Genomic DNA, 69,569 nt, shown 5'->3' with positions numbered 1-69,569 from the left:
ATCTCCTGCCAGCTTCACGTCAGCTCCACTGCTGACAGCCCTCAGCTCCTTCCTCTGGTTTTGGTGAGAGGGACTGTCCTTTGTTAAGACCTCCAGCTTCTTGAATCCTTACTGCAAGAGGCTTTTATTTAAAAACAAAACAAAACAAAACAAAACAAACCCACAAAACACCAAAACAAAGCTCTTTTTTCCTCTTGGAAGTGAAATCAGCCTGGCTGACTGATTCACCACCTGTGCCGGTCCAGAAAGCAGTGGCACCCCAGGGCGAGCAGCCAGGAGAGCAGCCCTGAACAACGGCCTTCAGCCCCCCACCTCCCCGCAGAGACACTTGCCGTGTTTACTTCAAGGTCCCGGGGCCAAAACTCAAGTGGGAGGAATTCAGGTGGAAATTTCCTCTTGTATCAGGGTGTTTTGGCTGAAATCCCATCATATAAGCAGGCTGCTGGTGGGGGTACTGGGGGGTAGTGACAGCGAGGAAGAGCAGATCTTGGTGCCCTCCTGCCCTACCCGATGGGCAGGAGATGCTCCTGCCCCTGCTGCCCACCACCCCCATGGGTGCAGCCCCAAACACACCTGTTGCCTCCAGGCCGAGTTTTGGCCCGCTTTGCTTCCTCCATCGTTATGCCCTTGGCTGTTATCTCAGCCACATTTATTTATTAGTTGTGGTTTATTTTTCCTGCCAGGGCCAAGGTTTCCAGCCTAAGCCTGGGAGGGGATGATCAGGTCCAGCCCTTGGTGAGGTTTCTGCTGTGGCTAAGGGAATTCAAGGTCAACCAGGGAATGAAGTCAGTGATGACCAAAATTGCCAAAGTTGCATCTCATGATCTTCAAGCAAAGGAGGTGAGAAGATAAGTGGTAGGAAAGCTCCTCTGAGCACCCATGCTCAGGAGGTAACTGTATGTTTTTGCAAGTGAAACCTCACTCAGATGGCCGTTTCCACCAGATTTTGGAATCCAAAGCCAAAAGGGAAAATATCAAACCAAAATCAAGCGGTTCTGGCTTTGACAGCCCATGTAGAGCCTGGCTGCAAGGGGAGATGAGAATGGCAGGGGGAACAGCAAATGCCTCCACTTCGGGCTGAAATATTCCTAGGGAGCACAGGGAACTTGAGTGGGCATAAGAAAAGAGGAATGGGAACCAGGCAGAGGCAAGATCTTGATAGCTTAATAGCATCTTCTTAGGGAGTGACTATGCGGATGGCAGCCCTGGGGGGCACCACCTGGCTGGAGCCCCGCCAGAGCACACCTTGCTGCCCTGCCAGGAGGGACGGCCAAAAGGATGAGTCTCACCTGTGGAAATGGGACTGTGTTCCTGGAAAAATTCTTTACCAGGGATGTCCCTCCTGGCACAGCCTGTCCCTCAGGTTCTGCCACCTCCTCTTTGTTTCACCCCACAGCAGTGATGGGGTTTTCCCTCCCAAACAAGATCTTCTAAACTGAACTAAGCAATGTGGGATCTGCACCCCCGGCAGATGTGTGTCCACGCATCTGCAGCTACAAAAGAGACGAAGGGAAGTGCCGATGCCAATATAAGCCCTTGCACGTGTTGTAACTCCATTTCCATACTCAACGGCTGGGTTGAAGACACAGATCTGCTTTTTGATACATCTTCCCTGAGTGCTTGGAAAGCATCTGCTGGCCCCTGTCTTTTCCCCTCTCTGAGGAAGCTGTGGCAGGCTATGAATCCTCATTAAAGGTTTTTTTTTTTTTCTCTTTCCAGGCAACAGTAAAACTTTCAATCCTGCTGATGGTGGAGACCTCAAACTGTTAAATCCTCATCAAGTTGGTAAACAAATACAGGAAGAGCGGTCAGGGCTAGGGCATCAGAAGGAGAAAGGGGGAGGGAATTTTCCAGGACTTCGGCAGCATCAGATGAGTTCTAATTACTCCTTATTATTTCCAGCGTTAGACATGTCCTTCCACAAATTTCCTAAAAATAATGCCCTAGCCATAGGAAGTTTCCCTATTAAGTCTTTGGGAAGGGAAGGGGAAGGCAATTTTCAGAGGAAAATATTTGCTCCCTCACCTCAGCAATGATCAAAATTACAGATTAACAGGAAAACCTGCAAGCTCGGGGAGCGACCCAGCACAACGCTTGCCCAGGCACGAGAGCAAGAAGAAAGAAAGGAGGAAAAAAAAAAAAAGAAAAAAAAGCCTTAAGAAAAGAGATTACTCATCTCGGTGCACAGTCCCGCTGGAGGTGAATCAGAGCTGCTTTATCTCCATGTAAGCAGGAGAAATAAACCTCGGATGGCAGTTTCAGCCTTTGGCAGAACAGGCAGAAAGTCTCTGTGTCCTGGCTTCGGTAAGACCTCCCAACCCACCGGACCCCCACCTGTCCCCATCACCCGCTGATGTTAAACCAAAGCTGAAGCTTGGGCAGGACCTGGGATGTTTTTTCTCTTCCTAAGAGGACCTTTTACAGTCATCCCTTGTCCCCAAAGCCACCCCACCAAGCAGCTCCTGCCTGCCTGGGGCTCAGCGCACCTTCCTGCCTCTCCCTTGCCTCAGTTTCCCCAGGAGGTCAGGCAGCTGCCTGCACTTACCTTGCTGGCAGCAGGCAGGCTCCAGCTCCAGGAGCAGCCCCAGGAGGAGGAGGAGGAGGCAGCGGGCAGTCATGGCGGCAGGCAAGGCCACGGGCTCTCGGGGCGCGGAGGAACAGCCGAGCGCGGCCCCTCCTCACAGGGCACTGCGCTTGGGCACAACGCCCTCCCACAGGAATGAGCACTTGGTCAATTATCAAACACATTAACGAGGGAGGCTGATGCTCACACCTGGTTATTCAAATCCTGCTGCGGGAAGGGGTGGAAGGAGGTGCCTCTTTCCTTCTCCCGCGGGGAGGCTGGCGGGGCATTTGGGGCATGGTGACTTGAACCTGACAGTCCCTTAGGGCGTGGAAGGGGACTCAGGCACAAAACATTTGCATCGGCCCAGGAGGAAGAAATGACACCCAGGTGAGTAAATCTCTCCTACGGCGTGGCTGCGGGCTTGGAGAATGTGGCTGAACAGCAGGACCCGGGTGTCCCCCAAGTCCCCCTCCCTACAGCAGGAGAGCCGGGGAGGTCCATCGATACCCCAGCTCTGACATCCCTTCCCACACCGCAGGACCCCAGGTCCTGGGGATGTGTGGAGCTGCCTGCCATGCAGCTGCTCCTTGCTCTTTTCTTTTCAGCAAGTGCCATTAAGAACCCAGCAAAACACATTTGCAGCTTAAAAACATCCTTTTAATAAACCAGACTCGATGCCAAGTACTGCCTCCCACACCTCCTTTAATGGAGAGATTGTTAAACAGAGCAAACACAGTGTTCATTTTATTGAGCCTTCAGGGCTGTTTCCAAAATTTGTTTGACACCAGAAGAAGTAGAAACACCCGAAGACCTGCAGCAGGTAGCAAGGTTGGCCCTTCACATCAGCTGCGCGGATGCTGCAGGATGGGGAAGGTTGCAGCCCCTGAGTTAAGCAGCTTCCCAGCCCATTCTGGGTGTGGATGGCTTACAAACCCACCCCACAGGAAAAACAAAAGCTATTTGGCTTCACAGCTGTGCTACTTCAGTTACTCCCAGAGGAAATTTTAAAATTGTGAGCCAGTGGTTTTGTCGTCACTCTTCTCGTGGTGTGTCATAGCATCCCCATAAGCTCAGCCCCACAGGGCCACTGAGCATCCCCCTCGGCAGCACCTGAGCTCCCAGCCTCGGGGTCCGGTGGTCCCCCCACCCAGGGACACCCCCTTGGTAGCGGGTTCCCATGCAGGCACCCACAAGGGACCCACACTCGGGAACGTGCAACACCCTCAGGAATACACACCCACTGGTGCAGGATTGCCCTCCTTCATCCCTCCTCTTTCCCCTGGGTCTAGAATAATGTCATTTATCCTGAAAACAAGCAAGAGCTGGCTTGAGCTGTACAAGACTGAAGACCAGTTCCTGTCTCTCTCCCAAATTCCTTTCCATGGTCAAATCCCTACCTGCAACGTGGGATAATCCCATTCCCAACCCTGCTATTTTTTGCTTACAAACTCCTTGGGGCAGGGACTCTCCCGCTGCACCCAGCAAGGAAGTGATATGACAGGGACCTGCCCATAATAAGGCCCTATAAAAGTAATCTAATCCTGTTACAGAGGAAAAGGAATGGCTTGTGAAGAAATAAAAATGAGAGTGAACTTTGGGTTTCCCATGACTTGCTTCCACCTTATCTATCTGGGAAAGGACACAGAGCTTGCGATCTTTGCTGCCTGCTTGTTGCTTGTCTCTTAGCAAAAGCCCAGCAAAAGAAATAGCTGTTTAGAGCAAAAGGCTTTATCAGCAGATCAGAAGTCCTAGAGAAGCCAGTCCTGCTGCTGCCCTTAGAAGATTCAAGGTCTGAGACATCTCTCTGTTATCGCTATCCATTCCCCAGTCACGCCTGGGGCTGCAGCACGTTGCTCATGGGGTTCCTCCTGGTCCTCCTCCACACGTACTCCAGGTTGTCCTCTCACCCCGCGGCTCTGCCTAGCCCAGCTCCAGGGACCCCGGGCTGATTTTCCAAAGATAGGGATGTCTCAGGGATCTACCCATACCCTACGGTGCGTTGGGGGGACAGGACGTGACAGACCAGACCCTGAGATGAAGGCAGGGCTGCTGTGCTTTCCAGACAGGGGTCTTGCTGTCGGCTCCCTCCTGAGGAGCAAATAACAGTTTGCCATTGCACATTCCCACATTTATAAGAAATCTAAGGAAATTTAATTATTTAATTGTTCTGGGCTTGCTAATGAGGCCAGGGAATAGCTCATTTGCTTATCTCAGAGCTCCCCTGTGCTCCAATGCATCTCCTTTAGCCCACAGCAGCTATTAGGAAGGTATGTGCTATTGCAGCTGAAAGTGCCTGTGGCACCTGCTTGGTTGCATATCGCTGGGTCCGGCCTGGGGGGGATGAGAAATAGCAAGTCACTGTAATGGCAGCAGGGGCAAAGTCAGAAATTTTGGCAAATCATTTGCCATCTGGCTTGCCCTTTTGTCATTCTGGCTGTGGTTTGGGACCTGGAGAAGTGCTAAGCTATGCATTTCTGCTGCAGTGTGCTGGAAATATTGCTGTCTCTCGCATTGATGTCTTCAGCATTGCCCAGTCGTGGTGAGGCAAAGCCCTACAGGTCCATTTTACAGGTGAGGGAAACTGAGGCACAGAAGGGCAAATCACCTTGGCAGCAGTTAGTTAAACCCAACTGGAGCCAGCGCCAGCTCAATTCTCTCCCAGGGACTCATGTGAGCAGTTGCCCGTACAACAGGTCTTTCACAAAGCAGGTCTTCAAGTTTCAGGATTTACGCTGATATCCTCCAAAAATTGGCATTTTTTTCCCCTAAGAAATATGTCAGTTTTAGCCAAAATTAACATTTGCTCAAAGCAACATTCCTGAGCCTAAAATGTGTTCCTGGGTGATATGGCTCAGAGCACAGATGCCAGTTCCTCTTCAAAAAACGTTGTGGGGCTCTGTGTTTTACGGGAGGTTATTTTTCTTTCTACTTCACTTCCTTCCTTCCTTCCTCCCTCCCTCCCTCCTTCCTTCCGTCCTTCATCCCCTCCATCTCCTCCCCCTCTCTCAGAGCCATAAAAATAAAGAAAATAGATGAGAGCAAGCCTGAACAGCCCCTAAAGAAGAGATTGTATTTTTCCTAGGAAAAAAAAGTAATGATGAATTTGTTAAGTTACAATAACTGCTCCAAAAAGAAAAGAAAAAAAAGCACAAACCCAATTTTTAATTGCTTGTTTCTTTTAATATTTTCCATTAAAATAAAATATTCCTCACTTGCACTAGAATTCTTTCATTTCCCATCAACACTGGCTTTCAAATCCAGCCTGGGATGGATGCTGCCAGGGAAGAGCCAGGAGCTACAGCTGCCTTAAGAAGGGCATTTTCTTGACTCAGCATGCCAGTGTGGATAAACAACAGCAGAAAAAGGCTTTTCATCCATCACAGCTCTGTGTCTTCACTTCCCCTCTTTAAAAATGCCTTTAAACAGCAATATATTTTCTTGTTTATGTGCTGATGAAAACGCCAGTGTCAATGGTGTGGCAATGGGGCATGGCCCCATGCTGTCCCTGTCCTCCCCCTGCCAGCCCAGTGTTCAGCTGGGCCGTTTGCTCCCCTCCTGTACACACACACGCACGGCCGAGAAAAAAAACACCTCTCAGCATTTTATTAGACATTTTATTAGACCATTCATGACTCCCCCAGGGCTGATGCTAATTGCAAGCCTTGAATAAGCAGCAGGGAGAGGGGTGTGGCATGATGGTGGCCGTGATCCCTCCTGGACCCGCATTTGGGGAGGATGGGGATTTTCCCCTTCTCCTCCCAGGCAGCCTGGGTGCTCCAGCAGGGTCAGCCAGCACTGCTCCTGGCAGGACACTCGCTGGGAGCTAGCACTCAGAAGCTGTCTGAGATGGGGCCCAGACATGGCCAGCATCGGGCACCAGGTAGGGCCATGCTACGCCCCTTCATTTTCCCTCACGATCTGCTCAGAAGCATCTCCGTGGCCTGTGCATATTTCATGGGACCCTCTGGATGATTTCTTTACACTAGCTGGTTTTTGGCACAGGTGTCTGGACAATGTTGACACTGGCCACATTCTGTGCTGGGTCCTGATGGGCAATGCTGCTGCTCCATACATCTAAGGGCAGCAATGGGCTCTCTCCTCTATCCAGCTGTCCATTTGCACACAGTTACCAGGATTTGTCCTCTCTGAGCTCCCTGCTCCTCTGTCCGTGGGGTCAATAGCTGCGAGAGGTCTGACAGCACATTCACATCAGCCTCAGGTCTCGCAACCATGAGAAATTAGGCTGAGGAAACACCTACCTGATCCATCCCACCTTGCCCTGGGCTGGGAGGAATCAAACTAAAAATCCCTGAAATGAGAAGAAAATCCACCTGCCTTATTGTTGGGGGACGAGCCTGCATCTGTGATTCCCCCTCGGCTTTCCCATATGTTCAGAGGGCATATTGCACCCCTAATCATCTCTGAGCACAAGGGAAAGTGCTGCTGCATTGCTGGAGTGGCAGACAGCTGGGATCCCAATACGTGATGCTCAGAAAGGGAGAAGGGAGCTGTCTTTGCTCTGGATATTCCCTCCTGCCCAGCGATATCGAATGGAATGAATAATTTACTATCCGATCATCTCTAATCTTCATCCCTTAAAATCAGCGGCAAGCTGGGAGGGTTTTTGAAGCCTCCAGCTGCATTTGCTGATAAGACATGAGGCAGGAAAGATTGGAAGCCCATAAAAATGATAATCTCAGGCTTCAGTGTAACTTGGTGGAAGGGTTTTCTCCTGTCCTTTCATTAAGGATGGATTTCATGATCTTCCTTAAATAACAGCAAGCCTTCTCACGAGGAATCTCCCATCCGAAAACTGATTGCATCGTCATTAGGAAATAGGAGGCCAAGCAGCCAGAAAAAAATAGCTGGAGCACAGGTTAGCACGACGGCCAAGTCCCGCAGAGCGAATGGCATCTGCTTTTATGGGGTGGGAGGAAAGGGGGTGATCAGAGGCAATTTCCAAATGCAGAGCGAAGCTTTAGGCATTGGGGCTCTGCCTGGGAGAGCTGGGCACTGGCACTGTGCTGAGCTGCTGGCCACAAGCCTGCCCATGAGCCTGGCTCTGGAGCAAAGCCCCATCGTCCTCATCCTGGACCTCCTCGGTGCAAAGAGAAACATCACATCTCATTTCAGTCTGTTTTGGTACAGCATCCTCCTCTCCATGTGCAAATTCGGTGAGACTGGCTATTGCCTGGGAGAAGAAAGGAAAGGAAAAAATCCCATTCATCAACAATTTCCATATGAATCTCAACCAAGATGGCCAGGAGGAGGAGAAGGAAAGAGTTGGCTGGCTTGGAGGGTGTGGATAGTTTCAGGAAATAATTATCCCAGATGCCAGGATAGGAGAAAATTAAAAGTGTAAACTATAATCAGATGTTAAGTTGCTTTTCTTCTGCTAATTGAAATAATGTTTTCTCTGCTACCCACCACTCTACCCCTTTCAGATGCTAATCCCTATCAAACACGGACTTACAATTACAAATTCATAGGCATCTTTCCCAGGAGCAGAAATTGCTTTGCCCTGTAACCTCTAAGATGAGGTCTTAATAGGAATTCACGAGCAGTCACTGGTAAAGCTTCATTAGCCGGAGAGAATAGACAAGGGCAAGTTGCAGTGCTCCCTAACCACTCTAGGGAAAAATTAATTTAAATTACTTTGTAAAGTAACAAGGCCAGATAATGTGTTTCTTTCTTGGATTATTGTTTTCCGACACCCTCATGTGCTCATAGATTAGGTTGCTTTGCCTGTCTTGATGGTGGCCCATGCTAAGTTGTGGTTTATGGAGAGCAGAAGCCTTTGGAAGGAGAAACACCTACGCCTTGGGCCAGCGTTGGATGGCGACGGGGTGAGGTTCTGGCTGTTTCTCATCAGGTTGGATTGCTCAGAGTCTGTTGGAGAGGCAGGTAGCAGCCACCTCCAGCACAACTTCAACACAGTCTAGAAGAGAAACCTGGCTATTGAAGGTGACAATTCAGTGTTTCCCTGGTTGAAAACTGGTTCAAGGCAGTGGAAGGTGTCCTGCTGATTTGGGGCAGCTCTAGATTTGTTTCCTGGAGGCCAGATCCTGAGCGATGCTGAGCCCCCTGCTCCCAAGGGCTGGACCAGCATGGGAAATCCCTTCAAGAAGCCACCATCCCTCAGCAAAGGTACTGGCGTGGGGCTGATTCCCAACCAGCTAAAACCTAAAATGCACTAAAATATGCTAAAAACCAAGCCAGCACCCCCGGGATGGGGGCTGTGATTTTACAACCCCCCCTTCAGCCCTTGCCGAGCCTCCCCAAAAAGAGCTATAATTCTCTTCCCCTGGCACCAGGCTGGATGCTTTTCGTGCTGGGCTTGCAATTTGGTGTGCTTTTATGGAGGTTTGCAGTGAGCCAAGCAAGGGGCCGCAGGAAGATGAAGCGATAAGGGCTTGGCAGAGGGGCTGCGACTCTTCCCAGCACCCTGGGCTTGCAGCCGGACTTTGGTGGGTGCTGCCAGCACCCGGCATTATTAACCTGAGACTTGTCATGCAGAATGGGCCAGTCTGGCTAAATCCTCAGGGGACGCGAGCATCATTCAACAAAGAGACAAAGAGTTCAAAGGGCCTTTCGGCAACAAACAGCACTGATCATCTCAGCTGATTAAATAGGTTCCCAACTGATCCAGGAGTCCTAGGAGACCAAACTGAAGCTGGGAAGATTTATGGGGAGCTACCTGAATTGGAGAGGGAATATATTGATTTTATTCCTGGCTTCTGAAGGGAATCACTGGGGTTTTTTTAGAGCAAAGTAGGGCTGGTGAGAGATGCATCGAGACAGAGGTCTCGATGGTAGAGGCATGGATGGACAGACTCCCAACCTATCTAATCATTTTCACGTCCCCACTTACTTGGGGGAAGACAAAAACCCCATGGCACCCAGACCTACCTTCTGTCATTCCCCCATCCAAAACCGCAACACTTCAAAATGGGATTATAACCCCCAAGGATGAGGTTTTATGTCACCCCAGCTCCTGCAGTCACTTGAATTTCTTTCATCCCCATTAGCAACCCATTGCCCTCCAAGCCCTGACAAATTCTGGGCCACCTTTGCTGGTGACGAGCCCTGTGTTTCGACAGCTCTGAGTGCAATTAAGTGCACTGTTGAGTCCTGCTTGGCTTTGCTGCCTCACAACAGGCAAGACCTGGCCTTGTGCATTCATCAGCCTCCTGGAAAGCAGAGGAGCATCAGGGAAGGCTGTGTCCCATGAAGAGGACACCCCTGCATGTCCCTTGGGGCAAGTAGAGAAGAGCCTGATTTCAGTAGCACCCCCCTGCTCAGCACTTTCCTTCCTCCAGACCCTGCAGCCTTCCTGGGGCATAGGAAGGGTCCTGGGCAGAGCTGAGGAGCACCTCTAATGCAGCAGATCAGCCTGAGCATCCTTGAACAGTGGGGTCCAACCTTGCCAGAGCCCTGCCATCAGGCACCAGCCCTGTTTATTTCCACACTGATCAGCAAAAGCAGTACATTTTCAGGTGGCATCTTTCTGCTCTTCCTTCTCAGCACTGGAGTTTTTGCCTGGCATCCAAAGGGAAAAAAACAATAATGGGGCCAACAGCAGCAAGCGAAACGCATCTAATAACCTCCACTTCTTTTCAACGAGCTCCAGTTGTTGCTTTACAAGTGTTCTCCAACCCCAGCAAGTGCCAAACAAAAGCTCCCCTCTCCTCCTCCGTGCCTGTTAAACAGCCTTATTATTTCAGCAGTCTGCATCTGCTGGGTGGCAGCCGCGATTACCATAACACAGGGGCAGGATTTGGCCTGGCTGCTTTGCCCTCGATTCTGCAACAGGCGAGAGTGTTGGGCTGGTTGAAAAATAAAATGAAAAATAAAGGAGGAAAAAAAAATCTAATGTATGAAGTCACTTTTCTGGCTGCCACCCAAGCAAACAGATGCAGGTAATGGAAGAGATGGGAAAAAATCACGTCATCTTCTGCTCTGAGCTGCTGTTCAGTGGCTTCTGTTGCTGGGGAAGGGGGCAGGAGGGACATGTAAAGGCCAGAGGGATTTCATGTGAGTCCAAAGAATGAAAGAGACATTTCTCAGGGTACCCTGAAGTTGGGGGAGCTTTTCAGGAACCTTAACCTATTCCTGAAGTCTTAGAGGCTACCAGCTCCAGCGGGATGCTCCTGCAGCTGAGCTGAGTGCCGTGAGATGGGGACAGGGGGCCGGGGCTCCCGTGGGAGGGATGGGATGGATAGGAAAGGGCTGAACAACGCCGAGCCATGTCATTGTGCTGTAGCGGCTGAGAACAGGCTGCCCTCAAATCCAGCCCTGAATAGGTTTTGAGGACAAAAGGTGAAGACCCCTGAGAGGTGCTTTTGCCTGGGATCGAGGAGAAGAGGCAGTTTCCAGGACTGGGCAGGCTATTAATTAAAACTCAATAAATAGCAGGGCATTGGCACAGCCACCGGCACTCCCATCAGGAAGCACAAGCCTTTGCAGGGTCGCCTCATCCCTGCCGAAATCTCAGGGGACTCAGCAGCCTGTGCTCCCCCGGCAGAGCCAAGGGGGAGCCAGTGACCACAGGCATGGAGCCCATCACCCCCACGTCCCGGGGACCAGGGACCCGCGGGGCAGCACTGAGACCTCCAGGGCCTGGCTGAGCTGGGGGGAACACCAGTGGCCCCAAACTTTCTCTATGTCTTCCTACCCCAAAATACCAAACTCTGCAGGAAAATAGCTGCGCTGTTCAAATACAGTGGTTATAACATAACAATTGTCAGTCTATGGTAACCCCATGAAGATCTGGAGAGCTGACCAGTGTGGGTGGAAGAGGGGGGAAAGGAGGGGGAGAAAGGGGGGAAGGGAGGGGAAGGGAAGGGAAGGGAGGGGAAGGGAAGGGAAGGGAAGGGAAGGGAAGGGAAGGGAAGGGAAGGGAAGGGAAGGGAAGGGAAGGGAAGGGAAGGGAAGGGAAGGGAAGAGAAGAGAAGAGAAGAGAAGAGAAGAGAAGAGAAGAGAAGAGAAGAGAAGAGAAGAGAAGAGAAGAGAAGAGAAGAGAAGAGAAGAGAAGAGAAGAGAAGAGAAGAGAATCGTTTACGTTGGAAAAGACTTTTAAGATCATCAAGTCCAAGGAAAAAGGAAAAGGCAAATGGAAAGGAAGAGGGGAAAGGAGAGCCTTTAACCCGCTTTATTTGGAAACAGCAAACCCTCTTAACAGACCCCGTCCCCTCGCTCCCCGAGCCCGGCGCCGCGCTCCGGCGGGGGCGCCCTCTGGCGGCCGTGGGCGGCGCGGCGGGCGGCGGGCGGCGGGCGGGCCCGCGGTGCCGGCGGTGGCGGGCGGCCGGGCGGGCGAGAGCGGCCCCGCCGGCTCCGGCTCCGGCTCCGGCTCTGGCTGCTCTGCGCTGGCAGGAAGCGCTGGTGCTGCGGTCGGCTTTGATCTGCCGTTTATCTGCGACTGGGGTTCCCCGAGACCTGTTCAAAGGAGGCGCTCACCCGGAGGCGGCTGCCAGGGGAGCGCCAGCAGCCTCATGGGCTGGGTGATGGGGCGAGGACGGGACCCCCGTGTCACCCGTGTGGGACAAGCCGGCCAGGACCCTCACCAGGCTATGGCACTGCAAAGGCATCAACCGTGAGCTCCTGCTGGAGAGCAAACCCAAGCACGCAGGGTGGTGGCGATGGCATTGCCATCGTTGGGGCAATGTCACCATCCTTGGGGCAGTGTCACTGTTGGAAGGAATAAAACATGCTCCTGCTCACACACCCTTGGTGCTGCCTGTCCAGGGGGCTGTTGGTGTGTGTGGCTGTAGGACTTTATCCCCAGCCCCGCCGTGACTGCACACAGCAAGATAGAGAGGGGCAGCTCGGAGCGGGGATGGAGCCAGCTGGAGGGTGGCCCCTGGGGACCGGGCAGACAGCCCTCCCGCCCAGCGCCTGCCGAGATAGCAGCAACGACCGTTGCCTCTGGCACGCTGCGCAAGCTCAGCCATTCCTGCCACCCTAGAAAACACCCTGGGAAAAGCATCTGGTACCTTCTTGGGACAGTTTGGTGCCGCCTGACCTGGAAGAAGGGAAAAAGCAGCCTGGAGTTTGCTAGGATGAGGCAGGGAGCAGCTTGGGAGTGATTTCTGCTGATGCAACAAAAAGCAAAACCACTCTGGTGTTTTATATGGTGGGAACAACCAGCGGGGCAGCATGCAAGGGACAGGGACACGTGTGAGCATGTCATGGACTTGGGTGGCTTGAACATATGTGCAGTATTGCATGTTCACATCCATCCAAATATGTGCATGTAGGACTATGTCCTCAGAGGTGCATCCACAAATGTGCCCACAGACATGGGACGTGCAAAAATGAGTGCGTGCATTTATGAATGTGTTTGTGCACCATCATGCATGTAGGAGCACATGGGTTGTGCATTTGTGAGCAAGTCAGTGTGCACACTTACCTGTCGCATGCATGAACTCATGCATGGACAGGTATTTGTGGGGTGTGAGTATGTTTGTGATTGCTCGTGCACACAAGTGTCTGTGCTGATGCGTGACTGTTGACACACCTCCTGTGGTGCCTCACATTGGAGCTGCAGCCAGGCTTGTTCCTCGCCTGCTCCCTGGCCCAGCATCCGCAGGGCATCAGTTCACCAACTGCATGTCCGCCAAGCCCAAACAGAGCCCTCCTGATGCCAAGCAGCAGCCTCCCACCCACAGCATTCACAGCAGCATGCTGCTGACCGGCCCCAGGCCACCCTCTCCAGCCTCCAGCTCCCATTTCAACACCATTCCCAGAATGGGTGCTGAGAGGAGTGATGCTGCGTTGCTGGATGGTTGCAAGACACATGACTGGGAGGGTGTTGATGTTTTATTTCAGCTCCAGCAGCACGTGAAGGGATGTATCACTGGTGGGGTGCAAGTGAAGTGCTCTGGAAATGGGACAGCTGCTGTAAAGCATCCCCTTGCTCACATGCCCTCCCAGGCAGCCTTGGATGGGCGGTGGGTGAGACCATGGCTGGACCCTTTGGATGTGCAGGAGGACCTTGCCTCTGGTTTTGGTGGGCTCCGGGCAAGCCCTGGGGTAGCAGGGTGCTATTCCTGCCCCCAGGACTGTGCTGCGTGTGGTGATGGTGGCGGCAGCAGGACAGCCATCTCCCCAGCTAAACCTCCAGGGTCGGACAGTCGGGCGTTCCCTGCTGTGGATGCAGGGTGAACAGAGCATGTGAGCAGCCACGCTTTCCTGACCACTCTCCAGGCTGTGAAGCTTGGCAGCCCAGGGTGTTTTGGAGCCTCTCACCCCCTCCGCCAAACCTGGCTCAGGGACTAACATCAGGAAGGACCATGGCTCAACAGCACCTCACACAAAGATCCACCACCGCAGCCTGCTGTCAACCTGCTCATTGCACATGATGCAAACCAGGATGCTCTGCCACAACTTTCCCAAACACCCTTGGGCAAGTCCCCAGTGCTCTCCCAGATCGGTCAGCAAGTCACCTCCTCCCCTTGTTTTCAGCATCCCTTAAGCAATGTGACGCCAGCAGAAAGCTGCCTTTCATTTTGCACCATGCACACACCGAGGAGCATGGTACGGCCACGGCTTTGATGGCCTCTCCACTACAAGCCCTTTGCTGCAGGACCCATTCCCACCTTGGCATGGCCGGGTTAAGCTGGTGCCATGCGGGATTTACCAGAGGGATGGGCAGGGAGCGAAGCCCCTGGCCCCCACGTGTGCTGCCGGCCAGGTTCGGTCCCGGCACATCAAAGTGCCGGGGCAGTTTTAACCGCGCTCCAGACGCTCCCTCCCATTTCCTGCTGGATTCCCGTCTCGCTCCCTGCGCCCGCATCAGCAAAACAGAGTGTAAAAATAGAGGCTGGGCTTCACCAAAACACAATAGTAAATTGTTCCCTGGAAAGGTCACCGGGGCTGCTGAGAATAGTTCCAAGAGCAGGGGAACAGGAATGTCTACCAGGGAGGACAAGTCTGAAGGTCCCTGCCGGACCCCCCCCATGGGAGGTTTCCTGCATCCCCATCAGTGGTGCAGGTCCCCCCTCCTGAGCTCCCGGAGCCTCAGAGCATCCCTGTCTTCACCCTTCCACACCCAGCCCCCCCAAGCCACAGCACCCTCCCGGCTCCCCCAGCACGTCATTTCCAATTTTGGGGTGGAAACTGAAAAAAAAAAAACAGGGAGCAAGAAACAATGTGAAAGGAGAGGCAGGAGGACCGGAGAGGAAGAAAAGGGGGTAGGAGGAGAAAGGGGATCCCGCTCGCTGCTCGTCTCCTCGCCGCGTGTGACAGCGCGGTGTCCCCTGGGCACCGCTGGCTGGCTGCAGCCTTTGTGCGGCGGTGGGAACGTCGGGGACGAGCACCAGGATGAGGAGTGTATTGAGCAGTCCCAGAGAGCCATAAATTACTCCCTCCTGTTGTCACTGGCCTGTAATAGCGAAGAGGCGAAGCTTTCTCATCGTCTGCCAGGGTGGGAATGTTTGGGTCCTGTCGTTTCTGTGAGCATATTTAATTCAATAATGTGGGAATACCCTTAATGAAGCAGGTCCTTGCTCTTGGCTTCAGTGGTGTTCCCAGGCAGGGGTGCCAGTGCAGGCTGCCCTCGACATGGCTTTGCCAGAAAGGCAGTAATTAAAACCAGATAATGAGGGTTGAAAATAAAATCTGCCCAAATTTTGGGTGACTTTGTTTTTTTGTGTTTCTTATTTCATTGTCTTGGATATACACATCCCTCCCACCTTCTCTCTTTTTTTTAATTCAATTTTATCTCAATGCCACTTCCCTTCCGTTCTTGCTCCCCAGTGTCATCCATGCAATGTTAAGGGAGATTTTCTGCCACCAGGAGCCTGAATGTCACCAGGTTCCTGCGACACGATAGAAATGTGGGTGAACAAAGTCCCTCTAAATGCACCTGCTTCAAGTTTGTGAAGAAACCGCTATTTGCCAGAAAATTTCCCACAGTAGGAGACAGACCAGAACCCTCATCACCTTGTGATGCCTCCAGTGATGCCAAAAGGGGTGAGAAATGAACCCAGCTGAGGGCATCGCCACCTGTCACACACAGGCTATCGCTCTCCCCCTGCGCCGATCACATCCGTGCAGTGAAACCAGGACCCTAAGGTGCTTTTCCCAACTTTCTCCTCTGTTTTGTATAAACGGAGAAGGAAATGGGTTGTTGGGGTTTTTTTGTCCCCACGTATTTGAATCCACAGAGCAGTGCTCATCACCACTTGCAAAGCAGTGCAGTTGTAAAAAAAAATTATCATTTGTTGGGAAATTAATGAAATTTTCCATCGGAAGACAAGAGTGGGAAGGGTTTTCAAAGCTTACTTCAAAAAAGAACGAAAAAAAAGGCAGAAGATGACCGCTGCCTTCTGTGACATTTGCATCCTAGTGGCAGAGCCGTGGCGAGGCCTGGAGGGCACTAGGAGATGCTCCCTGACATGGGGCCACCAGCCACCCAGCTGGGGACATGTCTCCAGAACCTGTCCCAGTGCGGCAGCTCCCAGGGTCTCCCCATCAGTGGGATCCATCAGGAATGATGCTCGCTGGCCATCTCGCTGCAGAGCGGGTGGCATTGGCACCCTCCCAGCCCTTTCTATAGACTATAGAGCTATATATTAAATATATATGTGCAGGGAGTGGTTTGAAACCTTTACCTTGAGGTTGTTCTTCCCTTTGCTGGTGGCAAAGGCTGCATGACCATGAAGGACATTTTAATTTAAGAAAGAAAAAAAGCAGAAGGGGAGGTGGAAGGAGAACTGACCTGGCAATGGAAGGAGGGAGGGAGAAGGCAGGGAGGTGGGAGGGAGAGATAAACGGTGGGTGAGCTATCAGCTCTCGCTGAGCTGGCAGCAGGACTGGGGACGGGGGTTAAACCAGCTGTGCAGCCGTGATCGCCCGGCCCCAGATAAACACCCAGCAGCCACACGCTGCCCCACGCCCGCCCCACGCCTTGTCCCAGTGCCCAGGATGGAAACCAGCCCGGTCCTGGCTGCAGAGGCTTTGCTCAGCCTGGCTCAGGGGGGCTGCCATGTCCCTAGCATGGGGCTGTGCATTAACAGGGCTCCCTGCACCCCCCAGGTTGGAACCTGGGAGGGGCCCCCCTCTTTCACCCGGGGGGGAAATGTCACCCAGAAACTTTAAAAGCAAGCATGGGCTGCAGGGCTGGGGGGTATCAGGGTTTTTTAGCAGCTAAGTTTTTTGGAGGATGCTTTGAAAAAACAAGGGATGCTCTAAAAGACGCCGTTTCAGTAGGTAATGACTCTGAAAATCATAGAAATTAAAGACAAGAAAATACCTGCGGTGCCATTCCTGTTCACCTGCTCCATGCTATGGGTTGGCCACCGTCGGCAGCATGGTGCTGTACTTTTATATTTTTATATATATGCGTGTGTGTGTATATATAAAAATATATATACATATATTGTATATGTATATATATATTAAAAAATACACACACACACACATGTTCAAGGGAACACCTAACTAATGTTACCAGCTCAATCGTTTTTTAAAGTATTTGTGCACATGGCTGTCATAACAACTTCTTTTTTAAAAAAAAAAAAAAAAAAAGAGGAATTACTGTCATTGCCTATTAAATCGTGGCCGAGCACTGCCGGTGTGTGAAGGGAAGCAATATCGCCCCTGGTAGCCCCCTCCCCACACCGTCCCCCTCCCCAAAAGAGGGGAAAAGACCATCGGAGCCTTTGGGGGACCTGCAAATAATGTGCTGGGGGCAACGCGGCAGTGGCTGGTAACGCTCGCCTGCGGCGGGGGGATTGCCTCACCGCCTGTCTTCCTTCCTGCTGGCCCCGCGCGCTCTTCCTCCCGCTTGCTCTCTCTGCAAAAGCCCAGCCCAGGCTGGACGGCATGAGGCAAGCAAGAAAGAAATTAGCAGATCCTTTTGCAAGGTTTTTGCTGCCTGCTTTATGACTTTTGACGGCTGGAGATGGGCCATCCTGGCATCCTCGCCCTGCAATGCCCGGGAATGAAATCCCAAAGTAGTGATCGATCTGAGCGACGAGGTGGGAGAGAGGCAGACAGCAAGTGGAGGCTGCTTTGTAAAACTTTATTTAGAAATATTCTTGATATATTCATTATATATATATATTTATATATACACACACATTACAACAAATGTGTTTTCTAAATAGCACATCCACAGTGGGTTGAGACTCAGGGTACCAGGTCTGGTTACTTTGTTTCTGCAGAAAAAATGCAGAAATCCAAGGGGAGGGTGTCAGAGAAAGGGACGGGGCTGAAAAACCCAAAAATCGTAAGGCGGGAATTCACTCACACAATACGACATTGCCCCGAAGTGCTGTTTCCAACAGAAATGGGGGGCGATGGTCCACACAGCGAGAGATGAAGCAGGCAGGAGGAGAGGTGGGCAGAGGAAATGTACCATTCAAATCACAATTAAAGTACAACTGTACATACCCCGGGGATACCTATGGCGCGCTCTGCTAAGGGCTACAAGCAGGCACGCGTGTGCGTTGGGGTGTTGGAGGGGTGCCGCGAGGGTTGTACCATTTTCCCAACTGTTCAGCTACCGAAAAGACAAAAAAAAAACCCAAAACTTGTGGGGAATGAGGAATTTCTGAGTGTTGGTGATTTTTTCTTGCAATAGTTTAATAAAAAGGGTGTAAAACCCCCATCCGTCCTGGGGTTATTTCGAACACTGAAAACCAAGAACAGCTTTGCCCGTGTGACAGCATCCCCCTCCCTTCCCGGAGGGCCCCTGCCTGCCAGCCCCCGCCACCCGCCTCTACTACCCCTGGCCCTGGAAGCAGCCCAAACCTCTTCCTCAGCATCGCTCCATCACCTGCCAGCACCTCTCCCCTGGCCCAGCCCTTTAGGGTTTAGGTAACACCCTTTAGTAAAAAAACCCATGCATGGGCGATCCGGACCTGGGAAGGAGTTTTCCTCCTTTTCGCCAGTTTAAGATGGGGGAGGTTGGTGGTTTCAGAGGATTTGGGGTCTATGCTGGAAACCCTTGCTTGGGCTGGGACCCCTTTCCAGGCAACTAATTCCACCTAACATGCCAACCCACGCACCAGCCTCCCACCTATTATTTACAAAGAGATGTTAAAACCAAGTGGGGATGGAAATGATGGGGCTCTGAATTAAGCCTGGACAGGCTTGCAGACACCCACCCAAATCCTGTGTTTCCTTGTACCTCAGCACCCTTGGAAAGGAACGAGTACGGTGGAAGATGTCCCCACTCAAGGGACTTTTTCCTTTCCAAAGGATGTTTGTGGTTGGGTTTTTTTTACCGTAGCACAGTAGAGATTTCTGTGCCTTGACACCTCTGCAGAGGGCAAGGATGGGCTTGGGGCAATCACTCCATCAGGCATCAGGCAGCGAGTGAGAGATGGGCCTGATGCAGCGGTGATGGCATGATGCAGTCCTCAGCTCCCAGCCACCACAGCAGCAGCCTCCCGCTCCCCAGTCCCTCTGTTTCCCAAATGCCCTCCCGGGGGGGGCAGCGGGGATCAGAGGATCAGTTCAGTCACAGACATCAATTTTGCAGCAATCCAAGCACGTGGGAATGGAGGCTAATCCCACCGGTGCCTTTAGTGCTTCCCCCCGAGATTTGGAGAGGCTGTGGCCTCCTACCAGCCTCAGGCAAGTGAGGACTCTCCTAACGCCAGAATAAATCCAGCGCTGTAGTCCAGCCTGCGGGCATTGGCACAGCTGAACCACCACCATTTTCACACAATAAAACCAAAAATTTCAAAGCATACTATTAAAACCCCTTTATAACCCTATGTACACGCACACTGTTGATGCATCATTGACTCCTTTTGCCTTTTTGTTGCCTTTTGAATTTAAAAATCCCCCAGTCCGAGGGGATGCTTCACTAGCATTTTTTTTTTCACTTACCAATTCTGAAATTCATCTTCCTTGAGAGAAACTCTGGCCCTACAGAAATCACTGGGGAAAATCTAGGAGAACACAACAGGCTTGGAGCTCACCCGCTGAGCGTTACCAGCACAAAAATCAGGAACTGGGAGGGCAGCAGAAAACACCTATGTACCTTTTCATTCAGTGGACACTGCATGACAGCATTAAACAGAAGTAATCCCACATCATAAATACAACCACCCCAAACGATCCAAAGTTAGGTAGAAGGGAAAGGAAGAAAGGGGAAAAAAAAAAAAAAAAAAGGAGAGAAAAAGAAAAAGTCTTAATCCTTTTAATAGTTCTTTTGCTGAGGGTATTTTTTCACCTCTTTAAAAAGATACAGTCAAAAGCTCTCGGACAATAGGAACACGTGGCCCCAGCTCCTGCTCAGACCAGTTGTATATGCCCCAGGCTGGAGAAATGCTGCACCGTTGGCAGGTTTCAGCAGTCTCCAGTGCCACGTGGAGCTGGAAAGCCTCGGTGGCCTCCACCAGCAGCGAAAGAGGAGTTTCATGTCTCAGCCAGGTGACTGTTTAAAAAGAGGCGGTCATTAAACGGTCTGAAAACCCTCCAAATGCTGGAGAGGTGCTAGACACGTCTCCTGCCCCTCTGCAGAGTCACATCATAAGCAGTATGTACAATGAAGATGACTTCAATGCTTTTCTTCTTTGTACGATCACGTACCTAAATGCCGAACGTCCATCTGGTTTGGTCTTGTCCTCGGCCAACGTGCTGGCCGCTCCATCCCGGGCTGAGGAGGACGCGGAGCCCAAGCCCCCAGGGAAAGGCAGAGTCACAAATCCCATGAGCACAAGTTCCAGCATCCGCACTCTTGGGCCTTGCCTCCCCACTTGGCGCTTCGGGAGTGATGCGGAAGGTCATCACCGTTGCGCGTTGCCTTCTACGGGGAGAATGGCATGGTGCAGGCTCCGCGTGTGCTTCGAATCTAGTGTTTCGTGCTCTTCCGTGAAGCTGTCCGGGCTTGCTGCTCCATCTAAAGAACTTCCACAGCTAGAGTTAGGAGACAACATGTCCTGCAGGAGGTCTTCCTGGACTATCCCAGAGTCTTTGTTCACTTTGCCCCTTTGGTTTCCTTCTTCCTCCTGGTCGTTGAGCAGCTTGGCCAGGAAGTTGATGTATTTCATGGCCAGGCGCAAAATCTCATTCTTGCTCAGTTTTTTGTCGGGCGGGTGGGTGGGAATGAGCTTGCGAAGCTCTGCAAAGGCTCCATTGACGTTCTGCTGTCTCCACCTCTCCCGGCTATTGGTAAAAATGCGACGAACCACTTTCGTATGAGGACCTGCAATTGCAACCATGCAGAATTAGGGGCAGGGCACAACAGGTCATTTATTACTTTGCTGAATAGGTCACTGTTTCCCAAATTAAGTGATTTATTTTAGTGACATCAGCAAGGCAGTGAAACAGGAGTTTCCAGCTAACTGGAAGCTAACCTGATGAGCTGAGGTAGCTGCAATTTCTGTCCAATCCAGTGGAAGGGAAAAATGGAGTTGTGTCTTTTTAGATGTCTCCTGAGATGCTCAAATTTACCTCTCCAAGGAGGAAGGCTTAGGCCATGACACATGTGCAGAAGGCTGCTATATTTTTAGGGTATCTCAGCAACAAAGGTCCTATTAAAAGGTTAGGTTCCAAGATGGTTTTATTTTCTATCCCAAAAGTGTCTTAAGGACATACCATTGCGACAGGAGGAAATAAGCTCAAGCAGAGGCTTTGACAACTCTAAGATCCAGAGATCTCCCCTGACATAGGCAGGATCCAGAGCTGATAGAGACCACAGGATTGCCACCAGCCCTCTGGGTGGCAGGATTCACCCCATAGCAATGAGGACAGGTAGCAATGTGACCCACAGAGTGAAAGCAGTGTCCTTGCTGGTAGGGTGATCACAGGTGGAGGATGAAGCAGTTTCACAGCTGCCCTGAGGACTGCCTGCTCTCCCTGCACATCATGGCAAAAACTCACCGACAGTAATTGGAGAAGGGACTCCAAATTGCTAGAGGTGTCCATTTGGCTCAGTTACATGGGAAATCCAGTTAAATCCCTGTAATTTTACAGCCATATTCCTGATAGGGCATGTTACACAGGATGGACACACAAAACACACCCATTCTCCTTTCAGATCATCAGGGTAACTCCTGTTGGCACGAGTGAGACATTATGTCGGCACTAGGAGAGACCCAAAAGCATGTCTACCCAAAAGTAATGTGCTAGAGGAGTAGCAACACTGTAAATCAGGACTGCAGGTCCTTGGGTCTATGGAAACAAGTTCATGTAAGGAGACACCACCATAAGATGCTTTTATTATTACATCCTTTCCATCCTCACCTCCAGGAGACACCAACAGTGGAAGGACGCAGCAATCTCATGAAACCATGGGAGAATGACCACAGCAGAAACCCCGATAGGATGGGAAGCACCACATACAATGAAAATCATCACAAAGTATGAAGCAAAGACTTGCAGATAATGGTGAGTCGTACCCCAAAAGACAGGCTGTGGGGATTCCCATCCGCACCATCTCTCCCCTGTAGCCCCACACTGAGACACTTGCCTAACTACTACCTCCTGGGCATGGTGAGCAGTTTAAGCTGGCAGCTTTGCCATCACCCAGTGAAAACAGCATCCCAAGGGGCATTTAAACATCGTTATTTGTATATAGCAAAACTCTTGGCTGCTTTGACTGAGGCAGAGCAGCCGAACAGATATGATTTTTGAGGCATCCTAGTCAGGCTGCACCTTGACAGGTCCCACCTGCCATGATGTGAGAAGAGGAATCCCACACTCTAGCTGATTAAGCACCATCATGCTCTACCCCCTTCAGAGGAAACTGAGCCCCTTCAGGCCAGCACATCACACAAAATACCCCCCACCGCAGGGTTTGCATGGGGACACACTCCCAAGCAGCCAGATTAAGGCTACCGGCTTCTCCAGCGTGCGAGCAGCCGTAGAACTCACTTCTCGCAGTGTGCTCAGGAGCAGGGAGTCCCCCAAAATCGGAAAGAGCCCCTGGGATAAGCCGGAGGATGTCGGACTGAGAAACTCGTCTCCGATCTCTAAGATCAGTCTGATGCTTTAATAAAGACAATTTTCCACTCCCAAACAGCACGTAAATGCCCTTTGTATGAACTAACGTGCAAGAGCTCACAGAAAGGGAAGGTTTCTTGTCCCTGCTGGGCACAGCCCGCTGTGCCATGGGGTTGTAGGGAAGGTGGGGGGGGCTCGGGGGACCTCAACAACACCGAGCTGCCCTGCACTGTTAGTAAGGCAATGGAGAATGTGCTGCGACCTCCTACAATAATACAACAGCTTTGACACTTAAATGTTCTTTCCAGACAAGACAAAGCAACCAGCCTTGTGCAGCTTAAAACCTTTTTACTCCCATAAGGGTATGAGAAAGAAAACCTTGGATACTGATTATTTTCAAAAAAAGAAAAAAATCTCAACAGACTTCCAGTCTTCACAGGCTTCAAACATGCATCTCTATTCACTGAAAGTTGCCAACTAAAAGGCACTTTATTCATAACATTTTGAAATCCGAAAAAAGACCTGTTTGTTTTCATCCAGGGGCACCCAAACCAAGCTCCAGCATATAACACAAATTCAACTGAATTAAACGTATCTTTTAGAAAGAGATCAGGTTTTGGCCAAAATGTGTCAAGCAATGGAGAAATTTTAAAAGCCCCATAGCTGTGTTATAATAGAAGATATTTATTTCTCATAAAGAAACTTGCCTTATCATTAATTCAAGCAGTCAGCTGAGAATTTTTGCCTGGATTTTGTTCCAACTGATTGACTGTGCTTTTTTAAATCGTAATTAGAGGTTTGAGGAAAACTAGCAAAAAGATGAGATTCCAAAGTTGCAGATCATAAAGTTATCCTTGCAGATACCTTTTTACATTGTTATCTCCATTTATATCTATTTTTAAGAAGATATTCAATGCACCAAACTTTCCCAAAAATGGATAAAGAAATAGCTGCAAAAAAAACACCACTCATTTCTTTAGAGAGGAAACCAAACACCAAGTGCTCAGCAAGACTCTCCTGCCTTTCTGCACCTCCCGAGGGCTGAGGACCCGCAGGAGCGATGGTCTGGTGTGCCACGGACATCACCCAGCAGGTGACCATCGGAGCGACAAGCAAAGCCCAGCAGACAGCACAGATGCCTCAGCATGGGATGCACATCCCTACAAATTGCTCCTGTTTAGAGAGCATCATCTGGTACCTATTTTTCCCCCAAAAATTCTGAGCCTAGACTTGGAAATTCACATGAGTCAGAACCTGCAGGATTGGGCCCAATCTATACATCCACATTACCTGGCAAGCACATATCCAAAAACTTAGTTACACCCAAATATCTCTGTAATCCCTAATATCTAATTTAATAGCAAGTCAAAAGCTTTGGTCAGGCACCATGATTTGAGGGACTTTCACTGTAGCCACTAAGCCTCTGAATCAAAACCCAGACAAAAAGACCTTCTTGTGCCGGGGGCTGAGACAACCCCACGGGGCCACGGTCTGAAAGGACCAGGCAGACGGAGGAGGGCAGAGAGCGGGGAGAGAGGGACTGATGAACGCAGATAATGCCCTGAGCCCATCATTTTGTACCGTGTTATTTTAGAGTGATGTGGATTACGATTTGATCTGATTTTAGACGAGACGGGAAGAAGGAAAGGGACAACTAGCTAGAAAGACGGAAAATTAATTGTCTGTCAATTGAAATACAGCATTTACAATTGCTAAAGAGAAAACACATTTTGATGGATCTCATTTGTATGGGCTGCTAACTCTGCAGATAAACGTGTCAGCCTTCCACGTCCAAATTGTTCTTGCAAATACCCCTTTGCGTGGGCAGCGCTGCTGCCTGCACGCAGCCTCCCGCAACCCACGCCGGCTGCCTGGGAGCAGGCAGCGGGATCCTGCCCTGCCTTCTCGCTGCCTTCCTTTCTTTGGAATTATCCTGCCGGTCCGACGGGGATCCCCGCACCTGGGACCTCTGCTCAGACACCAGACTGCCAATCTCCACATCTGCTCCCAGGCTCTGCCACAAGACCAGACACGGGATATTGCTCCACAGCAGACTGCAGCACGGTGTGGATATATACCGAATATCCACGTATGTACTGAATCAAGCTGTAGGCAAGCTGGCAAAGGGACCAGCCACAATCCTGCTGTGACCCTGCAGACCTTAGCACAGGTTTAGCCCTTTGCTCCTAGGCAGTTTAAAGGCAGGTGGGATCTTTCTGCCCAAGGCTGTGGTCCGTGTTAGGAACGTCTCCTGGCTGAAAGGGTTTGCAAACACAGCATGTCACTGCAATGGCCCTGATCCAGCCTCTGCACTTCAACAAGGACTTAAATTTAGTGGCTTCCTTCGGATTTAATCTCTAAGCAATTTGCAGAACAGGGATGTAATTAACCATACGCTGAACTGCTAAAGCAAATCCACCGAGCACGCTGCTGGTCATTAGTCGGGATGGATCTGGGCTCTGCTGTGCAGAGCCTTACCGCGGGGAGCTACCCTGCCACCACAGGCATCCTATTCGCCTTTTATAATTTGGGGGTTTTAATCCCAGCATGTGGCACCGTGCAGCACAAACTTGCCCCCTTCAACAGATGGGGAAACCCCCCAAAAGCCAGCGGCAGGGGCGAAACGCTCTCACCGTCGGTGATCTCCATCTCGTAGGGAGAGGGTCTCCTCTTCACCCGGCTGCCGCCGTACATGGAGAAGGAGTCCGGTTCGCCGAAAAACCCGCTGCAAACGAAAGGCAGAGAGGCCGTGAGGACACACGGACACCCCCCGGCACGGCACGGCCCCCGGGGCCGGCGGGAAGCCGAGCAGCTCCGTGACTTCGGAGGGAGCTCACGGCTCACGAAGCCGAGCCGGGGTCGTGCGGCGACACGGCACGCGGCCGCCCGGGGACACGCACCGAGGGACGGCAGCCCTGCGTGGGCAGGGGGATGCCAGCGGCCTGGGGCGCCCAGGCTAGCGGCTCCCGGGCAAAACCCACCCCGACCCCGCGGCTTTCTGCCCCGCAGCCGGCGGGCACGGCCGCCCACCCGGGCCGGCCCCGCACCGCAGCCTCCCCCCGGAGAGGAAGCGGCAGCGGGGCGCGGGGCCGGCCCCCGCAGGCGGGCTGCGCTCTGCCCCTGCGAGAGCGCTTTCTGTCCCCGGCGCTTATTTGCGGGACCCATCGGAGGACAGAGAGAGTCCCGGGGAGCTCCGAGGCTCCACACCAGCTCTCGACAAGTACCGCCTTTACTGACGGACCCCTTCGCTCTGCCCGGGGCATTTCTACCGTGAATTATTTGTTTTTTCCCTAGGAACGGCAGGTTTTCGTTTCGTTTTTTTTCCCCTTTCTTCCTTTGCAAAGTTGCATGCAAACCCGCGATGACTAAGCCCCAAGCCCCACGCGAAGGAAGGGATGCTGCTGCTGCTGCTGCTGCTGCCGCCGCCCCCCTCCCTCCCTCCCCGGCACCGAGCCCCGCAGCCGAGCGGGGTCTCCCCTCGGGGATCCGAGGGTGGGGGAGACACGGACCTGTTGATGGTGGCCAGCGGCTGGCCCAGGTTGTAGAGCATGGCCCTGCCGGGGGGCTGCAGCGGGAGCGCGGGGGGGCTCAGCTGCACCATGCGGGCCTCGCAGGCGGCCTCGGCGGCGCGGCACGGCTCGGCGCCCGGCGCTCTCTGCATCGCCTCCCCCGCCGCCTCCCGGCTTTTTATGTCCAGGGAGCCCCCCCGGCGCACCAGCTCGATGACGGGGACGGGGGCGGCGGGGGGCCCGGGGGAGGGCCGGCCCGCCTCCTTGGAGGCCCCGTTGAGCAGCAGCTGGGGGTCGGCCGGCGCCTCCATGCCCCCGCGGCTGCTCTCCGGCTCGCTCGTGGTCTCCGCTTCCGAGTCGTGCCGCCGGGGGGGGCGGGCATCGCGGGGGTCACTGGGGGGCGGCGGGGCGGGTGGCCTGTCCATCGTCCTGCGGAGAGAGGCAGCGGTGAGGGGCGGCCCCGGCGGGGGCGGGGGGGGGGGGGGTACCCCGCCCCGGGCACCGCCCCGACGGGGAGGCCTTGGGCTTCGCCGCGAGAAACGGGGGGAAACGGGGGGGAGGGCAGGGGAGGCATTAATCACCCAAAAATCAATTACGAGTGAGCCGGCGGGACGGGACGGGGGTCCGCGGGGCCACAGCGCTCAGCCGTGCGGCTCCGTGACATCATGGAGCAGCCCTGCCGTGACGTCACGGAGCCCCGCGGTGACGTCGCGCAGCGCCCCGGCCCCGCACGACGCAGGAGGCTCCCGGGCCGGCCCCCCCCGTCCCCCCACTCCGCAGCCGCGCAGCGGGGCCCCAGCACCGCGGGGTTTACGCGGCCGGGCGCGGAGGGCCGCCACCGTCCAGGCGGCTGGTGCAGCGAGGGGGCTCGGCCAGCACCCGGCGCGCCGCCGTGGCCGGGTGTGAAATTATGCAGCCAAATTACGGCCGGGCGGGAGGAGGCTCAGTGTCCCCCCCACCCCGTTTGGGGGAATTTCTCCCCGTTTTGGGGCGCCGGCGGTGTTTGCCGCCCCGCGGCCCCAGCCCTATCGCGGCCCGGCCCTGCCGACAGCGGCCTCAGGGGCCACCGCCTCTCCTCCCATTTTGATTTGTTTATTATTATTATTTTTAAAAGAGCGAAATATACCTGAAGCCACTTTTTGGGGGAGAGGGGGTTAAAGCAGCCCCCAGGGGAGCCAGTCCCCCCGCGCCTTCGCTACGGCAGGAAGGAGGAAGGGGCCCGGCGCGGCCCTCCATCCCCGGCCGCGCATTGTCCCCCTTCTCCCATGGAACGAATACTGTCGCGACAGGGCGCCGAGGGCAGAGAGCTATATCGCGACTATCGCCATGCTCTTTCTCCCACCAGCCCCCTCGTTCGTGCTTTGTTTTTTTTGGGGGGGGGGGGGGTTTGTTTTGTTTTTTTTTTTTATTTTCTATAAATAAGGGGCTTCGCGGAGCAGAGAGCTGCCACACAGCGGGTCTCATCCCCATCCTTCTCACTCCTTCGCCTTGGGTAATTTTTTTTTTTCCGTTTCTGCTGTGCTGAATTGCGAGAGAAAACCCTTTTTTTTTGGCCATATCTCACCATCTCTCTTGAAAAATAATAATAAAAAAAACCCCACCCAACCTAAAGCACAAGCTCTCTGCCTTCCCTCCAGCCCCCTTCCCGCCAGCCCTCTAGAAAGAAAAGTCTAATTGCCTATTCCGATATTGTATAGGAAGAGATTACTCACATGTGTCATATTTAAGTAGGGACACCGCAAGTCTCTCCTGTTTCAACAAAAGCGCTCTCGGTGTCAGGCTGAATTTACTCCTCCCACCTCAAGGTACTTACGACTTTACAGAGAGGAAGGACACCCGCATCGGGATAAAACTGCTAAATCCTGGGAGGAAGAGAAGGGGGGGAGAAAAAGAGGAGAGGGTGGATCTCGTGGGCCCGGATTGCCGGAGATCGGTGGAGAGAGGGGTGCAAGGGAGAGGGAAGGAGGGGACGGCACCCTGGGGCGGTCCCTGTTATAGGGGACAGCCGGCCACCCCCGGGTGTCCCCCCCCCCGCCAGCCGCCGGGCGGCTCGTCCCCGCCGCCTCGCACACGGGGCCATAACGCGCGGCGGCCACGGCCTGGCGTGGAAAAAATAAATAGATAAATAAGGAGTGACAAAAAAAAAAAGACAAAAATAAGCCCTATGTTCGGGGCGAATTGGACAAGCCCGGTCTCCCCGGGAGGAAATCCCAGACGGGGCCGGAGACGGAGTTGTTTTTCTCCCGATGGGGTCGCAAAGAGCGGCTGCGTTTCTCCCACGCCCGGCTGGAAAATTTAATTCCTAAAGGGGCAAATTTAATTCCTAAAGGGGCCGGTTACCGGCAGCGCTCCCGCCCGAGGTGCCGCGACGGCCGGGGCCGGGCCGCCGGCGGGGTGAGCCCGCTCCCCGCTCCGTCCGCGGATCAACAGGAAGGCGAGGACGGTTCCCCCTCCGCCAGCAAAATCACGAAAAATAAGGTTTTCCCCTTCGTAAAAAACGAAATAATCCCGATGGCGGCGTCTCCCGCTTTCGTTAAAAACGAAATACGCAAAACCGCAAGGATTTTGCCTTCATTTCGGGGTGATTTCGTTTAGAAAAATGGGGGGGGACTTAATTCCCCGCCCGCTGGTTTCTGCTCCGCAAAATCCTTTTGTTTTCCAGCCGCGGATCGGGAGGAAATTTCCAGCCCAGAAACGCACCTCTCCCTCGGTCCTTTGTAGGGAAATTGCCCCAAAGCGGAGGGGCGGGAGGGAGCGGTATATGGGGGGAGACCCCCCCCGGGAACAAGCGAACAGGCCCCGGCCCTCGGCCAGGCCGGGTCCCCCCCCTCGCCCCGGTTGAGGCTGGGGGAAGCCGGGCCCAGCGGGCGCTTGGCCCCCGGCCGGTCCCCCCACCTCCTCGCTGCCACAGCCCGGAGGCGGGGGGAACGCACCCCACATTTTCAAAAGGGAAAGCGTCTTCTTCTCCTCACCACCCCGCATCAAAGAAGAAAAAAAGAGATTAAAACCCAACGGCGGAAAAGACTTGTTTTTTTTCCCCCCCCTCGCCTGTCTCTTACATGGGGCAGAAGCCCCCCAAGCCCCCCTCGCTGCCCCCCAAAGCCCCCCCAAAACCCCAGCCCGCCACCCCCACCGCCCCGGCCCGCTGCAGGGCCGGATTCCTCTCTACTCACCATTTGCTTTTCATTGGGAAAAGTGAGTGGAGCCATTTTGTGGCCTACGCATCGCGGCTATATTTGTAGTAAGTGTTGGGTGGCTTCAGCTGGGGAGGCTCTAATTCCACATCACGTCCAGTTTCCTATTTAGTATGGAGAGCGGAACACTACTGCAATGTGGCCGAGAGAGATAAAACCCCAGCAGTGGCCCGCCTGCCCTGATAAGCTTCTAAACCCATTATTTATGAAATGATTCATTATTATTTGGCAATTTTATCGAAGGAAAGCGGAAAATTATTGCAGGGATATGCATAGGAATAACTCCGGAATGCATGCCTTCTAGCTTTTTATGTGTGTGTGCTTAGATGCTCTTAAAAAGACACTGAAAAAAAAAAAGAGTAATAAAAAATTGCACTGTGGCTGCCCGCATCTGAATAGCAATTCTTTATTTTAGTCCTCTTGGAGGTTATTATGCCCCTACCTTTTTTTTTCTTCTTTTTTTTTTTTTTTTTTTGATTAAATATGGAACACCTACTCCGTTCTTAATTAAATTTAATGAGACAAAATAAATTGTTGGAGATGCTGAGAGAGAGGGAAGGGGTGTGGGCTGCTTTGGGACAAGAAGAGGTAAATAAAGCACATGGAGAGGAGATGGTTTGGAGAGAAGCGGCCCCATCCCCAGCCTGCCTTCCCCCCACCGTGTGTTTTTGTTGAAGGGCTTAACTGGGGCAAGCTCCCTGCCTCATCTCCCGTGCTGGGGCGGGGGGAGGCCGAGCATCCCTGTCGGGTCGGGGGATGCTCGGGGACGGGGAGCGGAGCGGGTACCGAGCCGGCACCCTCCGCCCTTGGGAAATTTGGGATGGGAGCGGAGGGGAGAGCTCGGCGCCGGCGCCAGGGCCGAGCCTGGAGGAGACAGGCCTGGGGAAGGGGAGAAAGCGCCCTTGGCCGCCCCGGAGCGGTGCGGAGCAGCCAGCGGGGCTCGGGGGCCGGGACCGGCTGCGCGCCCCGTCGGGGCTGGGGCTCAGCCCGGCCGCGGCGGGCTCCGGGCCCGGGGGGACGGGGACACCCCTGGCCTCCGCCAAAGCCAAAGCCGCCCAAACGGAGGGGCTGCTGGGGGACGGGGAGACGGGCGGGCGCGGGGGTCGGGTGCCCTACGCGGCGCTTGCAAGGCGACGGGACGCCTCTGCAACCCTCCCCAAATCGCCAGAGGGTCCCGGCAGAGGAAGGGGGGAGAGGCGGGGGTCGCTGGAGGGCCTTGCGTCCGTTCCCCCGGGCACCCCCAGCTAAAGCGGTCCTGAAGGCAGCAGCGGGGAGCGGTTTTCGATAGCTCGGGGGAACGGCCTGCCCGGGCAGCCGAAATTCGACGAAATCGCTACCGGAGCGGGGCGGGGAGGAGGGCGCCGGGGCTGAACCCCTCCCGGGACGCCCCCCGGTCCCTGCTGCGGGGCTGGGGCGAGGCTGCGGTCCCCGGCCGTGCGCGGAGCCCGGGGCGGGAGGGAGGAGCCGCGGTCCCCCCCGCCTCCGGGGCGATGCGGGGCGGCCGCACCTGCCGTGCGGGCCGGGGCGGCGGGGCCGGGGGTGCGGGGCCGCTATTGTCTCCCCACCACCTGCACGCCCTCCCGCAGGGGGAAATGCCGGAGCTGTTATTCTTCCTTTCACTCCTTCCCCTCAACCTCCCGCTCTGGACGCGGCCGTGGGAGAGGTTTCCACAAACCCTCCCGGCTCCCCCCGCCGGGGGCTGGGGTCGGGTCCCGGCAGGCAGGAGCCCGCACGATGCCGGCAGCGTGCGTGGGGCGGCGGGGCAGGGCCGGTCACGACACGCTGGAGAGCCCGCCGTGCCTCCCGCCAGGAAACACGACCATTTTCAAGCCGGCTCCTCTAACCAACAGGAAGCGTTAAAGATAGAACAGCCGGGGCTGGGCGGGGGAGATTAGGAAGCCGAGCATCTTCTGTGCACCGAGAGCCGCTGCGGGACCATTCCCACCCGTGCCTGCCACCGGTGGGGCGGCAGCCGTGGCCGCCGTCAACCCACCCCCGCCCGCACGGCTGCCCCTCGCGGGGCAACCCCCCCCCCGAGCCTAACGGGGCGAGTAACCGGCCCCTTTCCTCGCCGCCGCCCTGCCGCGGGTGGGCTTCCCGGTCCCGCCGAGCAACCCGCAGCTCGCCCCCGCTCCCCCCTTCCACAAGAGGCAGCGAGCCCGGGGGTCGGGGCAGGGAGGACCAAAATTATACAGAATAAAGAGGTCAGTGATGCTCTGAGCAGGCCCAAAACCTTTCGAGCAAGCGCTGTAAATATCCTCCTTTAATTATAACAAAGGATAGCTAGAAACAACAGAAGCAAAAAAGAAAACCCAACAATAAAGCCTTAAACGGCGCTGCCCCTCCACACGTCACTGCCAGAACGTGCGATCGAGCCAGCGCTTGAGTTTGGTCCCCATTGCTCGGGTTAACAAAGCCAGGCCCAGCTTTCCGTGTATTTTTGACTCCAAGCTGCAGTAAAAAAAGTGCTTCAGAAAAAAAAAAAGTGCTTCAGAAAAAAAAAAAAAATTGAAATTACTCAGCACTACGCTAGGAAAAGAAAAGCTGCTTTAGGGAAGGGTGGTTTTTTGTTTTGGTCAAGTAAATTAATGTTTCACTTGCTCAGAAGTTGCTGTCCAGGATTATATGATTTGTATAACTTAATACACCACCACACCCTTGTCCTGAGCTGCGCACAAGTAGTTTGGCTTTTGTTTTCAAATCTTTTCTAGCCCTCCAGCATTTGAAGAAAGTCTTTAAAATATTAACCAATACAACTGTCATCTTCCTGTGTTTCCAGACATTTTACAATAGGAAACAAAGAACAAAACCCTACAACAATAGCTCAGAGGTATGAATTGCCTCATTCATCTCGCTGGAATGTTCAAAAACATTAACTATTTTTTGACTGATTCAGCAGAAAATGGGCTGCCAGATAATAAGCTTGTGCCTGATCCAGGGGAGATTCAGGGAGTGAGAAAGGTTTTATTTTTCAGCACAGCAAAGCAGCACCTTTCCTGAAAGGAAGCAAATACTCTTGTTGATGGAAGAGGCTTGCGTGGGAGGAGAGAAATTCTGACACGGCTTGAAGGGAGCCGCTGCCTTCCTCTCTCTGTACTGGATCTGAAATAGAAAATGGTTTATTTCAACCCCGATTCTTAATCCACAAAGGCCCACAAGGGTGGTAGATGCTGGAAAAGACTTGCATGTGATTGTAATAAATTAATTAGCAATTAGTGCCCACTCAAACACACCATAAACGAACAGTGCAGTCCTTTGGCTTTGAACGGGAAAGGCCCGGGACTTCAGTGTGGGGTGTTTTAATCTCTGGTTTAACACTCTCGGAGCAGGAAAGACAAGGTCAGCACCGCAGGCTGAACTTCTGTTGAGACAATGCCATCATTAAAACAAAGTTTGAACAAACTCCCGTTAAAGCACGTTGCTGCGCTACGGCCAGTAAGAAAACAGATGGTTCACTGTCATTCCGCCCTGTCCTCCCCTCAGGAATGGTGGGAAAGGGAATGAAGTGCCGCTTCCAGGGCCGCTGTCTCATTTCCAAGACCGAGAGGTGAGGACAGCCGTGCTCGCGGAGCCGTGTCCTCAGGCGTACTCGCCCAGGGCGGGCAGAGCTGTCCCAGCCTGCACCGGGCACCCGGGGCTTCCAGCGCCAGCGGGTTACTGTGTCACATAAGACAACAAACAATTAACCGCAAAAATACCTACTACACCTAAAAATTGAACAAAAGTAAAGTCTTAACAGAAATGGAATCGTTAAACAATAAATAACTGAATTCCTCAACTTGTGCAATATCATCACAGGGTGATGGAAAAAGGCTGTTTCATTAATAGACTGTAGTGCTTGATGACAGAATATTTGCATGTTAATACAGAACAAAGTAAAATAAGTTATTTTTGCTTACCCCACCACCCAGTATCGGAATTCTTGAAGAGTTCAGTAGCAAGTGACATCCTCACACTTCCAGTTAGCCATTCTAATCAATGACTGGGAAGTGGCAAATATCTTAAATAAAGGCTACATCAGACAACTGAGGAATATTTTTTTTAATGGGATCTTTGACATTTATGAGCAATATGCACTTCTTAAATAAATAGAAAACATTCATTCAGGGAAAAAAAAAAAAAAAGAAATCACGAAAGTTTTAAAAGTGCTAGTTTTTCCAATTTCCTTCCAGGATTTCATGATATAGACAGTTATATGTGCCATTTTGGCTGAATTCAAAATAATTTAATGCAAAGTAAAGCCACAGTTATACTTCCCTTTCTACCAGACACAACCCCCGCCCCAGTAATCCAACCATGTCAGCAAATTTCTAGAAATTAGTGCTTTAGCTCTCTTACCCCTGCTCTGCCACACACAATATCGATGGCTCACAGTTGGCACAAACATGTAAAAGTCAGTGTTTTAAAAAAGTCAACAGGAGAACATTTAAATAAGCGTCCTTGTTAAAAGTATATTAAGAGTACATCTTGGGCTCAAGTTGGTTCACTTTTTAGATACTTTAAAAACCATGCCTAACTGTAAATAAAAGTGCACACATACTTCAGCGCTGCTCAGCACTGACTCAACCAGGCATTTAGAGGTGTCCCCGACCTGGGCTGAAAACTCAGTTCTGCAAGTTTTACATTGCTACAACAAAGTGACCGCTTCAAAGACAGCTTAATCCTTGGTTTCCTCTAGTCTTTTACAGAGGGCTCCCTCTCAGATTTGAAACGGTGGTTGCCAGCCATCTTGGGGGATGTTCAGAACAACTTTGGCAACTGCCTGAGTTGTTTCACATCAAGAATGGTGCCAACAGAATTCATGCTGTTCGACTGGTTTAATGTTTCAAGGGCTGGAGTATGCAGATTTCCAGGGAAGACCTGAATATCTCCTTCATCTTTCCTGCCAGGCTGTTCAGTGAATTCAACTCTCCCAGGAAACAATTTGGGTTTTGATTTTAAATCCTTTAAAACCTGAACTGAGTTCTCATCTGCTTGATCTGCTCTGGGAGGAAGAATTTCGTTTGTTATATTTCTTAATACAGGGCTGTTTAATTCTGGTGGAGAAGGATTAGTAGTCAGCTCTCTGCTGTGACTTTTTAGCTGGATGGGAAGTCTTCCATCAGTTCTTGTGGATAATTCAGTCCAGTGGTTGAAGCCATCCAACACAGGGGTACAGTTTTTGTCCAGCATGCTTTCACTTTTGACAGCACCAGAACTGCCAACTTGAACCTGCAGTTCCTCTTCATCTTCACTACTGTCATTGCCCTGTATCAGCCCGTATCGCTTCATGTACTTCTTGGTTGCAAAAGACATATTGTTTGGTGAAATTAAGCTAAGACCCACCATGCTCTTGTCCATATTTGTATGCAATAGGTCTTGGAAAGAGAAATCTGCAGGAGGATTTTGGCCTGAGCGACTGAAAGAAAGTCGAGATAACTGATTTTCACTGAGATACTTGAGTGCTATAGCGTTTGCTTCCATGCTCAGATCAACAACATTAGGAGTTAAGCCACACATGCTGACATTGGCAAATGACATATAATTTAGTCCAGGAACCACTGCTTCAGGATTTATGCACGCCAAGATGCTGAAATAAAGCATCAAAAAGTTAGCTGAGTAATGTACGCATTTTACAATATAATCTGATAGTTTCATTTTGCTTGCTGTACCAATTTCTCCTTCCTTCTGAACACCACAGCTCAATCAGCCTGCTCAATGCCAAGATCATACATTCAGCATGTACTAAAAAGCAGCTCTCCAGCTACTTACACTGACAATATCCAAATACAGTGTTAGAGAATTGATGATACTCCCTTCTGCTTCAATACTAACCACAACCCTCGTATGAAGAAGAACCTGCCTCTAGCAGGTTTCAGAGCTGCTTTTGCAGGTTTAAGCTCTTGGTCTATTCTCACCAGTGAACGTGACATTATATGCCTCTGGCCCTAAGACTCCAGATGCTGCCATCCAATCCAAAATTTATAGCTAGATAGAAGATACGAGCCCAGTGACAGAAACCAAGAACATCTCCCCTTTCCCAGTGCATGCCAATTCCAGGATTTTTACAGGAACTCTGACATAGTATCTGTTTCCAGAAGCTTACAAGGTTCTAGTTTTTGAAGGCATCCTTCAGTAATGGAAATGTTCATTGGTTCTGTTGCTTGGTACACCAATTTCTTACATACATTAGGTGTTTAAACACTGAAAGGACAAGCTCTGGTACACTGGTAGTGGTTATAAACTAGCACATTTAGCACCTGCGTCATACACTAGTTCATAAACTTAAACTCCTTGTGTTGAGAGTTAAGACTCTTCCTATTTCACTGAGCAGAGATTCTGAAGTTTCCTTAGGGAGTGTAAACTCCTGGCTCAGATGAACAACCATTAATTATGCTATGGAGTTGCACTACTGTTTCCTTCTCTACTGAGCTATAGACCATTTCTCAGAATTGTTTATCAGTCATGAAAGTGGCAGAAGGAAGAATCCCACCCCACTTCCCAAGTTTGAAGAAAAAAAAAAAAACCCAAGAATTCCAGTTTTGTCTTGTGGGTTCAGTTATTAGTATATTATTGATATTAAAAGAACACTGACAGACTCTCCATCCAGGAAGGTAGCCCAGAAATACCAGAAAAAAATGCCTGATGAAATTCAAGTGAAAAGGAGAGAAAAGAGCTTAGAAACTGTATGACTGGAAACAGCTTTTGATGCATAGCTGAAGAGAAGATTAATTAGGTAAACAACAAAAATCTAACCATCTCCTAACAGTTATACAGTAGTATCAACAAGACAATAAGGATGAAAGTGAAGCTGTACCAGGCAGTTAGCCTATGCCTGAGCAGCTATGTAAGTAAATTTCTGTGCCTCAAACACCTTCTTCAGAAATTACTTCTGCTCCTTCTGTTTCATCAAGGCTGTTTCCCTCCCCAGCCACTGCAGCCTCCCTGTTTGAAGTGAAAGCACTCACAAAAACAAGCAATTAGGACAGAACCAATTTTGATTATGTATCAAAGCCATGATAACAATTTCACTTATACTGGTGAAGTGCAAGACAAGGGTTAAGAAGCAGTGACAAAATATATAGCTGCTTAACGTTCAGCCTCCCAAGTCCAGTGTTTCTCTGGAATACTTTGACATAGCCCAAAGGACTGAAATTACTCAAGGAGCTTCGCTATTATTCTCGGGAATTGTGTGCTACTGCATGCACAATATTTTAAGAATCACCAGATGCTCTAACAGCCAGAGCTACTTGTGTTATATTTAATTAACCTGAGTTTTTCTAGCAGAGCTCTTAAACCTGTCTGAAATACCCATAGCAGGAGCCAGTGTTTCATCTTTGCAAGAAATGCGGACCAAGTTGCCAAACAAAACCCCAGCAGCAGTGAACACAGTTCCTTCTCTTTGCTCATTGAGCCAATCGTCATTTTCAGTTGGATCTACAAATTACTACTCAAAAAACCCAGTATTTTACCTGGCATTCTCCACTTTGTGTGTATTTTTCTTCATTTTGCCAGGCGAGTCAATTGTCACTCCAAGACTCTTCAGTTGTTTGACTGTAGCACTAATCACACTCTCTTTATCCACCACTCCCGTGTCAGTCTCTGAAGTAATTTCTGTTGTATCATCAATATTCTGATACTTAGGACCATCATCATTAACAAATCCTGCTTTAAGAGGCAAGTGATCTTGCTTTTCCGAGGACTTTAAGAGGTGGTTCACTTGGCCCTACAGAAAAAGGGAGCAGAGGAGAGACCACATGGACAAAAACATCATGACATGCAGGAGCTGTCAAAAAACAAAATCCTGGTGTATTCTTATGCAACTCAAAATCCAACTAAATGGGTTAACAGCTTATTCTGACAAACAAGCCAAATTCAGATTCAGTTCAGATGCAATCATGTAAACTCACAGCAGTGTAGTCAAACACTGGAATACCTTATGTTTCAAGCTTTCTGTAAGAGTCTATTCTGAATTTAAACACATCACATACTTGAATCTTGAAGAGTATCAGTATCTGCCCTTTAAGGCAACTGAAGGTAAAATGCTGTGCTATTTTAAAGGGCACTAATTGGGGAAGTTATTAACTGACTTTATCTTTTAACTAAAGAATTATTACTTATTAGGCAGCAGACAGTACTCCATGTATGCATGGAAGAGCGAAGTACAGAATAACCACTTAAACCTTAAAAAATGAAGAACCACAGACTCGGAACTTTTTTGTAGAGCAGAACACGTGAACTTGAAAATTGCGCGCAATTCTCATTCATGCCAATACCACATCAAAACTTCAGCAGTATGCTGTTTTGACTGTTGCATTCAGTGCAGAATATAAAATTTAAATGAATTACCAGTAAGTCCTGGTAAAGCTTCTGATCCTCTGATGGATGCCGAGGCAGCAACGAGGCAGGTGGCTCTGAGTTTTGCTCACTTGTTACCACCACGTGGTTGCTGGCTCCCTCTGTTGGTTCTTTCTGTAAAGACACGCTAACACTTCCTTCCAAGGATGAACTGCGAACAAGTGCTTGGGAAACGTTTCCATTTCTGAAAGAGAACACCGAGATAGCTAGATATTTCCTTGAAACAGAAAGCACAAGTATCACTACGGGTACCTTATCTTTTCATGAACACCAGAAGAGGAGAAAAATCGAGTACTAGAAACAGATCCTAACATTTCTCCGTTTGTCTTTTGCAGGAGGCTTTGCTCCTTTCTGCAGTCATTTTCTTTCAAAAGTCATTTGAGGACTGAGGAGATACCCCCCACAATGTGAAACTACAACAGCCTGACCTAGTTTTTCAAAAGATGATTTGAAAACGGCAATGGCTTCTCTGGACTAGTCAGAACCCAGTGACACTCTATGACTTAACCTTAAAGCAGATGACATTAAAGTTATTAACAATTTGGAATTTGTCTTATGTTTTCAGCATTTTTATGGAGACTTAAAAGCCTTTAGGAGTAATGTATCTTCCATACGTTCTGAAACATGACTTATTGAAAAAGCCATTTTTACCAAGGTGAGTAACTGATCACAAGATTCCTCTGGTAGTTTAAAACCACTTTAAAAACTTCTCAAAGACACTGTTCCAAGTACACACATACACAATGCACACTGAGTATCATGAACTGAGAACAAACACCTAGTTGAAATATTTCTCAATAGCAGATGTGAAAGAGGAACCATAATCTATCCTGAAGTTTCCAGATAAAAAGGGTAAATATTCTAGAATGAGTTACAATGCAATGCTCTGCATCCCCTTCAGCTAGCTGGTGTGTGCATCGCATAAACCTTTTGAGACCAGACATATCAATAGTACTATCATCCTGAGGAGATCCTTAAGCAACCCTCCTCCCCCTTCCTGTTCCTCCTCAGGAGACAAGTGCAAGATAAGGGAATTTCAGAACTCAACTGATCAATTGCCTGTGTTGAAAGCGATAAGATTTAAATCACGTGACATACTAGATAGTCAATGTAGGTTATCAGTTACTGTTACACTAGCAATTATTCATCATTCCCAAAAATGTTCCCCTCCTCCTCAAAGAAATGTGGGTGATGCTCTACATTCTTCCTACAAGATACTCATACAGCTATTTTACAAGTTTACGAATCCAAGTTGAAGAGAACCTTAAGATGGCATCTCTATAAAGTACAACATTCAAAAGACTGATTTGAATCAGTAACATTTATGGTAGCAGTATATGTTTGCAGATAATACTCTAATCAAGGGCTATGAATATTTAAGTTATAGCTTAATTATCATCATCTTTCCCAATATGATTATTTTAGAAACCTAATTTAACTGGAAGAGTATTCCCCCTCCTTTGGTCTTTTATACTTGGAGAATATTAGATCATTAGAAGTAATACATTGTTGAGCTATTCCCTGTGTAAAAATAACATCCATACAGATAATTAAAAATATTTTAAAAATCACTTCCCAAATTAGTCTGAGATTAGTCATTGCACTATAGCAAATCTGAGCTTAAAAATAATTAAATTAACAGCAGTGAAGTTGGTACCTGCATTCAGCACACACAAAGTAATTAGGTGTAAAACGCAGAAAAATTCAGGGAATGGTCATATAATCATAAACCCCTCATCCTAAGCCCCTCAAAATTGAAAGGGTTCTGCACGCTGACAGGGAAAAGCCACTGTAGGAAAACAACTGACTACAGCAGCATCCCCTTTCCCCCGTCAGGATTTAAGGTAAGAAAGGGAATGCTGCCAGCACTGTACATGTTTCTCCAAGTTAAAGGCTTTTGCCGTCAGCTGCTGCTGATAGGTAGGCTAGCTAAACGTGCATGACTGATAAATGCAGACTCTAAAGGCAACTGTGTTTTGGTGAGCTGTACAATTCGAAGCATGATTAAAAAACAAAGAAGGGAAAGAACACAACAACTGAAATCAGGTGACTGTAATTCCTGAAAAAAATAATTATGAAAGTAGTCACTTATGAAAGGCAGTTCAGCTTATTATGTGAACACAAGATATTTCTGGTTACTCACTGGAGAGTGTTCTGATTAGTTCCTTCTTCCACAAGATGAATACTGTCTACAAAGCTGGGCATGTCAACCACCTTTAAGGAAGAAGCAATACTTGTATTACTTGCATCTTGTTCAGCATTAATTGAAATGCTTATGTCTTCCTTAGAAATCTCTTCATCTTCTTTTTTTCCTTGTGGCATGGAGTCGTCTTGTTTTTCTGAGGCTGTGTTCCAAAATAAGCTAGCACCTAGAAGAGAATTAGAGATTTACCCATTTAAGGGAAGTCATTACTATCTTCTGAGACCCTTTGGCTTTGTAAAGCTAGAGGAATAATTTCTTCACATTCAGTTTTTTTTTCACCATTTAAAAAGCAATTTAGGGATTAGAACAGCTAAGAGTTGCCAAAACATCATTCAAGTCCTGGTTTCTTCCAAAGCATACTTGACGAAAAGAAATGGTTGTATTAAAGCATTTTAATACATTGACCTTGAGCCAGTTTGAAAATTTCCTCCAGACTAACCACAGTATTTCCATGGATTTAACATGAACCGATACATTAATATGTAACTTTATAGACACAGCTGCATAACTTGCTAAAATTAAAGCAAATACAGTCTCCTCTCCATGCATGTAAATGCATGACTTACAAAAAAACATCAATAATATATTTAATAGAACATGATATGGGATAGGAGCTATTACTTTTAAAAACAGTGTATTAATTAAAAAAAAGATGTGGACTTTTTCTTTCAATAAGGCACAACGTAAAATAGAAGACCTTGCTAAAGCTATTGCAAAAAGTAATTCTTCCAGTGATGCCAATCACTGCCACTGCAGCCCAACGACAAAAGTAGCTCCAGCCTAAACTTGCAAGTATCACCTAGAGAACTTAGCTGGTGTTTGTATCTAGGTGCACGCTTGTGTACGTTCAGCATTTCTGCAAAACATTCCCTCCACGCCCAAACAAATCACAGGAACATCCGGATAAAGTGATGCCAGTCTATTTTTAAAGACTAAAGTGTTACCTGTGCTCACAGCAATGCTCACACTTTTCCTCACATGTGAGCCGGCTGAGGACTGTGTTTCCATAGAAACAAGGTCCCCTTGCTTCTCAGGCTGCAGAGCGTTGCTAGCTGCAGCTGGTTCAGAGGAACAAGCCTGACGAGCCTGTGCTTCCAATAAGCGTTGGATCTGCAACGGTTATCAGAAAGTTATAATTCGTACAACAAAATATAATGTATAATAGGCAAAAGTGAATTACCAAATCGGGCTCCTCTAAGGTCTGGATTCAAATCCAGGCTGCATTGCCACAGAAGTCTGATAACCTTCCAGTTCTCAGCAATGCATGCAGCATAAATCAGAACATCAATTTTGACATTGGCAGAGCTAGCCAAGAAGAGGTTTTAGGCACGCTGGCAGAGCTATGCCAAGACAACTTGAGTAAAGCCTATTTGCACTACACTTGTTGGAAGTATTCTCTGTCCCTTTCATTCACATACAAAGCCTATTACTGACTTACCAGCCAAGCATTTATATGCCAACTGTCCCTACACCACGCTAAACCAACTTTGTATTAATTACAAAGCTAAGCACTTAAATGATAAAATTAAGGTTGCCCAGGCAATGTTCACTCCAGTGTTTGCATCCACCCTGTTCACCGATTAGTTCACAGTCCATGGAGAAATACCGTAACAGTGAAGGCTGCATTTATACAGTAAGGACGGCTTTCCCTCCCTCATGCTTTGAGAGCTTAATTTTACATATAGCAACTATATCTGAAGCATTTCAGTTGCAATTTTCCAGTTCAAGTAGGAAAAATATGTATTGTGAGCAATTGTTCCAACTTTCCTATTCTTATTGTTCATCACCAGCAGCAAAACGTAAACTCTGGCTCTTCAGTCAAAATCATACCCTGCAAAATACAGGGCCAGCACTGTAACTCAACAGGTTGATATTTTGAAGAAAAGTAACCTGGTATTAAAACAGAACTTAGGGAGAGCAGCAAAGCCCAATTTTTCAGCCCAGCAACAAACCCCTGATAAATCCTGCCAGTCTACTGCAAACAGACAACTGAAGTTTTCTAACCAACAGCCTCAATAGCTCAGGAAGCTGCAGGCTTGAAGGTGGGCAAAGCAACACATGAGAACGTTCTGTGCGTCACCTGTACGCTTACAATAATTCCAAAGTCTATAGCCCATGCAGTAATTTTTTTTACATAGACATATATATCGGAAAACATTTATATAGAAGGCATATCAGTTTGCATTATAAAACAGTCTGCTAAAAGGCAAACCTTCATGTTATGGAAATATGATAAAAATAAATGCAAAAATCTAATCAGGAGTCAAACATTTTTCATTTGTTTTAAGGGACACCAATTAGCAGAGCTAATCAGGACCCTCCTGCACTCCCAAACTGGACCTGGTATGACAGGCTCCCTTGTTCCAACAAGGATAGACAAAAGTTAGTTCCTTTGGCAGGGGAACTATCAAAGCATAATCACTAAGAGGGCAGAGGGGAAAGCTGCCATTTCCACAAACCTGAGCTTGAAGTAATTTGAGTTGTCTATCTTGTTCTGTAAGAACCCGGTACGCATCTGGAGATAATCCCATCATTCCATTATCTGATCCTGCTGTAGAAGCGGGCACGTGCAGGCACGGTGAGTGGGCTGCACAAAACTGCGGACTAGAGGGGCTTGCACTTGAAGGCAGTCTTACTCCAGGCGATAAGCTATTGTCAAGAGAACAGTTCCCCATTTTCCCATGATATCCCATGCTTATAGGGCTGCTTGTGGTATATCCTGGATTGCAACAAATATTTGGACAAATGATATTTTGATGGAGCACTGCACATGGATTCTGTTGAGCCAGCTCTGATTGGATTTCCGCTCCATGTTTGGGGCTCATTTTACCAATTCCTTGCCATGAGTTTATTGGATTATATTGGATGGAAGCAGGAAACTGACAGTTGCATGCACTGGCTGGACAGCAAGGTGGCACTTGAACTGGCACCTGCAGCTCTGGTGGTCTTCTGCAGCTCTGCAGTGAAAAAGCAGAGGTGTAGAGGACTGGCTGCGTAACAGCAGAAAGCTGCTTGGAACTGGATATTGATGTTCTTCTAACTGGGTGCTCTCCCTGCTGTGCGACTCCATCGGGATTTAATACAAGTCTTTCTGATGGCTTTCTGGGGTGATGCACAGATGTGTCCGGGGAAGGCCCACTACAAGGGGTTGAAGGAGAAGAAGATCCGGAACTTTTTCTTGATTGAGGGCAAGCTTTCTTACAGTGCAACTGTTGCTGTAGTAGAGCTTGCTTTCCTCTGGAAGGCCTTGAAGTTGGAATTTTCTGGTTTAAATGGTTTGGTAATTGCCTCAAAGAGGGATCTCCCATACTAGCAGAAAAGTCTTGCTTGTCTTCAGAGTGCTGGGTGGGGTAATATGTAGGTCCCAAGCACCATTTCTTTTTAATAGGCTGCTGTAGCGCTGAGGGTAGACTTTTAGCATTTGAAGTCCCCATAGGCTTAGACGATTGTCCTGATTCTATGAAACTCCCATCCAAAACAAGTGACAGTTCAGGAACTGAAGGAAAGATCCTGGTAACCTGAAGGGACAATTACACAAGCAAGTTTAAGATAATTTTAAAATATTGTCTTTCAGCTCTTCACATGCAGAATTTCCAAGAAAATGTTTTCATTTAAAATCAGTATATGATCATTACTAGCTCCAAGCCAACTACACATTGAATACTTTTCTAAAGATTGGAGAATCTAGATACAGAAAAAGCAGCAAGATCTCTAGGATCATTCTTAGAAGGCAAAATTGCTTTCACACAGCGTAATAGCCATGTCTATCAAATGAATGCTCCATGTCATCCTGGAGAGCATTTCAGAGTATGGATCTTTCCCCTGCAAGAAGAGGGTTATATGTTCCCTCTTACTATTCTTAGACCCAGTAGATAGGTGCAACAGAACATATTTTATAATGCAAAACTGTCACATCCTTCTAGACTTATGCTGTATGAGGGCTCCTATTTCATTATATATGTATATGCTTCAGTAAAAAAGGACAGACCAGCAGATCTTTATTTCATTTACCCAGAAATACACAAGAAAGAGTTTGCTGCCTCTATCTTTGCTTCAGACATCATGGCTCTTCCATTTAATGGTAGCAAGATTCCCAAAGTAGAACCTACTACCTCGGTTCCCAAATTCTAGCATATACAGGAATTAAAGTGTCTATAATCCTGGAAAAAAGCAGGTTAAGTAGAGCAGGGGTTGGGACTCTTGGTCCATTTCTTCAGTTCTGTTTTCCCCTGAAAAAAAGTTGCAAGTTTTTTCCACTTTGAGACACAAGCTTTATACTCTCCAGTCCCCTTACAATGAGCTTTGCTGCTGTAAGTGTCACATCTAGAGATGCCTAGAACAATTATTTACTTAGTTACCTGTTGACTCACGGGGTGAGGACTTGGAATTGGTCTGGGGGACAAATCCTCATCTTCTACACCAGAGTCGTGATCGCTTGCTGACAACTTGCTGGGTGAACAGCCTTGGGAAGGACTAAAACCAAAATAAATCAAACTAAAAATGTTTGCTTCTCAGATTTGGCAGCAGTAACATAAATCTTCATGTTTTTCACTGTGCCATCTACAGTGCAATATCAGCATCATTTTTTTGGGAAGCAGCTGCTATATATCTCCTCCCTGGTTAGCTAGGGAGTTCACACAGCAAACAGTTCTAAGATCAAACAGTGAAAATACAAATGCTGCTTTTGGGAAAAAAGATACTAACCCTCCCTCCCTGCACCCTCAGACATACACACCTTTTAAGTGACATTCTAACAGCAAAGCACTGATTTATATTAGAAAGATAGGGAGTGCTACAGTAAAGATTGTAACATTGTTTAAGGGAAAATAAAGGCCATCTTATAGTCATAGATAAAAATTTGATGGATAAATCAAGTGCTTAAAAATCCCTACGTTTCAGCCTATCCAGGTCTCACAGCTCTGAAAAGTCGGAAGGAAAAAGGAATTTTTACCAACTTAAGTAGATTTCAATTAGAGATTTGCTTCAAAGGACAGATCTCACAGAAAGCTTAATACAGTGAACTAAGCTCCATCTGTAGAGCTTAGAAACATCCACTGTATAAATTACAACCATCAGTAGCAAGATTAGAACTACGAGTAGTTTTTCTTGGAATATGGTCAGCTTGACAGTCTTACTTGAAGAATATTAACACTAGGAATAAAAAAAAGCACATACACAGATTTTAATGCAAGAAGATCACTGTATGCACAACTAAAGCAACACCTGGCACAACAGAGGTCAAAAAGCCTCACATGCAATAAATATTCAATTTTTGCATATAAACGACATCTGAAAGATTTACCTTCTGATAGGAAGTTTCTTGCAAACTCTGCTGAAGAACTCAGTTTCTGCATTTTGTTTTTCTGCACTCAACTCAAACTGGATAGGGCTCTTGTCTGAAGGTTCAACATTCTGGAATGAAATTTTCTGTATTTGTGAAGCATGAAACTTTCAACTTTTTATCACTGAGGTACTACTCACAAAGAAACAGTTTTAGGGACGTTTATATCTGATTATTTGCTGCTTGTCCTCTACTTTCAATTCTCAATTCTTTCACTGCTACAAGGAGGCAGGCAACTTCCCTTCCTGTTTAACACTGTTCCCCCTGCTACTCTAAAGTAGTTGGCCTAATTATAGCCATGAGCAGATGCTTCCTTGCTGTAACTGCTTAGATACTCTTCCACAACCTTCCACCACTATAGGAAACAGCAACTGTTCCTATACTGTTTCACACACCACAGCTGGGCAAGCCCTGGAGATAACAGAAGTAAGCCTCTGTTAAGAGGCCTGTCGTCTTCAGAAAGCTAAGCTGTACCTAGGCTAAAGGTGGAAGGCAGCCCCGAACAGGGAAATTTAATTGGAAAGAGAACAGAGTAAACAGCACAGGACACACATTACACTAGCTGCTTCTCTGCCAGAGCATAGGAGCACTTATCAACAGATTAACAATTCAACTTCAGGTTCTGTACAAGTCTAGGAAAACATGTAAGGAAGTGAGACTTCTTAGAATTTCCTCAAACCTTATTAGTTATCTCACAGACAATGTATCACCAAATTCTTTCAATGAGTTACTTTGCACAAAGATAAAATTCTTCCTGCTTTGTTACTGTAGCGCTGTAAGAGATCTGCAGATTAGTAACCACTGAATTCCCTTTTGCATTCAACTTCAAGCAAAGCGCAAGTACGTGCTTTGCTCTCCAGAAAGCATCAATGTGCGTTACCCACAGCAGTTGTTAGATGTGTCCAGCACGCACACAGCATACCAGATTAACAAATGCTACAGGAAATCAGAATCTCTGCTCATAAAGCCAAAAGGTCACTAGTAAGAAGGAGCACTAACCAAGTCCAACACAGCACACTACGTTAAAAGACAGATTCTTAATCCTATTAGAAAGGTGAGCAGTTGCTGGCTTTAGAGGTCATCTCTCAATTTGAGAGAGAAACTGAATTTACAGTAATCACTGTAAAAAGGTAGCTTCATAGAGCTACATACTTTTCAAACACTGAAGTCTCATTTGCGTCACATTATAGCAACTCCTCCTTTTAAGTACTCACACTAAAAGTCAAATTTTTAAGTACCACGATGCAGTAGGAAACCAAGCCACTTACTTTGAAGAGGTGTACTGTTTCATTGCAAGTTAAGATCTGAAACCCTAGTTCAGTCTGTCCACTGCATGGAACGCACTCATAAAACTCTGGTTCCTTGTGTGTCAATGAATAAAGCACAACAAGAAAACTCCCAGATTCTGAAAAAACCCTAAAATAGAAAAAAAACACGTCTTAAAAAAAAAAACTTAAGAAACATAAAGAAAGCCTTTAGTTTCTCAATATACTGAGTAAACTATCACACAGTTTAGCAAACTGGTGAATCACTGCATTTTGAGCAGTACTGAGCTATAGATAGAGCAGATAGACTTATGACTGATGCCACATGCAAGAATCAAAGCAAAGTAGAGAAATGGGAATAATTTGTCTACTTTCTAGTTCAAACCTTTAGGATCACTTAGTACTTTAAATGAATTCCTGGAAGACTTCAATCATAGCATAGAAGAAAACATCTATAAAAACGATATTGTGATTTTTTTTTTTTTTTATAATTCAGTTGAAGATCTATCATAAAGACACTTAGTGTTTCAGTTATCCCTAAACATTCAAAAAATGCTCATTAGCAAACAGATTTTTTTTTTTAAGAAAAATTATATTGAAGTTTTTTCTACAGGTTGAGAACAGTGAGTAACAACAGTCAACATTTAACACAAAAGATCATTGTAATATGCTTCTTTGGGGGGTGGGGGTGGTGTCTGTTTTTTCTTTAAATAATATATGTGATAGAGAAAGCAGTAGGAACAAGATACTTGAAAAAATGCATTCACACACAACTTTAAAGTTATACTTGCAACTTAAGAGTTAAAAATGTATGATGCACAGATTAAGCGGTTAGTCTGCAGAGGTTAATTCTGTTTGCATGGTTCATCAAATCTGCCTAATCCACTTCCAAGATGGAATCAGTGAAAGTTAATGAGCATCAAGCATCTAACTTGCCTATCTAATAATCTAATTGGGCTCTTATCTGTATTCGGGCATATTTAAACTGTTAAGGGAAAAAAGTCTATTCTGTAATTACAGGCACATCTGTTCACCAAATGTGGTTTTATTTCATAGTTTAAAAGCAAGTGTGGTTGAGCAGAAGAAATTCTTATGCATACAGCATAGCAGCTTTAAACTATAAACACCTGAACTGCCTCCCAGCTTCCATATAAATAGAATTTGGCAAATGTTACAAGTGAAAAGATGTAGAGAATGAGGAATGATTATCTACTAACATCACAATGAAAAAAAATATCAGAATGCAAAAACTATAAAACAGAATATTTAGCAGGAAGTCGTAACAAGACAGTACTAGCTGCAAATCAATATATTTCAACAGGTTGGTCAGATACAACCAGGGAGAAAGCTTATGTCAAAGAAAACACCCATAAGAAAAGTTCAAAACCAAAACCCCACCACTGTTTAAACTACTGTTTCCTGCTTGCTGCTTCTTATTTAAACTAAAATGCAGTGACCTTCATGATATTAATGTTTACCCTCTTCTGTCTTTGAGATATCAGCCCAGCTTTCTAACATTTCAGTCATAGAAAATTTGTGAGGCAGAAGTCAAAACCAGAGAGAAAAATTAAAACAGACAGCCTTACCTTCTATATAACATATGAATCACAGAATTCCCTCAAATATCTTTGAACAGCACCCATGTTGCCATGCATTTCTGCGGAATACATTTTTAGGCAGCCAATAGCTTCTATGTTTTATAGATAAAAGTGACTTGCCTTTCTTGAATTGAAGAACTGAATAAATATCGCAAGCAACAGGCCCAGACTTGAGGACTACAGATATGAGTAACTCCACTCAGCCAACTATAAGTAAGAAGAAATATCCAATTAGAGACAGTTCCATTACTGAGTTTCCACTATGTAATTCCTCAAATACATCTCAAATCAATATGTGTATTAATCTGTACAAACAGAGCCAAACACTTACACTCCAACTAATGGCAGAGCATAAGCCTTGGGATCAGACTCGAGCAGCAAAAGCAATTTTCGTGTCTGGTCCATAGTAAGGTAGCTGAAAGAAAAGAGAAGTTGGGTTTTTTCAGTGTTTTAGAAGGCAGTCTTTCAGAAAAAATCCTGAAGAGACAAATACAAGTTTAGAAAATACTGTAAGAGAAAAAGTTCAGGGAAAAAAAATGCAAAACCATTCTTCCTCCATATTTACAGTAACTCCTCAGATTTTCATCAGTTCCCTGTGTATCAAAGAATTATCAAGGACAAAATGTGCTTAGTATTATGGTATTCACAACAAATCCAGAAGTACAAGTCATGTTAAATTTGAAGAGTAACTTTCAGAGAGGCGTTCACAAGGTCTCTCTCCAAATAAAATGGCATTCAGTTGCTTCAAGTTAATTCTCTGATCTGTCCTTAATTCACCCTACTAAATTAGTTATCAGTCAGAATAACGATTCCCCAATACCATCTTACAAGCATGATTAACAGAAAAAGCTTTAGTCCACATTCGTCTGATTTTCATTCTAGGGCAAGAAATGACATTGTTAAAAAAGCTGGATGCTGTTTATATTTGTTATATTAACTAGAGGTGTGTGTCCCCTGCCCCACTAGGAAGATCCTTCTACTGAAGTCAAAAGCAAGAACTCCTGCTGAATCAGTTAAGCTTTTTGCCCTACCCCATTTCCTGTTTCTTGTTTTAAATTTTTCCAAGTTCAAGAAGTTATGTTATTTTTATGCCAGTTATTTTACTAAAAAGCAAAGCACTGGTTGAGATCTCACCTACCTACCTGCTTTAGGAAATGCAACAAACTGCCAGGCAACCTTGATAGCTTTAGCATCACCCTTTACTCACCCACATTTGTAAGTTCCTTGAACTTGTGCAATATTCATAGGACTGTTCAAATTTCTTGCTAGGGCTGTGGGAATAATTGGGACAGACTTCACAGGGGTGTATTCCAAGGTATTTGCTGCAGTAATAGAAGCCCATTGAAAATTAAAATGTAGATTATCCAGGTTTTCTGTGAAAACAATGTGAGCTCTAACAGTTAGCAGTTTAGAAAGATCCAGTGATTCTTTAGTGCACAGACTGTGCTGCAGACCCTAGAAGAAGGGAAAAGAGAAAAGTTAAATACACTAAATTGTCTCCATATGACTACCATGATTCTAGTTGTATTACACTAGGAACTCAAATCATTCATCACAGCTACTACTGCAGTAGGCACTGTATAAAAAGCTGTTAACCCAGGTCTCCAAAGCTCATGGCTATACTGAATATAATGAATAATGTAAAATACACTTGAAATTAAGCTATGCATAACTTAGCATTGTTTTATGATGTATTCAAAAACCTGGGGTTACTTAAATTGTACAAAAACTGATAAAATAACAAGCAACTAGAAGGCTCAAGGTGATCTGTCAAAGTTTTCTTACTTGCATTCGAGAAATTTGTATTTTAACATCTGGATGTATCATAATGAGAAAGTTCAGATGCAAAGTAAGTATTATTTGTATTATAAAATACACACAACAACAACTACAGGCAAACATTTACAGGAATGGAAGGTGTATTTACCAGATTATATGTCTACAGCAGAGCACAGAAGCAACAGGCACACGTTTCAGCTATAACTACTAACCTACATAGACTTTACATACTTTCTTGCAAGTCACTCGCCTAGCAATACTTTATCATCAACAATTACGCAAATATTGCAACTCGTTCACAACAGATTTGAAGGAAAAAGTTGGGTTTTTTTGTTTAAGTAAGTTTGCTGCAATCACTGATGTCTTGCTGGTTTTGGTGGTCAGACCAGCTGAAAAACTTGGTCAGACAGCAAGATTTTAGTCCAAGATTAAAGACCGTGTGATCCTTAAACACCTGTGAAGACTAACCGATTTTAAGTTTCCGATACACTTTTCAATGACACTCAAGCAGCTCATTTCACATAATCAACTAAATAGTCCTGCTTCAGCCACAACTTTGCTGTGGCTGAAACTGATGGTGGTTGGAAATCAAGCCCTGCGCATATTCCACTCTCCTGCCTAGAAGACAGTTTATTGTTTAAGTGACCCAAAAGTTGCCAAGAGCTGCCTACCTTGAAAGCCAAGCTGATATCTTCAGCATTGTGCACTATAATATTATCTGAAGAAGGACCCCAGGCATTAATTGTACATGGAATCAAAAAGTCTCCAGGAAGGGACGCAGTTGGAATTTTGCCTGATCCACCAGCAACTTCTCGACCAGGATCAAAGCGGTCTATTGTTAGTGTTATGCCTTCCCCATCTTTAAAATAAATAAATAAAGTCAGAGTCCAAGAGCAACAACTCAGGCTCCTTCATAACACCTTGCTCAACCAACCAATGTCTACCTGATGTTTAACATTACCTTCATCTACTGCAAGAGTCCCAAGCAAAAAACAGGAAAATAATTTCTTTTCATTCTGCTTAGCATGGCGATAGGCAAGTCGCAAGGTTTTCTCCATCATAGATAATTTTGGGTTTCTAAAAAGAGACAATAAACAAGTTTAAGACCCAAATTATTTCAATGCTTTCTTAAAAAGTATTTGTTCTATTGCAATAGCTACTACATCTTTTTTTGTCCTTTAAAAAGAAAATATACAGAAACAGCCCAAAGCCCTAAACAACAAAAAGGTAAGAATTAACAACATTGTACAAAATGTCAATAGAATTTTAGCTCCTGTTCTGTGCATCACCCCAACTATTCATATTCAAGAAAGCCACATTTTAACTGAGGCAGCTCCACAGAATGCTCTGTTCGATCATTTCAACAAGAATATTTTGGCTTGACTACTCCAGCCAACCTACATCAGAGGGGAAATGTTTCTTCCTATGGAAAATAAATAGCAAGGAGAGAGAAGAGCTTTTTTCTATACAGAGTCAGTAACAAGAGGAGAGAAAAGTTTTTTTCATCTGATGGGCAACATTGTCACAAGAAATAGAGGTGAACACAAGTGAATTATTTTAATAGAAGGTGGAAAAAGTTAGAAACACGAAGACCAAAACACAGAACCTCTAAGAAGTCTCCTAAGTTTAAAGAGTAGAATAGGCCAAAAAGCTTAATTAATTTTGATGTGGTGTTCTCTCAGTTCAGCACAATATTTAGTGTGGATGCTCAAAGCAGCAGCAGACTGGGCTCAATGACACAGGAATGCAAGGATGGAGAAAAATTAGGTAATTATAAAAATCACTATTTAGTAAAAAAAAAAAAAAAAAGTAGTAAGTTTGGAATCTAGGGCAGTAAATACAGCAGCATTATTTTAGCTTGAGATAGCTTATCTGATTTTGACTTGGAAAGAGGTCAAAGTTGAAAATGAAGCTACTGGTTTATGTGAATATTGTGATGATGGCTCATATCCTATCTGCTCAAGATTAGCTAAGTGAAGTGCCTCCCTAAAAATAAAAGTAATTTATTTTAAACTTTGTTAAAACTTGGAGGTTTTAATATTAACTCAAAGAACATTATGTGGCAAGTACAAGTGGAGACCCCTCTGACCTGCATGTAAGGGCTGTCCACCCTTACATGCACATATATGCATATACTTCCTCTAATAACTACAGCAAGATTTTTGTAACACCTATCTAAAAATTACCCATTCAAGTAATAAGGACCAATTTTTACCCTCCATTTGTTTGGAAATATCCTGCCCTAGAAATTCACAAGTGCTTCAGATTTGCCTCTAGACTCATTCTAAACAAACAAACAAACTCAGAACTTTTAGCATTTTAATCCAGATTCCTAAAGCAAGCAAAATGCTTCATTTTAAGTTTTACTTGAAGCATGCTATCTGTATCCAGTTTGTCAAAAATATATTTTTCTCTGTAAATATTTAGAGACAAGGAAAAACATGTTAAAGAAAACTACCAATATGCAGTTACTTTTACAGCTTTCCATATGGGAAGGAAACCGAAAGAAATTGTAAGTTGGACTGAGGCATCTCCAACTCATTTGACTGCATTACACCACAGAAAGGGAAACTCTCAAATCTTTCCAGTGAAAATCCCTATATACTTATAATGAACACACTGGTTGTTTCTTTTTCCTTTGTGCCTTGTCATACACTAGACTCAAAAGATAAAAATGAGACTTTGAATCATATAATTCTTAATTTATTTTAACCTTTAGCTGCTAAAAAAAAGGTTATTCATACCTGTAGTAGGTAATATGTGAACCAATAACATCACCCATAGGGACTGGGTCCCAAAGTGCACACTTTGACAGAGGGAAACTGAAAGGGACCATTCTTTCGGGAACAAATCTGGGAAGAAGATCACAGAAATAAGAAAGGAAAATGGATTAAGCTTAGTACTTTCAAATAGCATTTATAAGAAGGAACAAGGGAGTAACACTGTAAGAAAACCAATGAATAGGATACATAAGCTGTTGGTACATTTTCTTTCAAGTTCAGGCCAATGAAACAGAAACTCTGTCCTACGAAGTTGTCAAGGATATGAACTACAAAGTCAACACAAAACTTCCGTTTTCTACCTGACAGTTCTTTCATGTAATCTTGGAAGATGTGTAGGCCAAACTACAAGTTTGCAGATAAAGCTCAAGAAAATGCTGTTCTGGATATACTGTCGGAAAGGAAAAGATTATCAGTCATTAGAAACTCCCACAGCACACAGGAAATCTTGATTTAGCAAACTTTAACATTAGATCAGCTTCCAAGAGCCCTGTTTTAGTCACTTTTTAAAGTCAGCATTCAATCCACTTAAGCTTTGAAGACTTCTGAAATAAAGCCTTGGCTTGACTCAAATATTATACTGCAAAAATTGCAATCAGACTTCAAAGATGCCTGAATAAATTAGTATGTAATTATGCAAACTTATTTACACAAGCAGGATTACATTTTTTTAAGAGTTGCCTAAACCAAGTCTGTTAAGTAAAGTCCAAAACCTTTGACAGTCCACAGCACTTGAGAAATATCTCAACACTCTTTAATGAATAAACGAGAACTTCCTTTGTAGGTATCTGAGGCGTCAAACTTTGCCAAGGTGCTTTCTTTGCATCTCCCCAAGTTCCCACGAAAGAAGTTTCTCTATTTTTACAGAGGCTCTCTAAGCGACTCACGTATCTCTCATGTTTCCAGCGACAGTTAATTGATTCACATTAAAAGCTAAACGCCCACCAAAATAATTCCTAATTTAGGCTTGTAAAAGGGGAAACTTCTTTAAAGCCCCACTGTTTTCACCCGTTTTTGGCAAGCACGGATCAGAAACACACCCCCACAGCTCTTTATAACCAGAGCCACACTCGCAGAGCGGCATCGGGCCCGGCGTGCGCCCCGAAGGCCTGGGGGCGATGCACCGCCCTCCCACCCTTTGCGAGGAAGGGTGGGGCGGACCCTCCCAGAGCGGTTTCCCCGACGTGGAGCGGGTACCTCAGATCTAGGCCGGGCAGAACAGGGTCCATGCGGGGCGTCCGTAGCTCTGCCCCCTCCTCTTCTCCCTGCCGTGGGGCACCGGCGTGGGGCCTGCCCGGGACAGCCCCTCCCTCAGCCAGGCGCCGGAGGGGGCCTGCCAGCGTCCCCTGAGGGAGGAGGGGAGCGGCCAGTGACACCCCCTCCTCAAGGCCTAACTGCCGCCGCACTCCCTGTAGGGAGGCACCAGGAACCGCCTCGCCTCCCGCTGCAGCGTCCGCGGCAGGACCCGACCCGTCCCGCCCCGCTCCGGCGCCTTCCTCAGCCCACGACCGACCCCTCGTTCCCCGCCGCCAACAGCCGCCAGCCAATCAGAAGGCAAAACCGGCCACGCTCCCGCCCCCACTGCCCGCTACAACCCAATCGGCGCGCGGTAGGGAACCGTTCGGTCAACCAATCAAAGCGCACTCCGAGGTACCAACCGCCAGCGCGCGCGCAGGGGATTTAAAAACGCCAGCGGCCTAATAAACGGTCAGCGGGAGGGCGGGGAACGCGCAGGCGCAGTGCTGCGCGGCGGAGTTGCCATGGCAGCGCGGGGCGCCGCCATCGCCGGGCCGGGTCGTAACGGGCCGTGTCGGCTGACGTGGGTTTCAGAATAAGCCGACACAACCGTCCCGCATGCCCGGTCCTGCTGGAGCGTCTCTCCGGCTTTGGCCTTTCCCAGCCGGGTGTCCCGGGGCGTGAGCCACCCGCAGCCCCCGCGGCTCGGTTAGGGCCTGCATCCGGGCACACGCTTGTGACAACCGTCGGGGCTCGGTGGCCGGTCGGGAGGGCGGCACGTCCCTCGCCGAGGCGGCCCCCGTAGCAGCGGTACGGCCCGGCCGCTTCGCCCCGATCCCTGCGGCCCGCGGAGGCCTGTGCGTTGCACGTTGCGCACCGGACCGGGAGAGGAGCGCATCGCGGGCCGCACGGCGGCCGGCGGGAGGGCGGGCCGGCGGCAGCCGCATTGCGCGGTGCGCACCGGATGGGAGAGCCGCAGCTGCCGGCACGTGCCCGCCCCGCCCCTCCCAGTCGGCGCGCGCCGCCGGGGACCCGGAAGCACTTTCCCACGGCGGGGACAGCTCAGCAACGGGTGCGCGGCGGCGGCTCTGCTCCAGCCCCAGCCCTGGCCTCGGTGCCCGCCGCTCCCCGCCCGCTTCACGGCCGCCCCCTGGCCGCCGCCCCGCCGCCGCTGTCCTGCTGCTGCTCCGCCGCCGCCTCCTTCTCCTCATGAAGCCCGTCGTCGTCTTCGTCCTCGGCGGGCCCGGGGCGGGCAAGGGGACGCAGTGCGCTCGCATCGTGGAGGTGAGGGCAGCGGACCCGCCGCCGGGCTATGGGGGGGTACGGGACTACGCGTCCCGGCGTGCCGCGGGGCTCCGGCTGCGGGGGGCTCTGCGGGCGCGGCCGCGGGGCACGCTGGGAGTTGTAGGCCCCCCCCGGGGGGGTCGCCTGGGTGAGCGTGTCCCCCTTGGCCCGGCGGCGGGCCCCGCATCTCCATTGCGGTCTGCGCTCATGTCTAGCCTCCGTCTACCCCACCCCACCCCTTGCAGGGGATAAAATAAATATAACGGACCCACATCTCCCTATTAACTGGTGAAGCGGTGGGGGCAGCCCCCACTCCAGCCCCTCTGCTCGCCCTCCAGCCCCTGTCAGGCGGCCTAGCAAGGGGTCGGCATTTTTCTTTCTCCTGCCTTTTCTTCCCTCAGCCTGCAAGGATCCCACTCTGCTGGTGGGTCTGTCCAGTGCATCCACCCCGGGCAGTGGGACACCCGCTTGGGGCTTGGAGGGTGTGGAGCACCGGTCGCCTGCTGTGCCTTGGCGCAGGGGAAGGACCGTGGCCCTGGAGAAGTTCCAGACTGCCTGGGCAATGGTGCCTTGTCAGGCCGGTCTTACAGCCCGGCCTGTGTAAGTGGCTCTGTACACGTCTGCGTGGCCACGTAGGTGACTGCGGGGCTGCCACCCGGATGCCTCGGGCTGCTCGTTTTGTTTCCTGGGACTGGAGGCGAGGTGGTTTACGGTGGTTGGGTGACTGCAAATGTGTGGGATCAAGGTCCCTGTTTTCTGAAGCCTGTTCCATAAACGCAAGAGCTGGTACAGTAGACACTGCAGGGTGTTGGCTTGCTGACCCAGTGCCATCTCTGTAAGTTGTGAAAGTAAGATGTTAAAAATAGAATTAAAATTTTGTTCTATGACAGAATATGATAGACATCAAAGGATGTCCTGACCCTATAGATGGTTAATCTTGTTCTCTCTTTTCAAAGAGCCTAAAACCAACAGTGTAGGTTGAGAAGATTTTCTGCTATGTTTTTCACATTTTCAGTTTTCCAAATACATTTTTACAGCCATCTCAGATGTTGATAGAACAAGTATCTAAGAAAGAACAGTGAATGCTACATGGTGTAGTACTGTCCTTTTAAAAACTAAAAAACCCAGGGATAATTGCATTGTATTCAGGTGGATAATTACAGAAGTAGTTAAGGCTGGATGCTTCCAAACATGAGTGTATGTTGGATTTGAAACAGCTTTTTTTTTTTTTTTTTTTTTTTTAATCCTGAGCAGTTGTATATATTTTTCGTATTGAAAGCCACGTAGGATCAAAATTTATCCATACCCGCACTGAAAGAAATGACTGAGAACTGTAGCAGTTGCCTATGTTTATGAAACTATTGGTGGGGAAAAAAAAAAACCCACAACTCCTGGCATTTTATGTGTCGTCTATTCTGGTGATGCCCTGGCACTGCTGTTACAGTTTATCCACGCTGCCATTATATCCCAGTCCTCAGTGTTGTATAACAAAGTTAGGCGAATTTGGTCCAGACTGAAAAATGCCGTTATGACTTTACTTCTGAAGGATTTTAACCTCAAATTACAGCCTCTCTTTCAAACCAGCTTATTCATTAAATTAAATTGTGGAATGAAAGGTTCATAGTGCTCATAAAGCTTTTTTGGTAAGGTCAAATTCTGCCCCTGGCACATAGCAAACAAATGAGCTTAAACTGTAGGGGAATCTTGCAGGCTGTCATTAATGGCTTTTACCAAACCATTAATGTAGCCTCAGGGCTGAAGTACCTTGTGTGGCCTTGGCCTATGTTTAGAAATATAAATGCCTTTGGCTTGATAGGCTAATATAATTGGATAAAGACCACTTTATTAGGAGGAGTTCAAATGAGTCATTGCTACTCAAATTGTATTTGCAGCTAAAAATGAAAGAAAAAAGTTAACTTTGCTTGTACGGTATTTATTTTCTTTTGAAGCCCGGAAAGGGAAGTCCAAATACTAATAAATGTAAATTTGCTTTAATTCTGATAACTCTGTTCACTGCATGGAAAGAAATTAATTGAAGTCAGTGGTCTGAGAGTAGAAAGCACTGAGACCCGCTGACTGCAATGGACGGCCTTCCTGCTCGCATGGACACCTCTACAGGAGCCGCTGGCTAAACTTTGAGGAAGAGAGGGTCTGAGGTACTTGAAGGGAGAGCTCGACTGATGTGAGCCTGCTGGAAAACTTTAGAAAAAGGGGACATGAACAGGGAAGTGTGGATGAAATGCAGCAGAGGTACTGGAGAGCAGCACCTTTTTTAAGCACACGTCCTTGGCCTGGCCCCTGGCAGCCCCCCAGAGAGCCCTGGTGCAGGCGGTTGAATAGTCTGTATGCAGTCAATGCTGCCTTTAGGTTAAGGGTGTATTTTTGTTCGGATTTTAAACCCTGTTGGCAGCTTGCCACAGAGAAAAGGGGCCGTAGCTCAGTAATAATAAACCCCATTCATCCTTATAAATGGACTGAATAATATTAGTTTACATTTGAAATGAATCTGACCCAGTATCTTGCTGTAAATCTGAAGTTTGTGCTGAACAAAAAATCAGTATGAGCTATAAATATTTCTCAGTTGCTATTCATACTAGACATTTGGGACAGAGCACATCCCATGTGGAAGAAGTCTTACTTTGCTGAGGTGAGATCTTGTATGATTTTAGCATTAAACGATTTTATTAACAAACCAAGGGTAGCTGTGTTTTATAGAGTAAAGGGGGTATTACGTACTACCTGGGAATGATTTCTCAAAGAACTGTTGTAATTGTTTTGCTGACAATGCTTTACATTCCCAGAAAAGGGAGTTGGCAATCACATGTTGTAGGCGAAATACATATTCATTAAGTACTAGCTTAAATCATAGCTTCTCAGTATTTGTGTGTGGGAGTCCCTCATTCTGGAGAAGGCATGTATTCATGCCAAATTTGGACCAAAATGGAGAAATGATTTGAGGGAAGAAGATGCAATAACAAGCGGAAATGGATATTGACTCAGTGTACGAAAGGGAACAGCAGGTAAGCGATTAGGTTTCTTTATCTTCACAGATAAGGTTGGAGGAGACAGCTGAAGCAGGCTGGTTTTCTCTGATACGGAGGGAAGACTCGTGTACGTTCCACAGAGTCACAGAATTGTCACTGAAATGCAAATGCAGCAGAATTGCTGCTCCAGTTTCTCCTATTTAGGAAGGGATGAAGCAGAATTCCCTCTTAAGTTCTTATCCTCTCCATTCCAGCTCTGCAGATTAACTCCTGAAACCTTCCACAGCTCTGTTTGGTGGAGCTTGCCATCATCTGGGACTGTTGCGTAGCTGTCGTGTGAGGCAGAATATTTGAGCAGGTAGTTGAATGATGTCATCTGAATGCAGGTTCTTGCAATAACCTTCATGCTTTCCACAGTGTTTGTATCTGCCATGACTGTGAGGTTATTATATGTGTGTAGGACAAAATGAATGTGTTTTCTTGCTGACTTCTGAACTTTGCTTATAAAATGGTTATGGGAAAGTCAACAAAAAAAGGCATTCTTCGGATCTGCACAAAATATGCTTTCATGTACTTTAAAATTTAAATCCTTACAACCTTTGCTGGAAATGCAAAGCTCTTTGGTTGGTGGGAAGAATAATAACTAAATAATTCATCTTTATTCCAAGCAAGATTTGAGTTGTATTTTGTTTGTTTGTTTGTTTTGGCAATGTGATTCTGTAGGGATTTAGGGTATAAAAGACATCTCTCTCTGTGTACCTAAAATATAACTCACCTCCACCACAGCCCTATCCTGTATGTTTGTGGTTAAATCTAAAATTAATTCCACAAGGTGGGATGCTGAGCCTTCTCCTTTTATAAGAGCATAAGTTAATATCCAAATGGAAAAAGCTGTTAAGTTGCTTTGGGATATATGATAAGGAGATTTCCTAGGGTGAAGAGAACAATGTGAAGAAGAACTCATTGTATCAGAAACACTCCTCTGAAAGTAGCAGTGGATTTAAGTTTTGCTGTCGTGTGTTTATTATCTTCTGGAAGTCCACTGAGAGCGTTGACTTCCTTGAAATAAAAAACGTTTTTTAAATTGTTCGCTTTAAACTCAACTTCTGAAATCTCTTTCAGGAGTGCCAAGTATTAGTATTCCACTTAGCCTTAAGTTCTCATAGTTGTTTTTTGGAATATAAGTTTGTATTTCTGAACTTTGGAGCTTTTTTTAAAACTTGGTGAGTGATCGTTTAAATATACCCCCTGAAGATTTATCCCTATATGCTTCCATTTTGCAGAACACTGGGCATTGAATTTTGGACTTTTCCAAACATACTGGGTGCCTTTTGTTGAGCTTAGCATTCCTGAAGCACTGGGGTTTGCCCTCCCTCCCCTTCCCTGGGGGGCACTGTCAGTGGGTTTTGTGCGTTTTGTTTTGTTAATGTGGTTTTTTGTTTGCTTTTCCTCCCCCAGAGGCAAGAACATATTTCAAACTAAGAAAATGTCTTCTTTTTTTTTTTTTTATTGGAATAAGCAGACAGAAGGTCTATTACTGCATTATAGTTTATGCCCCAAAGTTTTAATTCTGTGTGCTAATTGCTAATAGGACAGATAAAAGCTTTTTAGGTTAAAAAAAAAAAAATACAAAGGCTGCAGGCTTTACACAGTTCTATTTTTATTTTAACTAGTTCTTGAATGGTGTATGTAGCAAATTTCAGTTGTTTATTAAAGTTACCCAAGATATGACAGGTCGGAACTAGGGCAATAAAAGTTTGTATTTTATTTGTTTAGATCTTAAGCCTTGTGACTTTCATTTTCAGAGTAACAATGATAAGCCAAGATAGGAGTCAAGGTCAAAGTAGTAATTTGTGTTTCTCTTGCTTTTTCTTGGCTTCTGCTCACTTAAGGAAGTCTCAAGCTGTGTGTTTAGTGGAGAGATGTGTTGCTGGACCACACAGGGCTGAATCAGAAATAAACCTTGTACCCCTCAAAAGCTGGCTGCGTAAGGAGTCCCAGCAGCAGCTGCTGCATGCTGCTGATCCTTTCTTACTGCCTCGAGAAGATTGCTGGGGCAGACTCCGCCTCATTCAAGTATGACATAGATATGACTCATGTATTTTCAGTTGTATTCATCTAGTTACTGTATTTACTGAAAACAAGGCATGTTCTCTCTGTGGAGTGGAAGTTGCAAATCCTGGCTGACAGAAGAAAGCTAGAAGGGGCTATAGGACAGGGCAGAGAATGGCATCCCAGGGAGGCTGCAGTCTCGGGTTGTAATTTGGAGATGTGGAGCGTACAGCGTACACATCCCAGTTTGTCCTGCTGAATGGGGACTGATTTACCAGGCCACTGTGAGACAAACAAGCAAGCAATGTTTTGCTCTGCTCTGGACAGTACTGCTAAGTGCTGTTCTGAGTAACACCTCTATGGTGGGATTGATGGGAACTTGAGCTTGCCTTTCCACATCACTGATTTGTTTTTTGTTTGGGTTTTTTTGTTTGTTTGTTTTTGTTTGGTTGGTTTTTTTGAAAGCGAAGGAGGAAGATGTCTACAGTGGTGCTGAAGACAGCTGATTTTTATCTTTTTCATTCGCAGTTAATTTTTGTAAGAGATTTGGATTATGGTTCTCCAAATATAAAAATAGTTTTAAAAATAATGAGAAATTGTGTAATAGCAACTTGCTGATTTAATCTTTTCTTCTTCTAGAACAGCACGCCAGTCCACTAGCATAGCAGAAAACATCATCTTTGAAATAAGTTTTAGAATAGTTAATTCTATATTTTCTATTTTCTTCTCTGTAATCTAAAAATCTGTCCAGATTTTAGGTGCTTGGCATCCAAGTATTTGGAAAATTTTTTTAACCTAGTTTCTATTTCAAGTCTTCCTTTCAGTCTCACGTTATGAATCTAGCATATATGCATCCTTCAAGACCTGGAGAAACTGCTTTTTCATTGTTTGGCAGCCACAGTCCTGCTCCCTTTCTGATTTGAGAGAAGAATTAGGCAGTAGTTGCAAGAAGTCACATTCCAGGGATTGCACCTAGAAGTACTTGGCACTGCTGGAAAGTCATGCTGGCACAATGCAAACCTTGGCAAGATGCGAGAGTGTTTTGCCCCAGGTTTTGTGCAGTTACATCACAGTCTCTTTTGTGAGCTCTTGGGGATGTGACAGTTTTCTCCAACTCAGGATGCTTGCTGAGGGTTTATCTCGCCTAAGATGAAAGAAAACTTTGTGCCCTGTATGCATTGATTAAAACTGGCGACAGTAGCGGGAGCACCGCATCTCTGAAGCCTTCTGTGTATGGAGTAGCAGCCAAGCCTTTCTCCGTGCTTGTTTGCATTGTTTAAAACAACGTATTTGCTTTGGCTCTTGACTCAGTACAGTTAACAAATAGATGTTTTGCCCCTGAAGGAGAGGTTTGTTTTTCTTATTGCCTGGTTAATCCATTCTGAAGGTTACTCTAGAATACAATTTACTATTATCTAAAACAAGTCTATTTATACAACGGTATTTTAAAACACTTCTATCTTTTACTTTCCTGTTCAGCCGTTAAAAACTATTTTAGTTTGTTGTTGCAAAAGACACAGAATTCCAAAAATTGTCTGACTCAATTTCGTTTTCATGCATGAAAAGGGAAATGCCAAGGAAAATTAAATGGTTTGGTAATCCTCTAAAACCGAAGGGATTATATTTTCCTCCTGTTTTCTCCTTTGTAGAGACTTGATGTTAAAAATATCATCATTCTTTAACTTTAGCAAGAAGAACTACATGTTAATTTAGCGTTCAGCAGAGTAAGGTTTCTTGCTTATAAGTAAAGATTTATTCTAGTTTATGGCTTCTGTAGTTCTTAGTTAGTATTTCGATTTGCAATTAAATAGGCATATCCAAATGCAGTGCACATTAAAGCAGGAGTACAGTGAGCTTATAGAGGATGTCTGTGGAGCTTTTTCTTCACAGTTATTTAGAGCAAAATCTCGCTTCCTTTTTTTTTTGCCAGCTGTGTAGAGTTTTGGAGATTTAGGTAATTATATCCCTTCTTAAATTATGACTATGGCAAAACTAACTTTCCACGCTTTTGTGGGTGAAATTGGAAAGCAACTGAAATGTTTTTAAAGTCACTTAGTGGGTTGTGTAATATTTCTGTTGGACTTAGTCCAGTAGCCAAGTTTTTAAATCCCAAGTTCACAGCCTTAAAAAGTGTGTAGTCACATTATTATGCTGCTCAGACACCTTTTTTGAAATTTGCTTTGGATGTTGCTGCAGCCAAGCTGATAACCCTGAAGTTTTTTGCTGGTCTTTTTGTTTTGTGTAAAAACTTTAGGATGAGTATGTATAGGTGTACTCTGTTTTGGATGTATAGCTAGCTTAAGTAATCACCATGATGTCTTTATTGCCTGTTTTTATGGACTATATTTGGTCAAGGAGCATAGTACACTTGGTTAGTTTTCTTGTGGTGTTAAGTGACCAGAGAAAACCATTGTTTTGTGCTCTGAAATTTCCTTTATAAGACTGCATTTCTCTTTGATAAGGGTGTATTTGTATGTTTGCACTAGGTGTCTATTTACAATGGTAAATGCCTGAGAAATTCAAGTGTAATAAATACTTTTCATTGTTATTTTGCATTAGCAACTTTTTTTGCATGTAGTTTGAGGTGAAAGAAAAGAGTAATGGTGTTTGCTGTTTTCCTGCATACTGGTATCAAACTGATAGATTTGGACCTGATCTTTCTGCGCTCTTTCTGTTTACTGTACATGGCGTGGCATAGGGCGGCACCAGCGTAGCTGTTTACCTTCATCTGCCACATCATCGTTAGGAGAAGGCACTAGTCTGCCCTGGGGGCTGAGCGCCTGTGTTTGTACAGCTGCCATGTTAGATGCGGAGTTATAAGTGATTTGACCAAGGTAGAGAAGGAAGTCGGTGCCAGAACCACAATGGGAACGTAAGGATTTTGGACTTATGCTGTGCTTGAAACGTTCCTCCAGCTCCAAAGGACCTGCAATCACCTCATGTGCTTTTCTTTAAGTAGTTAGATAGATAAAATTACAAACCTATTGCGTAAACGTAGCAAGGAAAGGCACTGTCTCGACTTTTTCACTTTGTAAATCAAGACTTGACCCGGTAACTGATGATCACTTACAATTTTTAATTAGTTGAACTTTTAGGATTGGCTATAGCTTGTATCTCATTTGGTGGTTGTTAAACGTCTCATTGCACAGTGTAACGTTTCAGGAAGCACCTTGCGGACACGGTCTCATTTCCAAACATGACAAAATTACCTTTGAAAACAGTATACGAATGCCCGACCAAAGCCCTCTTGAGCATTTTACCCAACAATCTGTATTGCTGTGCTTTCTGTGCATACAGAGTATGCCGTGTTGTCAGATTACACACTGAAGATGGAACAGATCCGTCACTAGCAAGCTGCTATTCCCTGTATTTTTCTGTAATGTGAAGATAAATGTGGTTGATGCCATTGACTGATGTTAACTTTGCATGTGTACTAATTCAAGGGAGTCTATGCCTGTTTGTTTTGCACATTTCAGAAGTATGGCTACACGCACCTTTCTGCTGGTGACCTCCTTCGAGATGAACGAAAAAGGCCAGGGTCACAGTATGGAGAACTCATTGAGAACTACATTAAGGAGGGGGAAATTGTACCAGTTGAAATAACAATCAGCTTGCTGAAGAGGGTAAGGAAAGGGCTATTTCCTTGCTGGTTCACTCTTGCAGACTAAACAAGAAAGCAGTGGCCGTATTCTGGAGGAACTGCCTTTCCTCCGGTGTGAGTAGTACGAAATGGCAGACACGTAGGTGCGCATTGCGTACTGGGCTTCTCTTAGCAATTACTCATGTTTCTTTCTGGATGGTTGGAGGGCAGTAGGTGATGGCCTCTGATATCTGGGGATATGTGAGAATGGGTTATTTTTATTTTATTTTTTTAGTAGCTCTAGGGAAATCAGGGAATCTCTGTATTTCTTATTTCCCTTAACTAGCTTTTGGACCTCTTGGTCAGCTCAGTCATATTTGACTGGAGGGTAAAGGCCTTAAAGGTACTAAGTTTCTGTAAGTTTTATCAAAATTGATAGCCAGGTGAAGGAGAAGAGCACCTGCTAATGTTCCTGTGGAAGGAAAAGCTCCAGCCTTTATCCTTACTAGATGTCCAGGAAAACAACTAGAGTATCTCCTTTAAGACAGAAAAGGCTTCTGTTGCTCATGGCACTAAATTTATCTGGAGTTTTTCCATTAGAATTAACTCTAGATCAGGCATGTTTTGGCATCTTATTGTGTAACAGTGCTTTCCAGTATCTTGTAGAAAATCAACTTTAAAGCTGGGATTGTGTCTTATGAGATTTTGAGCTTTATGAAATAGTGAATTCAGTTTGAAAGAAGGCTATATGGGTGCATCAGTGAATTAATTAGCATGTGTTGAAGGTGAAACAAAATACATTTTGTAAATCTGCAATAATCCTAAGATAAATGCTTCTTAACTTACCACATCAACATTTTGGGGGTAATTTAATAAGTAGATAAATGGTTGTATGTGCAGGAGATCATGAATTGAATTCTCTTTTATCAGGCTATGGATCAAACAATGGCTGCCAATTCCCAGAAGAACAAGTTCTTGATTGATGGATTTCCCAGGAATGAAGATAATCTTCAAGGCTGGAATAAGACTATGGATGGAAAGGCGGATGTTTCTTTTGTTCTCTTTTTTGATTGTGACAATGAGGTAATGAAGTGTGTTATTCTGTAACTTCCTTTCTTGCTATATTGTGAGAATCATTCAAGAACAAAAAAACTCTCTCAGGTAGTGAATGGACTACTGTAAGAGCAGAAGGAAAACTTGGTCTGTGAATTTCAAGGATTTTTGGCAACTTGCTTTTGCAGATGAAAAACTGCATATTTTTGAAATAGCAGGCAGCTAATTGCACTTGGTATAACTGTGCGAATAAATTATATTCAGGAAGTACTTCAGGCAATTGCATTCTTAAGGAAAATTTATAAAAACTTTAAATACATTATACAAAATTATTTGGTTAATTTTCAGAGAACATTACTCTGTTTACTCTTACTAACTGTTGTTTAGTCCAAAATGAACTTGATAGCAGTGTCTGCTTTAATTCTAAAGTGCTGGCAGCAGCAGTCTTTATTGTCATAGTTATGAGCTGTGCTATAGGATAGCCAGTAATCAACGTTTTATTCAGCAAGTCATTAGATTACAAGGGCATTTTGACAGTGATACATTATATTCATTTAACAAGTGCCATGATATGCTGTCTTTTTAATATGTCAGTGCCCTTGAGGCATTAAAAACTGATACGAGAATCCCAGCACCTTAAGCTGACTTTCTTCCTTTTACCCTTTTCCCCAATTTCCTGGAAAACTTTGCTACCTTTTTTTTTTTTTCCCACTTAATTGCAATAATTTTTTTAGTCTCAAAGAACAAGTGAGGGGTCATTTTTTTCTATTTAAAAACTTAAATAAGATTAAATGATTTTTTTCACTTGGGGTGTTAATTGTGTTCATTTTGGGGTTCTGATTTTTTTTTTGCTAGATCTAAGAATAGACAACATGATCTTCTGGATTTTTATTTTTTTTTTTACTATGGGTGTACTGTGTAGGAAAAATAATTTTTAACCATTGTCCTCTTGCATGAGTAGGATAAATGTATTCATGAAGTGTACATGTGTCAGCGTTGCTTACTTAACTTTATGTTTCAAAACTTACTTCATTGGGCAGCTTTTAACTATGGCTAGTTCTTCAGTTTTTACTTAGATTTTGATTTTTAGGTCTTCGTTATAGCAATGTCAAGTAAGAACATTTTAGCCTACAATAACTTGGTATATAGCCTTACAAAATTCTTTGAAGAACATACAGTGACTTTCTTTCAGTGCAGGCATATATTAGTAGTCTAATTTGACATGCTGCTTTTCAGAAAGTCTGAACACATCCTTGAAAATCAGGTAATTTTCTTCTTTAAATGTCTCAAGTTGAAGACGAAGTCAAACCACCGAGCTTGATGTTGCTTTTACTTCCACTGAGCCCAATCCCATCTTAAGAGCCCCCCGTTTTAATAAACTGATGAAGTGTAAAGCTATCATCCTTTTTCTCTGGAAGAATCTAACTTTCCACGTGAATTCTGGTTACATCCGCCAGATCTGGACAGTATTTTGTGTGTCAGGGCTATTTAGATTTTCAGGATTTTTGTTTTGTTCCTGCTTTCAAGATAGCACCTTGTGTTCTTGGTTGTGATCATCCCTTTGATGTTTTTTGTAGATATGTATTGGCCGCTGTCTTGAAAGAGGCAAGAGCAGTGGAAGGAGTGATGATAATCGGGAGAGTTTGGAAAAGAGGTACTATCTTCAAAACTTTTCAGTTCCCTTCTGTTTATATTTTACTATGTAATGCTTTTTTTTTTTCCCCTGTGCTTTCTCCTAGAATTCATACGTATCTGCAGTCTACTAGGCCTATAATAGATTTGTATGAGAGAATGGGAAAAGTCAGAAAAGTGGATGCCTCTAAATCTGTTGATGAAGTAAGTATATAAGCGAAAAAACCATGGGGATGACAGTAGCAGGATACATATTATTTTCATCATTCTTCTGAGATGTGTGTGTGTGTGTGGTTAGTGTGCTAATTAAGCACTGATGTGTATTACTGAGGGAGGTCGTGGAACTCTCGTTTTGACTCTTGAAGAACTGATTAAGATGTGACTAACTTTAAGAAATCAATTAGTTCTACTTGAACATGAGCTAGACTGAGCACATTTTCAGTTTCTGTGTTTAACAGTGTCTTGTCTTTTTCACTTTCATGAGCTTTTGCTTTTCTGAAGTAGTATTGCTCTTCTGTCTCAGTTTCCCAGAATTTATGCCAATTTCACTATTAAAGAATTACTGTGAATGTTCTAAGAAAAACTTACATGTTTTTTAAAATACTGTCAATTATTGTGTGTGCTGGTTTAACTTGAAGTAACTGTTTGACTAACACTTCATAAAATTAATATTCTTCTCTCTCTTTGTAGGTTTTTGAAAAAGTTGTACAAATTTTCGACAAAGAAGGCTAATTCCCAGCTTGAAAGTTCATTTAAACTTGTGCTTGAATCTTGCTTGAATAGCTGCTACTGCAGTCCACTCTTTGTAATTGTTTTAAAAGATTTTTTTTTATTGTTTTTCACATATCTAATGATGATTGGAAAAGCAGTTAATTACAAATGGATCTGTTTTTTAAATAGGAAATCATTTCTTGTGGCGATAGTATACAAATTTCAGGTTTATCCATTAGTACAAGTTCAGTTACTGACATGGCAAAACCACAGTTTAAACATCTCTTTGAAGAGACTGTTTATTCTTTCACAGTTCTGTGCCTATCATGGGCAGCCCTTCTTATTCCTTATTGCCATACACCTTTTTTTTTTTTTTTTTTTTTTTTAAGGATCAGCTAAACAGCAGCATTAAGCAATGAGGGACCTATGTGCCCTTGTTTATTTTTCGGATGCTTGGACCAAATTTAGCAAATATTTTTTCAGAGTATAATTTTGTCATGACGTTCCCTGTTAGCCCCAAACCTGAATTCTGTAAGTCAAAGCTACCATTAGTATGAGAATCTGTTTTAGCAGTTCTCACAAAACTATTTAATGTGCTGTTCAGCAATAGACATACAAAGTACTTTATGGAAAGTGGTGCTTTCTTATGACTCTGGATGTAAAATGTCTTGTAAGTTCTTGAGTACCTGGATGACATGACCCTGGGCTTTACCTTGTCTTCATTTGCAAAAGGTTAAGAATATAATTTCAAAGTCAGGTCAGTATTTCCATACTCATTTATTTTAAATGATAGTTATGTTCTTAATTACAGCATGATCTTCACAAGATGGCAAAACTCTTAAACAATGTACAATAAGCAAAATCTTCTAACCATTCTGTCTTTTGTAACAAGTGGAAGGGATTTTCTGTATTATTATTATTATTATTGAAATACTGTGTTACTGAATGCTTTAAGGTTTGTTACCCAGGGAAATATTTTTATGGTTAAACTAGTGAATTTGTTTCCCTAAAATTGTATAATTTTAATAACTGTTTGTTTGAAAAGATTGTAAATTATGCACTTTTATTATGATGTGGTCAGCTGAGGGGAAGATACCTGCAGAAAAAAGTTCCATTCCCTTAAACAAATTGGGTCCTGCTTCATCACATCCTCTTGAATTAGCCAAGTACAGTCAGCAGCAATAGTTGGGATAAGCAGATAACTAGTTGAAACAAACTGTTTTAAATGTTTGCACAGATGTGGTGTAATTCTGCCTTTTGTTTAAAGTAACCTTTTCTCTCCCCTATATAGTATGCATAGGTCTGTGGGGGCCCAACTGTGCATTCCTTGCATGCCCTAAGCTTTCACTGAAGAAGGCTCCAGAAGGCTTGAAGATGAGTGTTTTAACTAATTTTAGTGATAGAGTGGTTCTTCCTACATTAACTGACGCTGTAATTGGTTTGTGATATGCTAATAGATGTTGCAAATTACAGGGAATTGCAATTTGGAAATCTTGGGGTTCAGCTTTTCTTTGTTGATGACTCTCTCTATTTAGGAAAAGTTTTAAGTTAAACCAAGCTTCTAATTAGAATCAGACGTGTTGGTCCTCATCCTGCAATCTGATCTGTACAGGCAGATTTGTATTTGCATGAATTCTCATCTCGCTGAGATTCTTGAGGCTGCTGGACTGGGGAAGAGATGAGTACAGAAACAACGGGTAAGCTACAGTATCTTTTCCAGTATGGTAGGAGTTCAAACAATGGACTGAGCACAAATAGCTGTTTACTACTGCAGAATATATGGACCATGACTACTTTTGTGAGTATGGGAGGCTAATGCTTTTGCTTTATTAATTTCCCCTTAAAAAAAAAATCATGGAATTTAATTCTTATTGTAGAAGTATGCTGACATAGGATAGAATCCAGCGAAATGCATGTTTTGATATGAAGGTTAGAATCAGGGTTTTTCCAAAAAGACTCCAAACAGGATTCTTTAATCCAGTTAGAGAGATTTAATTATCTTTTGTTTCTAAGTAACTGGTTTTTACAAGTTCTGTTCAGAATAGAGTATCTGTTTTCTCATCATATACTTTTCTGTGTATTTAAGTGCCGAAACAAAGAAAAAAAAAAAAACCTTTGGAATGAGTTTTTAGAAAAAAAAACAATGTTTTGGCGATATTGAATTTGGAGTGGATTGTAATGTGTCTGTGCAAAGAGTAGATTTTTTTTGTCATTTTATTTATTGAAGATGCCATTAAATGTGTTACCAATTCTTTCAAGTTGGACTTATGATTGAAATAAAGATTAAAGGCAATATGCCAATGTGTTGTGTCTGTTTAGCAGCAAAGCTGTACAAAGAATTTGAGGAGATCCAATAAACTCTGTTCTGTGGCTTAATGTGAGTGCTTGGCTTACAGGTACCTGTTACAAGGGATATTTTTCATATATATCTCTCTATATAAAGTGTGTATTTATTAGTGTTAGATACCTTGTGTGGCCACATAAACACAGGTGTATGTATGAAAGTTCAGTTTTCACCATCAAAACTGAAGTCCTGAAGACCCTGTTAGGCACAGGATAAAAT

General features: G+C 46.2%; 4 protein-coding genes across 7 annotated transcripts in view; 1 reads left to right on the top strand and 3 right to left on the bottom strand.

The window, feature by feature from the left end:
• Positions 1-2,682, bottom strand: part of PDZK1IP1 (PDZK1 interacting protein 1) — a 9,462-nt gene extending 6,780 nt beyond the window's left edge. Inside the window, exon 1 of the mRNA XM_082312580.1 lies at positions 2,546-2,682. Coding sequence (XP_082168706.1) covers positions 2,546-2,618 — 73 coding nt within the window. The 5' untranslated portion in view covers positions 2,619-2,682. The remainder of the gene's footprint in view (positions 1-2,545) is intronic.
• A 16,881-nt stretch (positions 2,683-19,563) lies between these two features.
• Positions 19,564-29,281, bottom strand: TAL1 (TAL bHLH transcription factor 1, erythroid differentiation factor). Of its 2 annotated transcripts, XR_014228213.1 has the most exons (6): positions 29,151-29,281; positions 27,690-27,839; positions 25,978-26,406; positions 25,102-25,193; positions 20,114-20,729; positions 19,564-19,958 (listed from the first exon to the last, which is right to left on the bottom strand). XR_014228213.1 is itself a non-coding variant. In XM_082312329.1 (5 exons), coding segments are annotated over exons 2-5 (942 nt in total). In that variant the 5' UTR covers positions 27,692-27,839; positions 29,151-29,281; the 3' UTR covers positions 19,564-20,310. The 2 variants fall into 2 exon arrangements, 1 of the variants encoding a protein (XP_082168455.1); XM_082312329.1 differs by having other exon boundaries at positions 19,564-20,729.
• Positions 29,282-33,280: 3,999 nt separating this feature from the next.
• STIL (STIL centriolar assembly protein) lies at positions 33,281-54,642 on the bottom strand. 3 transcript variants are annotated; one of them, XM_082314128.1, is made up of 17 exons: positions 53,672-54,642; positions 52,777-52,865; positions 52,439-52,546; positions 50,656-50,771; positions 50,366-50,553; positions 49,123-49,370; positions 48,247-48,330; positions 48,036-48,122; positions 46,321-46,468; positions 45,014-45,123; positions 44,070-44,184; positions 42,171-43,229; positions 40,656-40,821; positions 39,652-39,877; positions 37,500-37,692; positions 36,623-36,876; positions 33,281-34,740 (listed from the first exon to the last, which is right to left on the bottom strand). In XM_082314128.1, exons 3-17 carry the CDS (start codon positions 52,528-52,530, stop codon positions 33,912-33,914), a joined length of 3,915 nt encoding a protein of 1,304 aa, XP_082170254.1. In that variant the 5' UTR covers positions 52,531-52,546; positions 52,777-52,865; positions 53,672-54,642; the 3' UTR covers positions 33,281-33,911. The 3 variants fall into 3 exon arrangements, with proteins under 3 accessions (XP_082170254.1, XP_082170253.1, XP_082170255.1); XM_082314127.1 differs by lacking the exon at positions 52,777-52,865; XM_082314129.1 differs by lacking the exon at positions 53,672-54,642 and having other exon boundaries at positions 52,777-53,294.
• A 112-nt stretch (positions 54,643-54,754) lies between these two features.
• CMPK1 (cytidine/uridine monophosphate kinase 1) lies at positions 54,755-69,312 on the top strand. Its single transcript, XM_082314161.1, has 6 exons — positions 54,755-54,994; positions 63,507-63,653; positions 64,541-64,693; positions 66,241-66,317; positions 66,403-66,499; positions 66,986-69,312. Exons 1-6 carry the CDS (start codon positions 54,920-54,922, stop codon positions 67,025-67,027), a joined length of 591 nt encoding a protein of 196 aa, XP_082170287.1. The 5' UTR covers positions 54,755-54,919; the 3' UTR covers positions 67,028-69,312.
• The last annotated feature ends 257 nt before the right edge of the window (positions 69,313-69,569 follow it).

This window comes from Platalea leucorodia (genome assembly GCF_965183815.1).
Source record: "Platalea leucorodia genome assembly, chromosome: 5".
Classification (NCBI taxonomy): Eukaryota; Metazoa; Chordata; class Aves; order Pelecaniformes; family Threskiornithidae; genus Platalea; species Platalea leucorodia.
Note: the sequence above shows the minus strand (reverse complement) of the source record. Positions and strands in the feature narration are given on the sequence as shown.

Excerpts from the sequence above, each read along its gene's own strand:
- CMPK1 (XM_082314161.1), top strand. The coding sequence starts at position 54,920 with ATGAAGCCCGTCGTCGTCTTCGTCCTCGGCGGGCCCGGGGCGGGCAAG. Across the intron at positions 64,694-66,240 it reads TTTTTGATTGTGACAATGAG|ATATGTATTGGCCGCTGTCT; the intron begins GTAATGAAGTGT and ends TGTTTTTTGTAG. Across the intron at positions 66,318-66,402 it reads CGGGAGAGTTTGGAAAAGAG|AATTCATACGTATCTGCAGT; the intron begins GTACTATCTTCA and ends GCTTTCTCCTAG.
- TAL1 (XM_082312329.1), bottom strand. Across the intron at positions 25,194-25,977 it reads CCGCTGGCCACCATCAACAG|CGGGTTTTTCGGCGAACCGG; the intron begins GTCCGTGTCTCC and ends TTTCGTTTGCAG. Across the intron at positions 20,730-25,101 it reads CGAGATGGAGATCACCGACG|GTCCTCATACGAAAGTGGTT; the intron begins GTGAGAGCGTTT and ends TTGCAATTGCAG.
- STIL (XM_082314127.1), bottom strand. The coding sequence starts at position 53,703 with ATGGACCCTGTTCTGCCCGGCCTAGATCTGAG. Across the intron at positions 52,547-53,671 it reads CTGCCCGGCCTAGATCTGAG|ATTTGTTCCCGAAAGAATGG; the intron begins GTACCCGCTCCA and ends TCTTCTTCCCAG. Across the intron at positions 34,741-36,622 it reads CACAAAGTGGAGAATGCCAG|CATCTTGGCGTGCATAAATC; the intron begins GTAAAATACTGG and ends GCTTTATTTCAG.